The 69,312-nt window shown below is 43.4% G+C and overlaps 7 protein-coding genes across 10 annotated transcripts; 5 read left to right on the top strand and 2 right to left on the bottom strand.

The window, feature by feature from the left end:
• Positions 1-18,028: 18,028 nt before the first annotated feature.
• Positions 18,029-30,380, top strand: nexmifb (neurite extension and migration factor b). 2 transcript variants are annotated; one of them, XM_033974428.2, is made up of 3 exons: positions 18,029-18,110; positions 25,069-29,161; positions 29,672-30,380. In XM_033974428.2, the coding sequence occupies exons 1-3, from the start codon at positions 18,029-18,031 to the stop codon at positions 30,012-30,014; spliced, it is 4,518 nt and encodes a 1,505-aa protein (XP_033830319.1). In that variant the 3' UTR covers positions 30,015-30,380. The 2 variants fall into 2 exon arrangements, with proteins under 2 accessions (XP_033830319.1, XP_033830320.1); XM_033974429.2 differs by having other exon boundaries at positions 25,069-29,758.
• A 3,234-nt stretch (positions 30,381-33,614) lies between these two features.
• On the top strand, positions 33,615-37,739 carry rlim (ring finger protein, LIM domain interacting). Of its 2 annotated transcripts, XM_033973961.2 has the most exons (5): positions 33,615-33,748; positions 34,548-34,765; positions 35,295-35,399; positions 35,471-35,592; positions 35,680-37,739. In XM_033973961.2, the coding sequence occupies exons 2-5, from the start codon at positions 34,597-34,599 to the stop codon at positions 37,114-37,116; spliced, it is 1,833 nt and encodes a 610-aa protein (XP_033829852.1). In that variant the 5' UTR covers positions 33,615-33,748; positions 34,548-34,596; the 3' UTR covers positions 37,117-37,739. The 2 variants fall into 2 exon arrangements, with proteins under 2 accessions (XP_033829852.1, XP_033829851.1); XM_033973960.2 differs by having other exon boundaries at positions 35,471-37,739.
• Positions 37,740-38,106: 367 nt separating this feature from the next.
• On the top strand, positions 38,107-39,656 carry glod5 (glyoxalase domain containing 5). Its single transcript, XM_033974326.2, has 4 exons — positions 38,107-38,208; positions 38,472-38,618; positions 39,305-39,460; positions 39,528-39,656. The coding sequence occupies exons 1-4, from the start codon at positions 38,152-38,154 to the stop codon at positions 39,648-39,650; spliced, it is 483 nt and encodes a 160-aa protein (XP_033830217.1). The 5' UTR covers positions 38,107-38,151; the 3' UTR covers positions 39,651-39,656.
• Positions 39,657-41,332: 1,676 nt separating this feature from the next.
• Positions 41,333-45,792, bottom strand: irg1l (immunoresponsive gene 1, like; the record flags this gene model as incomplete). The annotated part of the gene is made up of 5 exons (XM_033974446.1): positions 41,333-42,257; positions 43,173-43,378; positions 43,724-43,816; positions 45,461-45,648; positions 45,726-45,792. Coding segments are annotated over 5 exons (1,479 nt in total), but the record flags the coding sequence as incomplete, so codon positions are not given.
• A 961-nt stretch (positions 45,793-46,753) lies between these two features.
• On the top strand, positions 46,754-52,278 carry si:ch211-153b23.3 (uncharacterized). The gene is made up of 11 exons (XM_033974247.2): positions 46,754-46,777; positions 47,594-47,767; positions 48,442-49,881; positions 49,948-50,034; positions 50,463-50,567; positions 50,647-50,741; positions 50,831-51,016; positions 51,095-51,257; positions 51,644-51,809; positions 51,884-51,978; positions 52,057-52,278. The coding sequence occupies exons 2-11, from the start codon at positions 47,611-47,613 to the stop codon at positions 52,140-52,142; spliced, it is 2,580 nt and encodes an 859-aa protein (XP_033830138.1). The 5' UTR covers positions 46,754-46,777; positions 47,594-47,610; the 3' UTR covers positions 52,143-52,278.
• Positions 52,279-59,140: 6,862 nt separating this feature from the next.
• On the bottom strand, positions 59,141-65,188 carry si:ch211-153b23.4 (uncharacterized protein LOC335392 homolog). The gene is made up of 9 exons (XM_033974289.2): positions 65,012-65,188; positions 63,920-64,066; positions 62,214-63,842; positions 60,785-60,884; positions 60,564-60,712; positions 60,378-60,490; positions 60,151-60,240; positions 59,933-60,055; positions 59,141-59,733 (listed from the first exon to the last, which is right to left on the bottom strand). The coding sequence occupies exons 1-9, from the start codon at positions 65,067-65,069 to the stop codon at positions 59,353-59,355; spliced, it is 2,790 nt and encodes a 929-aa protein (XP_033830180.1). The 5' UTR covers positions 65,070-65,188; the 3' UTR covers positions 59,141-59,352.
• A 771-nt stretch (positions 65,189-65,959) lies between these two features.
• Positions 65,960-68,891, top strand: si:ch211-153b23.5 (uncharacterized protein LOC321177 homolog). Of its 2 annotated transcripts, none has more exons than XM_033974258.2 (5): positions 65,960-66,049; positions 66,413-66,590; positions 66,662-66,833; positions 67,820-68,021; positions 68,627-68,891. In XM_033974258.2, exons 2-5 carry the CDS (start codon positions 66,483-66,485, stop codon positions 68,817-68,819), a joined length of 675 nt encoding a protein of 224 aa, XP_033830149.1. In that variant the 5' UTR covers positions 65,960-66,049; positions 66,413-66,482; the 3' UTR covers positions 68,820-68,891. The 2 variants fall into 2 exon arrangements, with proteins under 2 accessions (XP_033830149.1, XP_033830150.1); XM_033974259.1 differs by having other exon boundaries at positions 66,018-66,049; positions 66,410-66,590.
• The last annotated feature ends 421 nt before the right edge of the window (positions 68,892-69,312 follow it).

The raw sequence follows: 69,312 nt of genomic DNA, 5'->3' as shown, positions 1-69,312 counted from the left end.
GTGCATGATCTTTGTCTTTGTCTTTGTGTTTCGTTGTAATTGTGGTGATTTCATCATTATTATTTCCTTTGGGTTTGGACGTGTTTGGCGTCCTGCAGAATGTGAGCGAGAGCGTGAATGAGCCCATTATACTGGCTCCGCCCACACAGGGTCTGTTACTGTTGTGTTCTTTGTGCAGAGCTGCACTGAGCATTTACCCCTGAACTCCTGCATAACTGTATAATTACACCATGATCCTTATCGTCGCCTCAGACACTGGGTCGTGTGGACTTTCATGAACAATGAGACGCTACAGGGCTAACGCCACGTTAGCATGTTAGCATGTTAGCATAGATGCCATAGCTCGTGTCTCATTACCCTCAGAGCTGTGGCCCGGAGCTGCTTTCTCCTGCTCCACTGGGACAGCTGACGAGGCCTGACGACGTGACCTTTAACAACCTAATCAACTTTTAACACCTCGCCGACCGCCGGTCTTATTCATCTGTGCGTCGTTCATCTGTGCGTCGTTCATCTGTGCGTCGTTCATCTGTGCGTCGTTCATCTGTGCGTCGTTCATCTGTGCGTCGTTCATCTGTGCGCCGTTCATCTGTGCGTCGTTCATCTGTGCATCGTTCATTTGTGCGTCGTTCACTCAGGACGCCATAGCCTTTGTTTTTGACATGAGCCTGGCCCTATATGTGCTTCAGTAACAAGCATCTGAACCACGGTGCTGACACTGTGTGCACGCGACGTCTGCACGCGGCGTCTGCACATGACGTCTGCACACACGACGTCTGCACGCGCCGGCTTAAGTCTTTTGCGGCACGTCACTATCAACATCTCCTTTCTCACTTTCCCTTTTCTTTTCTTCTCCTAATTCTGCCCACAGCAGCAGTGGCGCCCCCTGCAGTCGCGCTCACAGCCTGCACCGGCTCGTTACTCGCCCTAAAGTTCTTCCCACTTGTAAAATAGATTCATCTATGACGGATTAAAGTGAGAGAATCGTGAATCGTAATTGTTTTTGTGACATTTTTGGCTTTTAACAGAAGCTGTTTAACCTGAACAAAATGGACACATTAACACAGAGACGCTTCACCTTCACCTTAAAGAAAATGAAACACGAGCTGATGATTCTGTGGAAACGGTTTGAACAGTGAGAGCTGCACAGTTTAGAGTTTATATATGTGTGCTGTACATATATAAACTCTATACTTAAGTACATTTTATTTCACTACATTTGACAGAAGTATTTTTGTACTTTCTACTCCACTACATTTTTGAACACGACTGAGAAGTAAAAGTACTTTTCATCTGATTTGAGGGGTTATTTTTATGTTCGTGGAAACATCCTGACTAAAGTTTTCCAGGTCGAGCTTCGGCTTTGAGCAAAACAAAAATAAATTCACAGAATTCATGAGAAAAATGAATAAATTGATTCACATTGTTATTGTGACAAAAACATGTCTCATTTTTAATCTATATCACATTTACACTTTCACTTGTGCGAAATACTTTTACTTTTTTTCCTACATTTTTAAACAGGTACTTTAATAATAATTTAAGTATTAAAGTACCTGAGGCTACCTTCAACAGCCTCGCTCCTGATTGGCTCTTTGGTTGCTATGATACTCGTGGTCGTAATTCCAAATATGAAACTCGGCTCCAGATTCACGTCTGTAACTGCAGCTCGACGTCACACTCACTTAGTTCACTTCTTTATACAGTTTCTGGTTCCAGCTCAGACAAACCATCTCTTTTCACTTGTTTTTTTCCCTCTTCTGTTTGATCTTTTGTTATTTTTGTTTATCTGTTGCTTCCAGGATGTAGAAATGTGACAGTTCTTGGCGTAACGCAGCTGCTCCACATCGGTACAAACTGTGCAGCTCGACAAAACTCAAGTATTTTTGTATCGCCTGGAAAAGACATCGAGGCTTTTGTTACTCGAGTCCTGATGTCTCTGCAGGACGACACACTGTCCTCGTGAAGTGAAACTCGAGGAAAAGTCCCAGAGACGAAAGTCCAAAAGCTCCAAGTTACTCGTTTTTCCTGAATGATGGAGCTGTGTACACGATGACAGGGAGCGTGAAGGCGTCTGCAGGGCTGGGAAGTAACTGAATACATCAACTGAAAATACTTTAACTCATTCTGGTGCAGTTACTCTTTCATTTCGTCAAATCAAACGACTACGTGGAGGTTCAATTCTGCCTTTGTGCTGTTCGTTATCAGTGAGATTAATGAGGCTAAGTGTGTATTTTCTTTCTCTAAATAGACACAAATACAGGACAAACGTAAACAGAAATAAAACTGTCATTAAATGTAGTGCGCAACTGTGTAAAAGTATTCAAAGTCTTCAGAATGCAGTGCTCTGATTGGCCCGTGCGCGTTACAACACACATTTGGATTCAGACGTGCAGTTGTCTCTTGTCTGGAGTTAAAACCTGACGAATTGTTCAGGTAAAACTAATGTCGCTGTGGTGAGTCTGCGCAGGGACGACAGCTCAGGGTCGAGTCTTTGCTCACGTTGAACCAAAATGATGACAAAGATGGAGCGTGTTCTTCTCCACGGAACAAAACGCGGAGCAGAGTCACGAGTCCCTGATTTCCGCAGGTTTTGAAACATGAATTACAGAAAACACTAATGATCTGAGGAGTTCGTGCAAATGTCTGACCTTTTGTCCCAGTTCATCGTGATGTAATACACGATAATAAAGCAGCTCGTCGACTTTAGTCCCGTTCAGACTCAAAGGGGTGGGGGGTGGAGGGGTGGAGGTGGAGGGTGGAGGGTCTGCGCACTCGTCTCCTGCTCTGGGCCCTACATTCATGTTTTGTGTTTGCGTTTGAGGAGCGTTTGTGTCACAGGGTGAGTGGGAGGAGCAAGAAAGATGAGGGATCGAACGGAGGAAAGAAAGTACAGTGGTCCCTCGTTTATCGCAGGGGTCACGTTCTAAAAATAAGCTTTATTTTTTACATTATTCTCTCTGTTTTTGTCTGTAAAACCCCTCACCACACACTTTATACACTTTTCTCACACAGGCGTTAACATTTTCTCACATTTCTCTCTCGTTTAAACTCTCTCAAAGTTCAAACCTTCGTAGGCGTCTTTGTCGGTGCAGAACGTTTCATCGACATTGTGGGTTTTGTCGGGGAGAAAACAAATCGCAAACGTACAGCACTTCAGAGTCACACTGAGATCCAACGTTTATGTAAATTTGTCTGAACACATTCTGTACTGGACAGGAGACACGGCACGGAGGAGACTGATGGACAATGGTCTACAGTCCAACAGCCAATCAGGACGCACGACACAATGGTCTACAGTCCAACAGCCAATCAGGACGCACGACACAATGGTCTACAGTCCAACAGCCAATCAGGACGCACGACACAATGGTCTACAGTCCAACAGCCAATCAGGACGCACGACACAATGGTCTACAGTCCAACAGCCAATCAGGACGCACGACACAATGGTCTACAGTCCAACAGCCAATCAGGACGCACGACACAATGCACGTTCATACACTAGAAAAAAGAATATAAAAGTGCACAAAAAAACGCGGTATAACGAAGGACAGCTGTAGTTTTTTTTACACTCGTAACAACATAAACAGAATTATAATTTTATCATGAGCGACTCGAGAGTTCCCTGTGGTTTGACTTCAAAATAAAAGCTTGAAGATGATTAATTACCAGAGTAAAGTCCCATTACGGCGCACGTTCACTCACACATTCACTCACACATTTGTACACCAGTTCATAGAGACACTGGGGACGAGGGGGGTTAAGTGTCTTGCCCAAGGACACAACAAAGCCCTGGTTCACTCCCATGTTCTTCCCTCTTGTTTTAACTAAAGCATCTCTCAGGACGTGTTGCTCTGCTGCTGTAAAAATGGTTTGAATCGTTCCATCTTTATCTCGATGCCGTGGACATTTTTCGTGAGCGTTTGGGAAAATCAAGATTCTTATAATTAATATAATACAGACGACGAAACTGCACTCGCTCCAGTCTATACCGTCTGCCAGTATAGACCCACTATTTATACTCCACATACAACCCTGAAAACACCAGCACCAGACGAGGGACGTGCACACAGTTGTCGCTATAGAAACCGTTTTATTACAGGTTTGTTATTTTTTCCATTTATAGTTTAGTTTCAGAAAATATAATTAATGTTCTGATGTTGGATTAACTTTACAAAGAAATTAATTTACACCGAAAAAGTCTTTATCTGCTTTAGGAGTGATTTTTCTCAAGCAGAAGTAACGTGCGCTGTCCTGTGTGTTCAGATGAATAAACAGAGCTGAAGTGGTGTCGTGTGTCACAGCGCGGCGTTTCAGTGATTTACCTGGACTTTTGAGATTTTTTTGCTTTTTATAGACAATATTTTGCATTAAGGGCTGTGTCAAAAAGTCTGGACACACCTCTCATTCAGGGTTGTTTTGTTTTTATTTATATTTTTTATTACTTTCTACGTTTTATACACACAGAAGACAGGAAATATGTGAAGTCTATGAGTATGTGTGTGTATGTGCGTTACATGGCAAAAGATGAAGTTTAAATCTGTCACTGGACACATCGTCGTAGGAGTGAAGACGTTTCTCTGCTCGTCCAAAGCGCTTCTTCAGCTCTGGTCAGACACTGCTGGACACTGCCTTATATCTGTCTGAAGGAGGCGCTAATGACACTGAAAATGGAAAAAAAACGGCCGTTGTCTCCAGTTTCATCTTAAACGACCCTATTCAACATTTAACGACCTGCGATTGTTCTCTTTGTTTGCGTCTGAAGATGGAGTTGTAGATGGAGTTGTGGTTATGTCTCAGGCTCCATTTCTGTTCAATGAAGGATTCTCTTTCCTCACAAAAATAGATTCTTTATCCCTATAGCGTCGGATCCTGTCGTCGCCGTTAGACTCGCGGTTGAGGACTTTCCAGCAGCGTAACTCCGCCCCCAGTCGTGCTCTCGTGTGAATTCAAACGGCGTCTCAAAGCGGAGACATGGGGCTGTATAAATATTTTACGGTAAATCTGCCTCTGTTGTCCCTGGTGATGAATGAGAGCGCGGGGCTGCGAGGATTTTCACTCATTTATTCGATGCGTAAAAGAAAAAATACGGATGGATGTGTAAAATAGAAGTAGTTGTGTGAAAAAATGCAGTAAATTCCTTAAAGGGTTAACTCTCCTCTCAAACCATTTCTTTTCTCTGGCTCAGATCTGAACTTCACTCTCTTCTTCTTTCATGGTCAGTGTCTTTGAGATGGAGATGTACAGCAGACTGTGGTCCTGAGCTGCTCTCTCTGGTGTTGGTTCATTCTCTTATGACTTTGTGACTCGGGGTTTTGTCCTTTAGTTAAACCAGTTTTTGTCTTAAAGAGTTTGTAGGTTTGAAAAAGACGGGAATCTCATACTGTCTGAAACTTCTCTGATGTTTTTCAGACACACTCGCTGTGTAAGAAACAGCTACACAATATTTTGTGTGTGTTTTAGGTTCAGATTTACATAACGTCCATGTGTCCCACAGTCGTCCAGGTCTAATCCAAAGTAAAAGTCAAAGTTAAATCTGTCAACTGGACAAAACGTTGTCATAAAACCATTAAGGCTGAAACTGTAAACAACAGCTGTTTCCTTCACAGATATAAAACAGTGTCCAGCTGTAATCTGACCAGAACTGAAGAAGCGGCGAAACGTCTTCACTCTAAAACATTTTGTCCAGTTATAGATTTAACTTTGGCTTTAAGGATCTGAATACAAAAACTATTTACCCTTTTTCTCCTTTACTACGTACTTCCATGTATCGTACTTCATATATCTGATGTGTTCTGTGTGTTTATAACATGTACAGCGTAGTAAAAATAAAGGAAAAAAGCAGATTGAGGGGGAGGCGTGTCCAGACTTTTCCCTTGTCGTTTATATCGTGGTTGATTCAAACTTGACTTCTCAAGACGCTGTTTCAGGACATGGACACGAGCAGATTTTTACTACGTTTCTCAAACCAAAGTGACAGCACCGGCACGAGTTCTGTTTCTTTTTTAGATTATTTCCGCAGCAGTCGGCGTATTTACTGCTTCCAATCAACTGTTGTCCATTTTTATCCAGCGCTTTCCCAACTTCAAGTCTCAAAGTTCTTCACACACATTTATACACCACTTGTCGATGTCGAGCGCGGGATTCGAACCGCAAACCTCCCGATCAGTGGGCAAGTGCTCTCCGATTCCCATATTCTTATATATTATCGTGAGCCAGTCTCAGTTCTGATTCTCATTTCTGTTTTGTGCATCTTGAAACCGGCTTTCTGTAATATCTCGCAGACAAACATCTCCGTCTCGCCACAGCGTTTATCGTACACTTTAAATGCAGTTTGGGAGCGAGCGCGGAGATCTGCCGGCGTCTGGGAGCTAACGCCATCTCGAATCGTTCACATCATCTCCCGGTTTGTGCCGCGCTGATAAAAATCCGGCTCTAATCCCGATCCAGGATGAATCTTCCCCTACCTGGCGCCCTCTCCGGCTCTTAAGCGTCCCGTGATTGACAGTGATTATCTGCGGTGGATAGTGTATCTGTGGGATCGGTGCGGCCGTGTCGGAGTTTTTGGGGCGAGGGGTTTGATCAAATACCGGAGCAAACAGCTGACAGGAGATGTGCGCGAGTTTGGCCGCGGGTGGAGGCGTCGCGAGGTGAGATGGAGCGATAAGAAGGGGATTTCAGGACGTACTCGTGGGGCAGAATGTTCGACAGAAAGCGGCTCCGGGGAGACCGCGGCGTCGGTGTTTGTTTGAGGTTATTGCGAGAAACGGCCGGACAAACGGAGACGGAAGGCTGTGCGGTCAGAACATCTCGGGTTCGAACTTTTTGAGGGGAAGAAAAGTACATGTTTTAATTATGTTTTCAAGACGAAGAGCGAAACAAACGTGGCGACATGAGCGACGTAAACAGGGACGTTTGATCTAAAATGTGAACGGCTCTTTGTGCGTTTAGATGGATGTGTTCTCTTAAGTTTATCTGCTTTTGTGACACTTTTATAGTTTATTTTAGCGTTTCACAACTTCCTCTTTTCCCCCCGATCGTTTTCAGTGACAGATATTCCACATTTATAACAAATATTTATATCTATTTATGTATTTATAGCCTAAAAATATAAATTAAAGAGGTGCTACATCAGTGTTACGTTCAAATGAGGATCTCGTCTGTGCACAGCAGCGCCCTCTACCTCACTGTTAGCGTCACTACTTCCTGTCCAGTTTTATTTCTATGAGTTTTTTGTCGAGTCGCGATAAACTGAATAAATGTTTAAAGTTTCTATATCGCACAAAACTGACTATTGTGAGGTTTAAGTCGTGTTATAATGTTAGTGCGTCAAAAACAGACCTGGACTTGTGTTTTTTTTCATTCACACATGTTTGAGTCACATTTTATTATTCGTCTGTTACATCTCCAAAGCTCAAAATGCGACGTTCCACCTTGTGATGTCATCAAGTGGGAGTTTTCAAGTGAACGGCTCCTTTTACCTTTAGTTCAGTTGAGATAAGTGGCAACTCCAGATTCGCTGAAATGATGCAAATGATTCTAGAAATGAAGGCGTGTGGAGTTTAAAAACACAGTGGAGCACTTCCTGTATCACCACATGATGACATCACAAGGTGGAACAGAGTGTTTTCTGTCCAGGTCTGTTTGTGACGAGGAAATGACATTAGAACAGATCAGAGAATAGCAGAATATGGGCCCTTTAAGGTAAAATGGGCCGTTAAAGCTCTGGCAGTGACAGGTTAAACTTTTCTATGTTTAAAAAGAGTTATGTTTATGTCTCAATGCTAACGCTAATGCTAACTTAGAGGCAGAATAAACATTAAAACAACACCACAAACTGAACTATTTTACATTTTAAAACAATCTGCTCTTTATTTTAATTAATCTGAATTTTAATTGGTTGTTTATTTTATGTTTTATGCTTTTAATAAAAGTTAGCATACGCTTTGAGACACAGCGAGCTAGCTAGCGCGCTGCTGTGCACGGAGCCAATTAGTATCTGGGTTATAGATTTTTCTGACAACTCTTTTCTCTGAATTCTTTTGAGTGAAAAGCAGAATTTGAAACTGCCCAATGGTTTAATATTGGACACAGTTTTAAGCTTCAGCGTTAAAGAAACGCACAAAGAAAGAAACATAAAAACAGTGTCCAGATCCAAGATGAAGCTCGTGACCTTCTACAAGAGAAACCTGAGCTAAACCTGCGACTGTGTCTGACGATATTTCAAATGAATATCTGCTGAATCTGCCGTTGTATCGCGTTTGCGTCGCCTCCAGATATTTACCCGAAGATGAAAGATTCCCCCGTGTGAGATGGCGATGGCGACGATGACGATGATGTTTTATCTGCTCGACTCTGCGTCTGAGGTGGGCCGGATGTGTCAGGCCCTCAGAGGAGGACAGCACTGACATATCAGCTCTGCGAGGAGGAGAGCACTGACATATCAGCTCTGCGAGGAGGAGCTCTGAGGATGGCTGTTGACCTTCAGAAGAACAATGCTCATGTTTGTGAAAGAGGAAGAGGAGGAAGAGGAGGAGGACAGGGGTATGTGACTGAAGCAGAGACAGAGCGTCGTCACGGCTCCACCTCATTAATCAGTCAGTTAAGACAAAGAGGATTTAAATCAAACTCTACTGGACTTTTGAACATTGGGTGTTTATTTCACAAGTTAAAATTATTTTGTCTGATCAGATCAACATAATAAAAATATAAATGTTTTCATGAAAATAGTCTCTGAAACAGAAAACACGCAGCTTTTTGACATCAGCAGCAGCTATAAAGTTCTAAAGAGACGTATTTTAAAACATTCTGCTGGTACTAGTGATGAACTGATCTTCTTTTTCAGTTTCGATACCGATTCTGATTCTACAGATTTAACTTTAACTATAACGCTCCATGAAGCTTTATTTCCTTTAAACTTTGTCCTGTCACAATAATCACTTAATCCACTTATGGTTCAGTTTGTGAAAGTGTCAACGCTGAAATTGTGGATATTTATCACGTAAAAATGTTTGTTTCTGGTGTAAACGTCAAAGAGGAACAAGAGACTGAAACATAGGTCTGAGTGTCATCTGCAGAGTGGTGGTAGGACACATTATTGCTGCGTATTAACTGTCCTGATGAATGTAGAGATTAAACAACAGGGGTCCCAGGATTGACCCCTGGGGCACCCCACAGGTAAAAGGACATAGTGCTGCACTGGTAGAAAATACGTTACAGTTCCTACTACGAGTAACATAGCAACCAAAGAGCCAATCCGGACTGAGGCTGCTGAAAGTAACACCCCTTCCCGCGTCACGCTTAGCAACGCTGTCAATCAAACCTGTTGCTAACGCTAACGCTAACTTATTAATGTTCATATCTTGATTTACAGACACAATAGTGAAATAAAAACCTCAGGATCATGTAGAGGGTTAATACGAACATTTAAGAACAAAATGACAAGTCTGACAGACGCAGGGACAGAGAGAGGGGCTAGCTAGCAGGTTAGCTATCTGAATTTATATAAACAGTCTACGGTGCCGAACATTTTCTTTGTCTTTTTGTTCAGATTTGAGCCGTAGAACTCACGTCTGTGGCTCATTATCGCTTCATTTTGCTGTTTATTTGCTGCAGCTCAGGCTTTTTAATGAAACTGTTTATTTAAAATGGTTCAGGGGGATTGTCCTGTTTTACTGTCGTCCTGTCAGTGACGTAAAGTCGTTTGAATATTATCGTTTATCGCTGTGTTTCTCTGTAGTGAAATATTGCACCTAAAAACGTGTATCATGACAGAACGTTTGAACGAAAATGAAATGAGACAAAACTGAGACAAATGTTTATGCCGCTGTTATTTCTCTCTTAAGTAACGACATCCCTGATTGGTCCACGTCGTCTAATCATGACCCGACGCTCACAGACTCAACACAGAGAAGAATCTGTGTCGCTTTACGTTGGACCTAACGTCGTTTCGGCTCAGATGTCGCGCAGAGGGATCACGGTCTGTGTAAAACGGATCTAAAAACAAAAACTGTTTTATTTTAAATCAGGAAAATGAGCAGCTCGGTGTTTCTTCCTCACTTTCTGAACACATTCCATCATCGTACTCGTCAGCCCGATGAGCTCCAAGCGCTTTAGACAACTTTTCAGACCATCACGGGAAAGCTAACGGTAACTAACATGCTAACAGCGCACTTCCTGGTCAAAATGTTTCATAATTAGATGATGATTTTGTGATTATCTGAAACTGTTTTTATGTTGTTCTAATGTCGTTTCCTCGTCAGAAACAGACCTGGAGTTTTGTTTTTTTGTTTTTTTTGTTCTTCTCTCAAACTGAAAACACTCTGTTCCACCTTGTGATGTCATCGTGTGGTGATACAGGAAGTGCTCCGCTGTGTTTTTAAACTCCACACGCCTTCATTTCTAGAATCAGTTGGATCATTTCAGCCTCTGGAAAAATTGCTACTCTACAACTGAACTAAAGGTAAAAGGAGGAGGAGTTAACTTGAAAACTACCACTTGATGACATCACAAGGTGGAACGTCGCATTTTAAGCTTTGGAGATGTGACAGACTAGTAATAAAGTGTGACTCAAACATGTGTGAATGAAACAAAACACAACTCCAGTTTGTTTTTGAGGCTTTATAACACGACTTAACGCTCATACGAATCATTTCTGTACTAATTTAAGACCTTTAATTGTTAATCGCTATGACAACGGCCCTATTGTTTTATTCGCTTCAGTCCCGCTCTCTCCTGAAGTCACATGTCGAGCCGTGGAGTCCGCGCCGTAACCGTACACCTGTGTGGAAAAGTGGAGTCCCCATTTTGCCCGTTGTGTGTTTGGATCCGCGGCGGTCCCCGTGGCGCCGCGTTGTGTATCTGTGGAGGTTTTGTGCCGAGGCGCCGCACAAAGAGCCTTTTGTGCGCACACATCCTCCGTCCTGCTGCCGCCCGAGCAGGAGTGCACCTTGATTTGTGTTTTCCTACAATTACAACCAATCCCTCCCCGGCTCCAGCTCTTCACCACAAACACAATCACATGGAGAGGTTTGCAGGGAAAATGTGGAAAAAAAAATAAAAAAATGGCCGACCCGGGAAGAAGACGGCTCGGAGGAATGAGATTGTAGCGGCCGATAAGTTCCGTATAGAGCGTGGTAAACATGCTCTTATCTTGTTATCCAGCTGCACATTAACGAGTTGTGGAGCTCGGATCAAATCCTAATCATTTTGTTTGTCTTTCCCCCGCTGTGTTTTCTGCACCTCATTGTGCACAGAGGGACCCCACTGAACGGCAGGGACAGGGACAGAGACAGGGACAGAGGCAGGGACAATGGCAGGGACAGGGACAACAACAGAGACAGGGACAATGACAGGGACAACAACAGAGACAGGGACAATGACAGGGACAGTGGCAGGGACAGGGACAACGACAGGGACAACGACAGAGACAGGGACAATGACAGGGACAGAGGCAGGGACAGGGATAACGACAGAGACAGGGACAATGGCAGGGACAGGGACAACGACAGGGACAATGGCAGGGACAGGGACTATTACAGGGACAACGACAGGGACAGTGGCAGAGACAGTAGCAGGGACAATCAGGGACAATGACAGGGACAACGACAGGGACAGTAGCAGGACAGGGACAATGGCAGAGACAGGGACAGGGTGGACAATGACAGGGACAAGGTGGACAGTGACAGGGTGGACAGGGGGCTGCTGTTAGTCCCTCACCTGCCGGAGCCTCTGTCCTTTAATCCGCTCTGTTCAGACTCTTTCTTCTGAGTTAAAGCCCCTCAGTGGGACATTAATGCTGTGGATATGACTGTGGCACAGACGCGTCAGACGGGGGCGCTGAAGAGCTACATGTGGAATCATTATGTGAGGGCGTTTACACAGGTTTGATTATAATGAGATGTAATTAAGTCCATAATGAGTCACTTTAATGCAGAGGATTTAAACACTCGACTGTGAGGCAGACACAGACACAGCCACAGACGCAGACGCAGCCACAGACACAGACGCAGCCACAGACACAGACGCAGACGCAGACGTAGCCACAGACACAGACACAGACGCAGCCACAGACACAGACGCAGCCACAGACACAGACGCAGCCACAGACGCAGACGTAGCCGCAGACACAGACGCAGACGCATATGCAGACGCCCCAGGGCAGACTGGACAAAACACAGAGGCTTTTATACTTCTGAATGTGTTTGAGCGTTTATGGTTTGAAAATATAAAAATGATAATATTTTGTCTAGACTAAAGTTGTAGTAAAGTTGGATTTTGAGAGTCTGGTTTGGCCTCAGTGTCGACTCCAGCTCTGAGGCCCCTGAGCTCTGAGGCCCCTGGGCTCGGGGCCCCTGGGCTCGGGGCCCCTGAGCTCGGGGCCCCTGGGCTCGGGGCCCCTGTGTTGTGATGTGCTCAAGCTCCAGTTTCTGTCTCTCTTCTGTCTGTCCCTGTTTTTCTCCCTTATTCCCCCTCTCTCTCCCTCTCCTGCTCTCTTTCTATCCTCTCTCCCCCTCCCTCTCTCCCCCTCTCTCCTCTGTCTCCCTGTTTCCTCCTCTCTCTCCCTCTCCTTCTCTCCTCTGTATGTGTGTGTCTGTGTGTGTATGTGTGTGTGGGTGTGTGTGTGTGTGTGTGTCTGTGTGTCGGGGTGTGTGTGTGTGTGTATACTTAATTTACCCTGTTAATTGTTGAATGTTTTTCTCTCTTTCTCTCCCCCACTCTCTCTCTCCTCTCTCTCCATGTTTTATCCTGCTCTGTCCCTCCTCTGTGTGTGTCTGTGTGTGTCTGTGTGTGCCTGTGTGTGTCTGTGTGTGTGTGTGTGTGTACTTCATATACTCTGTTGATTTGTGAATGTTTTTCTCTCTTTCTCTCCCTCTCTACTCTCTCTTTCCCTGTTTTCTCCTGCTCTCTCCCTCCTCTGTGTGTGTCTGTGTGTGTCTGTGTGTGTCTGTGTGTGTCGGGGTGTGTCTGTGTGTGTCTGTGTGTGTCTGTGTGTGTCGGGGTGTGTCTGTGTGTGTCTGTGTGTGGGTGTGTGTGTCTTTGTGTGCCTGTGTGTGTCTGTGTGTGTCTGTGTGTGTGTTTGTGTGCCTGTGTGTGTCTGTGTGTGTCTGTGTGTGTCTTTGTGTGTCTGTGTGTGTGTTTGTGTGTCTGTGTGTGCCTGTGTGTGTCTGTGTGTGTCTGTGTGTGTCTGTGTGTGTCTTTGTGTGTCTGTGTGTGTGTTTGTGTGTCTGTGTGTGTCTGTGTGTGTCTGTGTGTGTCTTTGTGTGTCTGTGTGTGTGTTTGTGTGTCTGTGTGTGCCTGTGTGTGTCTGTGTGTGTCTTTGTGTGTCTGTGTGTGTGTTTGTGTGTCTGTGTGTGCCTGTGTGTGTCTGTGTGTGTCTGTGTGTGTCTTTGTGTGTCTGTGTGTGTCTGTGTGTGTCTGTGTGTGCCTGTGTGTGTCTGTGTGTGTCTGTGTGTGTCTGTGTGTGTTGGGGTGTGTCTGTGTGTGCCTGTGTGTGTCTGTGTGTCTGTGTGTGTCTGTGTGTGTCTGTGTGTGTCTGTGTGTGTACTTGATATACTCTGCTGATGGGTGGATGTTTTTCTGTCCTCTGTCGCTCCCCTGCTCTCTCCTCTCTCTGTGTGGTGTGTGCGTCTGTGTGTGTGCGTCCGTGTGTGTGCGTCTGTGTGTGTATGTGTGTGTCCTTGTTATCCTCTGTGTTGATGCTGTCGTGTCCAGAGCCTCAGGGCAGGTGTCCAGCACAGACATTTACATCCTGGACACTCTGGACACTCTGGACACTGAGCTGAGGTGCTGCTGCTTCTCTATCGTCCAAATGTGTCTGGTCAGTGTTTCAGCTCTGGTCTGTGGTTCAGCTCTGGTCAGTGTTCAGCTCTGGTCAGTGGTTCAGCTCTGGTCGGTGTTCAGCTCTAGTCGGTGGTTCAGCTCTGGTCAGTGTTCAGCTCTGGTCAGTGGTTCAGCTCTGGTCAGTGTTCAGCTCTGGTCAGTGTTCAGCTCTGGTCAGTGTTCAGCTCTGGTCTGTGGTTCAGCTCTGGTCAGTGTTCAGCTCTGGTCAGTGTTCAGCTCTGGTCGGTGGTTCAGCTCTGGTCAGTGTTCAGCTCTGGTCGGTGGTTCAGCTCTGGTCAGTGTTCAGCTCTGGTCGGTGGTTCAGCTCTGGTCAGTGTTCAGCTGCATTTAGAAACACAGGACTCATCTGGTCCACTCGGGTCAAGAGGAACGAAACTAGACTCAAGTGCTTTTGTTAAAGATCGTGTGTGTCTGTGGGTGTGTGTGTGTGTCTGTGTGTGCGTCTGTGTGTTGGGGTGTTTGTGTGTCTGTGTTTGTGTTTGTGCGTTTGTCATTTTCTGATCTTTGGCCCGTTTCTTTAAAGTCCAGTTTCAGTGTCAGAATCTCGTGTGAACAGTGAAACGTGTCAAAAGTGTAAAACTGTGACTGTCTCCGTTTGAGCAGGTTTAAAGTGGAGATCCGACTTGTTCTGCTTCGATACCGATACCGATGCTTTGGCTTTTGGTGTGTGCCGATTCCCGATATCACCCGATACCAGAGCAGAGCCTGAAAACAACATTTATCCCCTAAAAAAAAAAAAACGACGTCTGGGAAACAACGATCCAAATGTGTTTTAACAGTTTTATCGTAAAGTAAAAATGTCAGAACAGATTTGAAAAGTTCCACATTTCGAGGTGTTTGGGCCAGAAATCGTCTCATTAAACAGATTAATGGAGTAAATGAGATATCGACTGCACCGATATTCGATACCAGTGTTGTCCTAGTCCTGGTTTTATGTTTGTTTTTCCTTTTTCCAAATCTGTGAGAAACATGTAGTTAATATTTTGGTGATAGAAAAAACCCGTCCAGCTCCTAAAACCTTCGTGATCGTGTGAGTTTGTGGCGTCTTGAACCTGCCGCCGCCGCACGAGCGCGTTCTCCGCCTCATGAGGTAATCGCTGATCTGGTTCTTGTGTAGAACCTGAAGCGAGAGCCGTATCTGCGGTCAGTGAGCAGCAAACGACATTTACAAAGAATCGGCTCCAGAAACTCCTCAACCTTTACAAGCTCAGACTTCTACAGCTTAAATATGAAAAAATATAATAATAATAATAATAATAATAATAATAATAATAATAATAATAATAATAATAATAATAATAATAATAATAAAATAAATAATAAAAAATGATCGATTAAAAAATAATACAAAAATAATAAAATAAATACAATAAAAATACAAATAAAACTAATCATAAAAATAATTAAAAATGTATATATATATTTAAAAAATGTAACTAATATAAAAAATAATAATAATAATAATAAAATAAACAATAAAAAAATGATAGATTAAAAATAATACAAAATAATACAAAAATAATAAAATAAATACAATAAAAATAAAATACTAATCATAAAAATTATAAAAATATATATTTAAAAAATGTAACTAATATAAAAAAAATTAAAAAACAAAAAATAAAATAATATTAATTCAAAAAAAAAAAAAAAAAGCCGTGTCTGTGGTCAGTGAGCAGCTCTGTTTCTCACAGTCAGCTGCTCTCGGCCTTTGTCTTATTGTGGGACTTTATCTTCCTCTCCTCACCCTTTCACAAGCTCAGGTTATTAGATCGCCCTCCCCGCCTCGTTTGTCATCTCCCCCCGTCCTCCCCCTGAGACGGAGCGAAGACGGGAGAATGAAAGAACAATACAGAGAACCCAGGGGCCGAGCGCGAGTGTGTGTTTCACTCACACTGTGTCTTAATTAGGGAAGGTGTTCGGTTTTATAGCGTCAAGTAAATTAAGACAAAAGTGATTCAAATGTTTATCAGAATAAGAAGAGTTTTATTGCCATTGTCAGTGAACACGACGCAACATAAAACACTGAATAATAATAATATATAAGTTAAAAAAGATGCATAGAGGTGGATATGAACAACAACATGGAGCTGTTTTTAAGTAACGACAGAAAAGTCCAAATATTGAGAGGCTGAGACTTTCTGGACCGAGGAAATCGTCATATTATCGACGTAAATGTCCACCCAGGATATCGACTGGACCGATATTTGGAAGCCGATAAAACGAGTCAAATGAAGCTCACCGAGGCTCGAGCAGGTACAGTGGCGAATTCGGAGCCGAGTTACATGTTTGGAATTGCGGTCATGAGTATCATAGCAACCAAAGAGCCAATCAGGAGCAAGGCTGTTGAAGGTAACGCCTCTTCCCGCCCGCACCACTGGTTTAACGGACCGAGTCTTGAATCTTGATTTACAGACACAATAGTGACATAGCGCTCGTCTGACGGGATTAAACCCACCCAGAGCCGTTCTGTTCTCCAAACTCAGACAAAAACAACCAACTTTTCGCAACCGGTGACGTTCGACGAGGCGACTTTAGAATCCAAAATTCAAACGCAGATGACAGATTACGGGTTTATATTTAAGATTCTATTTCAAATCTTGCCTCACTTTTTCTAGTTTTGTCATTTTGACGAAGTTCATAATGTCACTTCCTGGTTGGATGTGACATAAGTGCAACTGTTACCTAGCAACCGTGACGTAAACAAGGGCCAAAACAAGTCTAAAACACACAATAATTATGATTTACAGAATAAAAGTCAATGACGACGCCTTTATTTTGTTAAATGAAGGTTTAAAATGACTCGTTTGACACGTCTTCATCTGTATTTTTTTATTGTCAAGTGTTTTTCTTAGTTCTGAGTTTGATTTTTTCCTCGTTCGTAGAATCCTAAACCATTTTCCCTCCTCGCGTCACTCTGGATTTAAACCTTTTCTTACCACAGACGTGTTTCTTTCTTAACGAATGGAACGGAGTCAGTTAATTACAACAAACAAATATGCTCCGTGCCGCCTATGTAAGGTTTGCACAGGTTAACAACTCCCGCTATAAATGTGTAACGGAGCTTAAAATAGGAGAGAATGGCCCACTGTTGCTATAGCGATCTCAACTCCAGATGCTTTGTGTACTTTCTCAGTTTGCAAAGTTTAAATGAAGCTATGATACAGATCTGGTCTCTGCAGCAGTTGGAAAAAGCGGGTTTGAGTTCAGTGATGAATGTGAACGCCGCGTTTCCTTTGGGCCCGTCCCGAGAAAACACATTTGGAAGTGACGGATTTTACTACAAAAAAACTAGAAACTGCGTCGATGTCCCGGTTGGAAACTTAAATGGATAAAATAAGACGATTTACAGGTCGAAGTCGAACCAGAAAGTCTCAGAATGTTTGAATTTTTATTTATGTGAAGTTGTTTTGTCGAGATTTAACTCATCTGGGTCAGTTTGGTCTCATTTTGTTTCTGTTTAATGAAATAAAAGCTGTTTTCAGTCTCAGTGTTGGTTGATATCTGCTTTTATTTCAGAAATGAACAATATCTGAAATAAAACAGGAGCCAAATTTAAATAGCAACATGAAACAGTTCACAGATATGAGATGTTCAGGCTTCGACAGCTTAAATATAAAAAAAAAATTAAAAAGGAAAAAAAAAGGATAAAAATAAAAAAAAATTAATAAAAATGATTTAAAAAAACAAAAAAAACAAATTAAAAACAAAAAAATAACACAATAATGAAAAAATTAAATAAAAATAAAAAACAAAAAATAAAAAGAATATAAATAAAAAGAATAAAAAATAAAAGAATAAAAAATTAAATAAGCCAAAAATAACATAATAATAATAATGATGATAATAATAAAAAATAATTAAAACAAATAAATTAAATAAAAAATAAAGTTAAAAAAAATAAATTAATAATAATACATAAATAAATAATAATAATAATAATCATAATCATAATAAATAATAATAATAATAATACAAAAATAAATAAATAATGCTCCATACTCGAAACGGCACAGTTTTAATTCTAAGTTGATATCTTATTACTCATGACAGGGATAGTAACAGTACTCTGAGCCCTGCTGTACTGCACTGACCTGTGAGTGTGTCTCTGTACTAACGTCTCTCTCTTTTCCACAGGTGAGCCAGTCAAAATGATGCGTAGGAAGAGCAGCTCCAGCCTGTATTGATGGACGTGTTAGCAGACAGCAGCCTCACACTGATCCTGAAGACCTCCAAACCTCACGCGGCGAACTCTGCCCAGATCACAGGTACGACGCCACGAAACAACTCCACAAACTCAAAGAGCAGAGGAGGTTTAATGAAACGCTCTGTCAGCCAGCGCCTTAAAAGGTAAATAGCATTAGAATTCGTCGCAGAACTTTTAATTAAAGTTTTATCTTCAGGTTTAAGCTCCTGAAAAAAAAAGATTATCAAGGACGTGAAATGTGTTACTACTTTTAAAAGAAAAACTGAACAGGACGGCGTATCGTTTAGACACATCTCCAAAACTGAATTCTGACGCTTGACAATGAACCGCAGAAGTAAACGAGGAAAAGAAGGAGAGTGCAGGTCTTTAGACACCACCTACTGCCCCTTACAGTCCACTGCCCCCTACTGCCCCCTACAGTCTACTGCCCCCTACTGCCCCCTACGGTCTACTACCCCCTACTGCCCCCTACAGTCTACTGCCCCCTACTGCCCCCTACAGTCTACTGCCCCCTACTGCCCCCTACAGTCTACTGCCCCCTACAGTCTACTACCCCCTACTGCCCCCTACAGTCTACTGCCCCCTACAGTCCGCTGCCCCCTACAGTCTCTGCAGTCTACTGCCCCCTACAGTCTGCTGCCCCCTACAGTCCACTGCCCCCTACTGCCCCCTACAGTCTGCTGCCCCCTACAGTCTGCTGCCCCCTACAGTCCACTGCCCCCTACTGCCCCCTACAGTCTGCTGCCCCCTACAGTCTGCTGCCCCCTACAGTCTGCTGCCCCCTACAGTCTGCTGCCCCCTACAGTCTACTGCCCCCTACAGTCTACTGCCCCCTACAGTCTACTGCCCCTTACAGTCCACTGCCCCCTACTGCCCCCTACAGTCTACTGCCCCCTACTGCCCCCTACAGTCTGCTGCCCCCTACAGTCCACCTCTATAATCTCTAGAGTTTATCTTATTCTGTGGTCGGGCTCGGTCGGTGCAGCTCAGTTCTTATTGTGGTTCTCTCAGCTGGCGGCGGAGGGAGAGACGGAGGGAGAGACGGAGGGAGAGATGGAGGGAGAGACGGAGAGAGAAAAAGGGAGGGTATGATGATAATAAAAGAAAAAGACGAGTAATGCATAAAACGCTGCAGTATCAGAGGTGAGGGCAGCTCCATCGCCGGCGCTCCGAGGAGACCGGCCGTGAATCACTCCGCTCTTACTCACTACTTATTATGAACATTCTGTGCCGCCGGAGTGAGCCGTCCCTCCACCCGCCCCCACCTCCACCCGCCCCCACCTCCACCGGCACCGGCACCATTCACAAACTCAGAGCAGGAGACAGAGAGACACGGGCAGATCCGCAAACGCCCGAGGAGCAGGGACGGGACAGGGACGATGTTGTGAGTTTAAAATGAACGAATGAACGAGGGCGGGGCTTAAACCAGGAAGTAAAAAGAGTAAAAAACAAGTCGTCCATTTGTGAGACGCACAAACGAAACGAAATTATGAACGACGGATACGGAATAATAAGTAAATATGTGAATAGTTCAGTAAATAAAATGCAAAAACTGACCCGAAGTGACCGGAACTGAAAGTAACAAAGTACAAGTAGTAAAGTGGAATTTTCAGGTATCTGTACTTTACTTAAGTACATTTTACAGTGTGTACTTTTTACTTTTACTCGAGTACATTTGAGAGCAGTATCTGTACTTTCTACTTTACTACATTTTTTAACTGGACTGAAAAGTAAAAGTACTTTTCGTGTGATTTGAGGGGTTGTTTTTATGCTCGTGGGAACATCCTGATTAAAGTTTTTCCAGTTCGAGCTTCGGCTTTGAGCAAAACAAAAATAAACAAACAAAATTCATAAGAAAAATAAGAAACTGATTTGTGTTTTTACTGTGAGAAAAATATGGCTCATTTTTTATCAACATTTACACTCGAACAAATGAACAGCACATGTGTGAAATACAGGTACTTAAATACTTTTACTCGAGTAGATTTTTCCATGTGATACTTTTACTTAAGTAACATCATGGAGTATTCGTCCAGTCCCGTCTCACATCGGCCTCTTTCAGCGAGAAAAAAACAGAAAGACACAAGCTCCACGGAAATGTAGATTTATGATTTATATAAAAACTATTTATTATTAATCATGTGAATTATTAAAATACTTCCATCAAGTTTAATCGACCTTAATCAGGTTAAAACTCGTATTTTTAAGAGAAATAGAAATAATCAGTTAAAAAGCTGAAAGCTGTGGCTCAGTGCGTGTGTGTGTTTGTGTGTGTTTGTGTGTTTGTGTGTGTTTGTGCATTTGTGTGTGTGCGTTAGTGTGTGTTTGTGCGTGTGCGTTAGTGTGTGTTTGTGTGTGTGCGCTCGACCTTGTCACTGCTGCTGTTGTGTAATGTTTCACTTAAAAGAAAAAGTCAAAAAATAAAGTTAAAAAATAAAAAAAGATACAGAGGAATGTGACATTTTAAAAACATTTTATCTGAGATGCACATCCTGCTCATGTGACAGGTGCAGTGTGTGACAGGTGCAGTGTGTGACAGGTGCAGTGTGTTCAGTGTGTGACAGGTACAGTGTGTGACGGGTGCAGTGTGTTCAGTGTGTGACAGGTACAGTGTGTGACGGGTGCAGTGTGTTCAGTGTGTGACAGGTGCTGTGGCCCAGTCTGGCCTGGTTTGGTCTGGTTTTGTCTGGTTTGGCCTGGTTTGGTCTGGTTTGGTCTGGTTTGGTCTGGCAGTGCAGGAGCTGTATGTCCCCCTCTGTCCTGCTCTGGTCTGGTTTGGTCTGGATTGGCCTGGTTTGGTCTGGATTGGTCTGGTTTGGCCTGGTTTGGTCTGGTTTGGTCTGGTTTGGTCTGGCAGTGCAGGAGCTGTCTGTCCCCCTCTGTCCTGCTCTGGTCTGGTTTGGTCTGGATTGGCCTGGTTTGGTCTGGATTGGTCTGGTTTGGTCTGGATTGGTCTGGTTTGGCCTGGTTTGGTCTGGTTTGGTCTGGCAGTGCAGGAGCTGTCTGGCGTTGCAGCGTTTGGCAGGGTCCTGGGATCATCAGAGGATCAGCAGCACCTGGCAGCGGCCCGGGCGCGTCCATATGCTTCTGGCAGACTGGGCACGCTCGCCGTGTCACATCCAGGCTCCGGTCGAGTCCAACCACGAGGCGTCACCGCGGAGACACGACCGGCGCTCCGTCACGGCGACGTGTGAGGCTCCGAACAGGAGAAGCCTGTGATTTTTCTACAAGTGAGAAATGAAAATCTGGCAGCAGATTTATTTTATTGTGACGCTCGCCAGCTCAGATCCTCAGACATCAGAGCGGCGAAGGTAGAACCACGAAATGTGACACAACCGACAGTCATTTGAGATTTATTTTTACTAAATCAAAAACTTTAATGGAGTCACAGCTTTTTTATGTTTAAATCTTTTAATCATGGTCTAGATGTTTCCACCTTTTACTGACCCCAAGTTGTATTTGGAGTTTAATCTTTAATCCAGCCCCGTTTAACCTCCACTGTGACACGCCCCCTGTGACACGCCCCCTGTGACACGCCCCCTGTGACACGCCCACTGTGACACGCCCACTGTGACACGCCCCCTGTGACACGCCCCCTGTGACACGCCCACTGTGACACACCCACTGTGACGTCCTCACTTCCTTCTCCAGTTTTATTTTCTTGATCGTTGATACTCGTAGGATTCTGTAGCGTCGCGTCGTCATTTTGGTAAAAATTCTTTAAAAAGTGCTGCTCTAGTGCGACGTACATCTGTCCACAGGGGGCGCTACAGCGTGCAGCGCTTTATGTGACGACGTTTACGGCGACGTCAGCTCCATTGGACACTGCAGTTTTCTAACGCGGGAGTCAGCAGATTTGTTTCTTTTATGAAGTGGTTTTAGATGAATATTGTGATTTAAAATGTGTAAATTAAAACAAAATGATCCACAGTGTCAGAGATGAGAACCATAGAGACACAAGCACAACAGGGTGATTTAATATAGATGGACAGAGACAGACACAGAGACAGACACAGAGACAGACACAGAGACAGACACAGAGACAGAGACAGACACAGAGACAGACACAGAGACAGACACAGAGACAGACGGGGACATTGTGAAGACTCTGTTGATGTTGCAGTAACACTAAATTCTCTGTACATTGCTCAGGTTCTGTCCATGTGACGCTCTAAGCGGTGTGTAAGTGTATATGAGGCGACAGATGACCTTTGACCTCTGATGTCAAGCTGGATTTGTCATGACTGTAAAGGCCCATGTGTGCGTGTACCTGCCTGATCTGTCTGCCTGATCTGTGGCACACTCTGAACAGCTGAGGAGCTAATGGTCCAGCTGGAGACAGATGGGCTCAGCACAACACAGAGCCCGAGCCAAGAGTGTGTGTCAGTGTGCACGAGAGTGTGCACGAGAGTGTGCACGAGAGTGAGAGCACGAGGCTGTGAGCGTGCACAAGTGTGTGAGCGTGCACGAGCCCGTGTTCGTGCATGAGCCTGTGAGTCCGCACGAGGCTGTGAGCATGCACGTTTGTGTGAGTGTGTCTGAGCGTGCACGTGTGTGAGTGTGCACATGTGTGAAAGAGCATGCACGTGTGTGTGAGAGTGTGCACATTTGTGTGAGTGTGCATGAGAGCGTGCACGTGTGAGTGTGTATGAGCGTGCACGTGTGTGAGTGTGCATGAGAGTGTGCATGTGTGTGAGTGAGTGCATGTGAGCATGCACGTGTGTGAGTGTGTGTGAGTGTGCACGTGTGAGTGCATGTGTGAGTGCATGTGAGCGTGCATGTGTGAGTGCATGTGAGCGTGCATGTGTGAGTGCATGTGAGCGTGCATGTGTGAGTGCATGTGAGTGTGCATGTGTGAGTGCATGTGAGCGTGCACGTGTGAGTGCATGTGAGCGTGCACGTGTTAGTGTGTGAGTGTGCACGTGTGAGTGCATGTGAGCGTGCACGTGTTAGTGTGTGAGTGTGCACGTGTGAGTGCATGTGAGTGTGCATGTGTGAGTGCATGTGAGCGTGCACATGTGAGTGCATGTGAGCGTGCACAGATGTCTCTCTTTAAACCTCGGGGGAGGCTCTTTTCTTTTAATGGGTTTGTGTTTTTCAGATTAACACTTTTAACGCTCGTATTAGTCTAATGTTATTTTTTCACCAGATTAAATGTCAAACTATTTCACTCGGGCTGAAGGCGACGGGAGACGTGTGGTTTTCTCTCGTTTCACTCAGGCAGAATGATGTACTTAAATACTCAAATACTACAAATATTTAACTGAACACACCCTCATTCAATGTGTTTTTATTTTTTTATATAAACACAGGAAGATATTAAATATATATCTACAGAAGATATATGGAATTATGTAGTAAAGAAAAGTGAAATAATTCTACTAAATATATTTGGACTAAGCAAAGGGGAGGTTCTTGTATTTGAGATATAAATTATATATAAATAATTATAAATTCATATAAATAGATATATAAAAACAAAATATATTTAGTAGAAATGGAGAAAGCTGTAAAAATAAACTCGACTGGTGTCAGGAATTTCATCATAAAAGCCAAAAAGTTAAAAAGAAAAACTGATTTCTTTCAGAAAAATAAAGTAAATAAATGTAATGACATAAAATTAGAACGTGGTAAAAATCTCTCAAGTGTCAAAGTCGATTATTGTGATTCACTGATCTGATACTGGTGTCAGGTATCGGCGCGGTATCGGTTCAGTCGATATAAAACTGATGTAATGAGACATTTTCAGGTCGGGACAGAAAGTCTCAGAATGTTTGAACTTTTATTTATGTAAAGTTGTTCTGTCGTTTCAGACGTTTCATCAGTTTGTCTCATTTTATTTTTGTTTTAAGACGTAAAGACGTTTTCAGTCTCTGGGACAGTTAGAATATCGAAAACTGGCAGATTGACGGGGGTCTGTGTTCACTGAGCGTGTGCAGGGGTCTCTCAGTCTGAGCGTGTGCGGGGTCTGTGTGCAGGGTCGTTTGGGCTCGCTCACACACAGAGCTGACTCTAACCCTTCGCTGTGATGCTCTTGATGATTCGCTGTTCAGACTTTTGTGACTGAGGAAAAGGATGTGTGTTTCTGCAGAGGGTCATTAGTGATGTCACAGGCCTCAGTGTGTGTGTGTTTGTTGTTGTGAGTTGTTGTTTGTTGTTGTTTGTGTTTGTTTGTTGTTGTTTGTGTTTGTTTGTGGATCATAAAGTCACAGGTTTCAGGGACAGTTTAATTAAATGACACTGATATTTGACTGAGTTCAGATTTTCATCAGCTCGTTCTGTCTCTTTTCTTTAGCCTCGTTTGGCTCCGTCTGGTTTGTTTTTTTTCAGTTGTGGTAAAATAAAAACGGGTCAGACGGCGCTGGTGAAAAGCCCGAGGCTGAAGGCGAGAGCCGTGCACACTATATCACACATGTTGTATCATGTGTGTTTAGTTGTGTAGGTTGTGTGAGTGTGAGGCAGGTGTAGATGTTATTGGTGATTCAGGCTCGAACATGTGGAGCTGCCATGTCCCATGTGAACTGTCCCTGTCCCTGCTCCTCGTCTCATTATACGGACACTGTGTGAGCTGCACATCTTCAACTGATTAAGACCTGAATCCATTTGTGTCTCACATTTGTGTCTCACATTTGTGACGTTTTATTGCCGTTCATTGGAAATAGGAGGAAAAGTGTTTATTTCTAGTTTTAAACTAATGATGACTCGCTAACGCAGAGCACATGGACTAAACAAGCGACGACTCGCTAACGCCGGTCACTTTTGATTCGCTTTTGTAAAATAGCTGTGTCTTTTCAATCACTTTGAGGCTAACATTTTACAACCTGCCCGTTCTAACTTAACTTTAAGCCAAACCAGAATAATTAGCATCTGAAATTGGCATTTTGAGTGAGAGTGGGCTAATTGTCGCTAAATGTTTTGAGCAGTGTTGAAGAAATGTCAGTAAAACTCAGAACAGAGACAATGACTCTGACTTTTTGTTAAAGCTTCTGTCTAAAAGTGTGACCTGTGTTTGTGTGCAGGGGTATGTGAGCAGAGCGCCGACCTGAGCCTGTGCGGACTTGATGCCGCCGCACTCCCTCCATCTCCACCTCCAGCGCACCAGAGGACTGCAGCCTCCGCGCCCCTGGACACCGAGCCCTCCCTGAGCCTGACAGCGCCCGCCACGTGCCCCTCCACTCATGACGCTCCGAGTGTGACCCCCCACCTTCACCCCACGCCCCCCTCCACATCGACTCTCAGCTCCTGGGGCCTGTCCGGACAGTCCCAGAAAAGTAAAGTCCCCGCCGCCCTTTCTATGAGCGCCGCCATGATGGAGCCGGGAGGCGCCCCCGCCCTCACGGAGGAGTGTCTGCTGCAGCCGGCGCGCACCTGCATCGGCTGCTTCATAGAGACGCGCGACGCCGCCGACCCCGCCCCCATAGCCAACCCGCTGCACGAGCACACCGTCGGCCCCGACGCGGACACGGGGCTGAGGATAGGCGACGTGAGCCGGGAGGACTTTTCTGACATAAACAACATCAACATTCAGTGCCTGAGCCATGCGGGGGAGGCAGTGAGTCACTACGGAGAGCAGCTCCTCTCTGACCAGCTACTTAACTTCCCCCTGCCCAAGGCGTCAGGTGAGGGCAAGAGGGCGGACGGAAATAAAACAACAGAGGACTGTGACGACCCAGAGGACGAGGCAGCGGCTAAGAACCTGTACGACGGGCTGCTGCTGGATAAAGTGAGCGGGGAGGAGGTGCTTCTGGCTAATGCGGGCCAGGACTGGGGCTATTTTGAGTCCTTCATCAGCGAGAGCAAAATGGAACTGCTCGACCTTTGTTCAAAAAATGAACTGTCTGTCAATCTCTTCTCTGAAGAAGACGTTGATAACCTCTTTGATGATGAAGATGACGACTCCACTTTAAGCAGCGATGTTTGTTCTCTAAAGATTCGTTACGAGTCTTTCCAGGATAACATGAGGGAAAAAACAAATGTGCTCCAAGAGGAGACCCAGTTTAACTTTTTCCCAAGTGTCCTGGCCAATTGTGCCAAAAAAGAGGAGGCCGCAGCGGTTCTGAAGAGGAGCGCCGATGAGCCTAAAAGCGATGAGCTAATACTGGAGTCTGTACAGGAAGCCAAGCTGGGGGACTGCAGTGGGAGGAGCCCCCTGGACGGCTCCCAGGGATCCCCCATGTCCACTCCCAAAGTGAACTACCTAATGGACTTTAATTCCACAGAAGAGTCGGGTGAGTTCAGTGACGACAGCTCGTGCACGGCCTCTTCCTCCGACACGCTGCAGGAGGGAAAGTATAGAAAGGGTCACTCGAGTTTTCTTAGCCCCTCGAACCCTCTTAATTATGGCCTTCGCTCTAAAAGAAAGGTGAGGTACAGTGACGATTATTTATATGACGTGGACTCGTTAGAAAGTGAGAAAAATGCAGAGAAAAAAGAGAAGGCTCCTGCAGGTCAGAAGGAGGAGGAGGACGTCGACTGGTGCCCCAAAAAACGGCGAAAATCCTGTCGCAAAGAGCCTCCAGTTGTGATTAAGTACATCATAATTAACAGATTTAAGGGAGAGAGGCTCATGTCCGTGAAGCTGGGCAAACTGGCCCCAGTCGATGCCACTGTGAGCTTAGACGCAGACACAGTAAACAAATATAAGACACTCGCTCCACTGAAGGAATTCTGGCAGCAGAAGCAAAGAGAGAGACAGGAACAGCTTAAGCTGGCTGGCAGAGATAAACAACAATGTGGTTTTCATCTAAATGGACGCCATCGTCTTTTTAATTCTAGTCATCTCAAAAGGAAATACAAGATAGCAAACAGGCTTAAGGTTCAGAGGATTCATGCTGTGGAGCAATCAGTAACTGCACAGGGCTCCTGCCTCTCTGATCAGGGCCAGGGACGTGTCACCCCCACACTGACGGGAACAGCAGCTCCAGACCTCACTACCACAATAGACTCAAACCCCGTCTCATACACCGTCACAGCCAAGAGCCGCTCCCAGGTGAGGGAGGAGAGAGAGAGGAGGCGAGTGGGACCAAATAAAACAATCAGGATAAGAAAATTCAAAAGTGAAGCTAGGCTGAGGAGCTTGAAAATGAAAGAGGCAGAAGGAGAGGAGGGGCGGAGCATGACAAATGAATCGGATGTCTGTGCTGTAGAAGCACAGGCAGAGCAGCCCACTGCTCAGCTGGAGGAAGCGAAGAGCTCAGCTACAGTCAAAGCCAATTTCCCTGATAATAGCAGCGCGGCTCAAACATCCAGAGAAGAGAAATTCCCTTTTGTTTCGTCCTCATGCTCCCCTGACAAAGCCTCTTCTACAGAGGAGGCAGAGGCGGGGGTCCCTGTCATCCCGGGAGGCTACCTCCAGACCCTGTTAGATGCCACAGACTCTTCTGCTGCCGCCAGCCTCCCCTATTTCCCCCAGCAGCCCTCCAGGCAGCAGTATCCTCTCGGGCTGTCCTTAGAGGAGAAGCAGTTCTCCTCTCTGCAGCTGGCTCAGAGCTGTGTCCTGTCCCCTCCCTCAGAGTCAGAGCTCCAGCAGTCTCCACAAAACTGCTCCAGCTTCACCCCGGTGTGGCACCCGCAGCTCTGTGCGAGTCACAGCCAGAGCTTTGGGCCCGAGACCCCCGAGACTCCAATCCTACCCAACAACTTCCCCGCCGCCGTGCCGCTGAATGACAACCTGCCAGTGTCTAACTACACCCAGCTGAGCCCACAGGCCGACAGGCTGGTTTATGACAAGAGCTACCTGACTGAGCCTGGCCTGCAGCCTGGGGCAGATCTGCAAGTGTGTCAGTCAGCCTGCGTAGAGGGCCAGGTGCAATACCAGAGAGGCTCTCTGTGCACAGACAATGGCAGGCTCATCAGCTATGACTCAGTGGGCTCCCTGTCAGCGTCCTCCAGCAATTACAGCTCCCTGAGCCTGAAGTCGTGTGAGCGCGAGCAGGAGGAGGAGGGCAGGGACACGTTCCTGGCTCACTGCAGCCCTAAAGTGGTGATTCAGCAAAGTGTAGATGCTCTGACCCCACTCAGGGAGTCCTCCGACCTGCTGGACATCTCCAACTTCACCCCCGACAAGTTCAGACACTCGTCACTATCGGAACTGTCTCCTCCTGAGACTCCAAACCTGTCCCCGCAGGTGGTGGGCAGAGAAATGAAGATTCCTGGAAATGCTGGAGAATATCAGGATGTAAACGACATTAATATGGACTGTAATAGAGATGTCAAGTGGAACTGTGAAGTTATGCAGCAACAGGAGCACACAGCAAACACCTATCCAGCAGAGGACAGACAGTTCCCCCTTCACAACTTCAGCAGTCAGGACGTCCTGGACCTGGACAAGAAAGAGATGCCGGGGGAAGAGTTTGAAGAGCAGACAGGTGCCAAAAGTAACAAGTCAAAGAGAAAAGGCAACTACAAGCAGCCTGCAGGACAGAGCCCGAAGAAAGCCCGTACCCCCCGAGCCCCCAAGTCCGACAAGGTCAAAACCTCCAAACAGAGCTCACGTTCCACCAAAAAGATAAAGGCCATGCTCGAGGGTAAGGCGGCGAAGAACCAAGCGGAGGGGGCGGGCCTGACAGACAGCGGCGCCGGGGACTGGTCCGGAGCGGGCTGGTCCGAGGGCAACAGTCTGGTGGGGGACGACCAGAGAGAGTTTGAGGAGCCGTCCAATATTCTGTCAAACATCGTCTCGGGGATGGCAGAGGTCCAGAGGTTCATGATGGCCTCCATAGAGCCGCTGTGGGACCCCATGTCTGAGGCCTGCATGCCCCCCGAGGCCAACAGTCTCAACCTCAAAACGCTCCAAATCCTGGCGGGCACCGAGGCCGACCTGAAAAAGAAAGGAGCGGTGCTGGCGGGGGCCGGTAGGGGCAGGAAGTCAGGGGGCAAAGGGGGCAAAAACCAGGCCAAGTTCAACGCCTCCCACCCGCTGTTCCCTCAGCTCGCTCTCGGTTGCAACATGTTCGACAAACCCAACTTTATCAACCCCGGTCCCGCGCACAAAAAACTGTACCGCCATAAGACCAGTGCCAAGTTCCCTCGCATTGAAACGCTGAAGGGGAAGCGAGCTGAGAGAGACCCAAATAAGGACATAGCTCTGATGACCTCTTTTGAGAAACTGAGGTAATATTTTCTTATCAGCGGCTGTCGCACTCCCTCTCACTCTCCCTCCAGTACCTGCTCAAACTTCCTCCCAATGCATACACCAACGCTATGCCAGAGCTGCATGACTACTACGTTTCCTTTCCCTGACTCCTCCCACTTCCTTTGACCCCTGAAGAAGAAATTAATATCTGCATGAAAAACTTTCTTGTACTTTGCAAACTACCTATGGAGTGATTGTGTCGAGCTTGAGTGAGATTTGAAACGACCATGGCTGCATTCTTCTTGCTTTTGTTGTTTCTGCTTCGTTTGTTCCTATAGTTGTTTGTTTTTATTTTGTCTGAAAAGAAAAAAAGATTAAGCCTTGAACAGTTTTGTCGCCTTTTTGGAGGAACTTTGTTTTGATATTTTCTCAGCAGAACTAGCACCCCTCTATTCTGTATTTTACCCCATTTTCCCTAAAGATGTAGCTATTTACACAAATGCATTCAGTGACATCTACACACCCTCCCCATCTGTTTTTGTATGCAGAATATGGATGTCCTCTTGTTGCTGTCCTTCATACACTGCCTGGCTCATTTCAAGAGGGAAACCAACCACAAATGAGCCAATATTAAGCCCAAGACATCTTGAAAACACAAGATGGGACCATTTTGTATTGACGACATATCAGACCTATATGTATTTTACCCTCAAAGTTGGAATGACTACTGTTCTTTTTTCAACGTTTTTGTTTTGTTTTGTTTTCTTTTGGAGTTTAGAGGACTGGTTAAATTTACATTTTTATGCCTTGCAAGTTCATAAAAGCTCCACCCTCAGAGTATTTTTGTCAATGTTGTTGTACAGGGACATGCAATATTTGCAAAAAAGATGATTATAATCTTAAAATCAATGTGCCAAAAGTAACAATGCTGTGTAAATGACCTCTTATATATGTGTGAATATTGGCTGTTCCTCTTTTCTATCCAATGGAATATTGGCTGCTCGGGTTAGAAATCCTTACAAAGACTGAAAGAGTATTTTATTTGGGACACTTCACTCGTCTGTGTTGAAAGGCACCAACAGCTAGCAGTGGTGGTCTGCCACTCACTAAACCAAATCAGAAAGACTATGAAATTTCCTCAATTCCCCACTTTGTTTGCCAAATTAAATTTACCTCAACATCGCCTGGCACTGAGAAGCATCAACACAGAAGCAAAGGGAGGATCTGCGCCGAAGGCCGCCGTAGAATCAGAGGCGGCGTTGTTCACGGGAGCCGTTCTGGACCGAGTCGAGAGTAGAGCAGACGTCTGAGGGTTCGAGCCTGTGACTCGGGGCTGTGCCTCGTTCAGTAACTGTTTTGTAAAACCAGAGATTCTGCACAGCTCAGCAGCGAAGGGGCAGACGGCGTTTTGCAGTTAAAATAAATGTGAATGTGAAAGCAGTCAGTTGGCATCAGTAATTTTGTAAATGAAGAAAACTATGTTTTAGTATTAACTCCATATCGATGTCCTGTTTTACATGAAACTCAACACTTCCTTTGCAGTGACTTTTCATCGTGTCCTATTGAAATGTTTACACAAGTGCTTCATTATGTCTGTGATGTTTTGGCAGAGTGCTCGTTAAAGTTAAAGTTAAATCTAGAACTCGGCCCTAAACCTGACCATTCTGCACCACTGCCCGCTCCGGTCTAATGTGACTTTACAATTGTGTTTTAATTGACAATGAGATTTTATAAGTAAATAAAAGAACTAATTTATTCTCCAACATGAAATGTGAAAATGTAATAATACAGATATAATATAAAAGATGCAGTCTTTGAAGCCTGTTTTGTATTTTGTTGTGAAGAGCAGTGGACAGACCATAGGCTGGAGATAAACGTCCTTTATAACTTTATACAGTGGATGGACACAGTGGACGTGGGTGTGGTCATCCTGCTGTACAACCTGATCTGACACTTGCACTTTGCAAGACTGAATCATTTTCTTTATCATCATGACTTTAGTTTGGTTCCTCCAGTGTATCAGGGTTAGGACCCAGACAAGCTGCTGTTGGGAAGCTCCACGTGGGCCGTGTGCCCATCTCGTCTGCCTTCTCTCGTGTCTGCCTATTGTCAAACTGAATGTATTTATCCATATTTGTTTTATCTCGTTTCTTCTTTTGGTTCTAAAGTGTGCCACTGTTGAGCTGCCTCATGTTAATGGTGCTAAGAAAGATTTTTGTTCTGTTTTCATCTTTTGTTTCCCAGAGTTGACAAAAAAGAAATGCAAAATATCTAGTACCGAACCCTCTTTATGAATGTAAATGCAGATGTTTCGTTGGATGTTTTCACGTCATGATTCTTTTGTCTTTTCATTAAAAGATTACCGAGCTTTATATATACTGTCTAGAGTTGTTACCTGAAGGAATCTTAATGAACTCTTGACACTACAAAATCTTGTATATTTTTTGTGTGCCAATTTGTAACATATTTTGTAAGTGTATATTTTTCTTAGAAAGTGCTGTGAAGTATTTGTGTGTGTGAGTAACCTTTTATGCGCCTCTCTGGGCAATGGAAAGGATATGACAACGACACGTTTCTGGTTTTAAAAACCAAAATATGAAAGTATCAACAGAAAACTAGAAATATAATTACATTTTGTTGGGAGTTTTGTAATAAGATCATGATCTTGTTGTGGGAGTGTTGTGTTACTGTGCAAAACACAAATAAGCAAGAAAAAATGAAAACTTAAAAAATATAATTTGTGATGCTGTTTTATAGATTTTCATGTAAATTATTTGAGTATTATTTTGTTTTTGTTTTGTTGTAACTGTTGCAAAGGTTTTAAATATTTGTGATCAAGCCTGTATGGTGATAATGTAATATTGGTAACTTGCTGAGTTTTGTAATAATGTTTATGGAGTAAATATACAAATTAAAATAAGATTTTGAATGCTGCTTTCTGAATAGAGTTGGTCTGTATTTTTTTAATCTCCGACGTATAGGCCACACACAGCAACAAGCATCAGGCCGTTTCATTTTAATAAAACACACACATCTGAGTAAAAATCACAACAGCGAGAAACACTTTTTCCAAACCAAACACTTGTTTTTTAAAGGTAATGTGTCAGTACAATCCAAATGGCCTGTTCCTTCATTGAAAGGCATTTTAATTTCTGCACAAGACTGGCTTCAGCTCATGTTATTTTAATGTCATATCTAATTAGCACTCAGGGTCAGGCATGGCTACAGTGACTGCTCATCCATAACTGTGAGGGGCTGCTGTGGTCCACACTCCAACTCACTCTGGCATGTTTAATTGGAGCTGGAGAGACTGTCTCACACCATAAACACGTCCTGTAATGTATGCCTCCAAAAATTGTCAGGTGGTATTAGCATTGTTTTTGTTCTTAAGTCACCCATAGCCGATAAAGGAGCAAGTAAATTATGCAAGGGAATGTCACACAAGCACCGCTCTGATTCACCTGCAGAGATTAACAAAGGAGAGTCTGGTGGTTTATTTGACACTGTGCTCAAATTGCCATGACGATTACATCCAGTGTGCAGTTAAGTATGTTTTAATTCATTTTGCCATTTTGTCATTATAGTGTGGACACAAAATAAGTGAAAACAAACCTCCAAACTAGACTGTGTGAATTTGATAAAGGGGTTCTGTCCTGTTACTGTTCTATAACATTTGTATTAACCAGAACTTAATCATATTTTCCTTAAAAAGAGGAGCTTCTCAGGAAGGTGAGTGTGACGGTCGCCCAGAATCCACAGGTAAGATAATATAGAGTTTTGGTTCTGTTGGTGCAGCCTGCAGAGAATGAAGCTGCATGCAGGTTAAGACACTGGCAACCCAAGTCTCTGACAGCAGCAAAATAAAACACACTGTACGTTTAAGATGCAGATTTGTTATAGATTCTAGATAATTTCATAATATAATATATGGTGGAGCTAACTAGGGTCAAAATCTGGTTCTAGCCTGTAGACAAACTGCTATTTAAAAAGGCCTGAGACAGGGTTAGTGCTGCGGTATTTGTGTCTCTGTGGAGTAAATGGAGTTCCACGCATCACCGCAGCGTGACGCTACAGCTACAGCAGCTCTGTGAAAACACACAGCCTCCTCTTTTAATCCCGGGGATTAGTCTCCCAGGCGCGCTCACACACAACGACTTTGTTTTTCAAAAGTTACATGACACAAACTGTACAAGTTCATGAAAAACAGTAACGACAAGGATCAGTAACAAAAATGGTGTCAGTTTATATTGAAAATCTTCGCTTTGTACGTTGACTGTTTTACCCACAGCCTCACCGGGTCATTAATTTAAAAAGAAAAGTTTCAACATTCACTAGGGTTTCCCCGCGTATTGTACAGTGATATAATCTAAATTAAATATTAATTACATTATTAGAAGCTTCTGGTAACTATTATAATTAGCAGAAGTATTGTGTTTATTTTGGAGCTCGGTGCCTGTCACTTTAAACTCGGGGTCAAATGTAGAATCCGGAAGAGGCGTCCATGGTCCTTCTGCAAAGAAAGAAAATGGAAACCAATCGCACTTAGACAAACAGTCAAGGCTTTTTACAGAGACATTTAACAAACCCAGTGTGTCCATCACGGCGACGTAAAGATCATAAACCCGGTAGAGTATTGGACCGTGTTTTTCTGTGTCTGAGTGTTTTCCCGTCTCTTTTCTTGGTGGTGGTTATATTAGCTCCTGTTAGCCCCTGTTAGCTCCTGTTAGCATGTTTACTGTTACGGGGACGTCATTCCCTGACGTCGCTCTGCTGTTAGTCTGCGGTAATGTTCATCTCAGTTTGTGTGTTTTACATTTTCATTAGTTTATGAGAAGTGACGCAAACAAACACAAATGTTTGTAGTGTCAATAAAAAAAAAAATATCGCTACTTTTAACCCGCAGCGTTGACTCGATGACAACCAGTCCAACAGCTAAGCTAACAGGCTAGTCTCATAATCAAATGGGAATAACGTTAGCGATCCGTTAATCCTTTATTTTAACAACTCTGAAGATTCTATATAACAGTTTAAATAAAATACCACGTGTTGTTTTTGTTCAAGGACACGGTTTTAAAGCGCAGTGTTTGTGTCGATCGCGTCGCTGTTTAGGGACGAGGCTAATGCTAGCTGCCCAGGCTAGTGCTAGCTGCCCAGGCTAAGTGATTCCATTTTGTTTTTATCTCGAGCCAGTTCAGTGGTTCTGAGATTCGGTTCTTTCAGCTCTGATGTAAAACACAGTGGTTCAGTGTTTTTGTTTCTTCACCACAGTTTTTTTTAGTTTATTCTGCGAGTTTATACAGTGATAACACTGATAACACTTTTATTAAGTTAATGGAAATGCGAACGTCCTGGACTTACGGTCACTAGTTCAGTTATTTGTAGAGTAATATGTCAAACTAAATGCTGTTTGTATTTAACTTGCAGCTGTTGAACTGTCTCTGGAGACCACACGTGAACTGCCCCTTCTGCATCAATGGAAGGATCAGACAGCACAGATCAAAGTGGCACTGACCAACCAGACTCCCAGCGGAGAAGTCAACTGGACCGCCTGGACAGAGAAGAGGCTTTTTACCAGTTTGTTAATAATCTCAGCGATGAGGACTACCGTCTCATGAGGGACAACAATCTCCTGGGGACACCAGGTATAAGATAAATTCATCCTTTAAAAATCATTCCAGTTCTGGTACTTTAGTAGTGTTTGAACATGTATTTGGAGAAAATAACATTGAATACATTACATTTCATTAAATATTTTACATATTTGTGCTGGTGTTGAACTTCAGATAAAATCCCCTGTATTCATTTAAAACAGTCAGCATTCTCACATGTTAGATTAGTTAACCTCTTGATGTAATTTGTCGCCATGCTCAGCATGTAGCTGATAATGGGCAACTGAAGCGTCCAATTCATTTCTGTCCCAGGAGAGTGGGAGGGAAAATATAAGTTTGGAGCATCCTTTAGCGGAGCATCCTTCAGGGAGAGGGCATTGAATGGACAGTGGCATGCCCTGGTAAGTGCGGAGGTTTTTGGTATTGTCCTATTAGTGTTCAGCTCAAGACGTTTTTTGTTTGTTTTTATTTATTTTTTGCTCTGATTAACGTATAAGTTTTATGTTGGAATCGATGTATGTCAAAGTTACAAAATCAGATAAATACATTTTCTCTGTTTTAGGTGAGGTGACTGAAGATGAGCTGATCAGTAGACTTCAGCAAATAAAACATGGTCTGGACCAACAGAATAATGCTGCGAGTTTACAGAGTGGAGAAGATGTTGGCGGTAAGGGTAATGTGAAATGTGCTTATGTAATGACGCTGATATCCTGTTTATGCCACCTTATATTTTTTCAGACCAACCAGGAAACCCTGAGGAGCCTGTCAATGGAGATAGTCTTTTAGACTGGCTGAACACAGTGAGGCGCACAGGCAACACTACAAGGACAGGCCATCGTGGGAATCAGTCCTGGCGAGCTGTAAGTCAAACCAATCCAAACAGTGGCGACTTTCGCTTCAGTCTGGAAATCAGTGTAAACCGTAACTTGGCTGTGGATGGTGAGCAGGTGACTCCTGATGGTCAAGAGGAGGAAGTGGAAAATGCAGATCCTCCAGCCCCAATGGAGACAGATGTTGTAGAAGAACCAGTGGTGGAGGAGTTGGCTGTAATCGTGGAACCGGAGCCAGAACATGAACAAGTTTCGCAACATGTACTTCAAGAACCGCCCTCGGCACCAGAGGTTGCTCTCGTACAAACTCCATTGTCACCGCCTCCCCCGTCACCTTCTCCACGCAGAGGACAGAGACGACCTCGCAGTCGCAGCCCTGAGCCTCACAGAACAAGGGCACGAACAGCTAGAAGTCGTTCCCCTCTAACACTTGAGCTGCCATATGTTCTTCAAACCGTACATAATGCCCCTAGCAGCCAAAGCTCAAATTCTACTAGTAGCAATCCACCTGTACCTCAGGTTGAGGGCAGTTCTCGGACTCGACAACACATTTCTGCGAGGCAGAGCCCTCTTGATGAAGATCTTCAGCCGCCCCAGGCTTCGGCAGAACCTGCTGCTGAGCCCATCAACCCTGATTCTCAGGAGGGGGAGGTCACTGCTGGAGATGGTGGTGCAACTGGCCGACGCCCTCCGACCATAATGCTCGATCTTCAAGTGCGCCGTGTGCGTCCAGGGGAGTACCGCCAAAGAGACAGCATCGCAAGCCGCACTCGCTCACGCTCTCAGAACTCAAACAATACCTTTCTTTACGAAAGCGAGCGCGGTGGTTTCCGCCGGACTTTCTCTCGCTCTGAGCGTGCTGGTGTCAGGACTTACGTTAGCACCATCCGAATCCCCATCAGGCGAATCTCTGACGCAGGTTTAGGAGAGGCCACATCGATGGCACTGCAGTCTATGATCCGCCAAATTATGACTGGTTTTGGGGAACTTGGCTACCTCATGGATTCAGACTCTGACTCGACCGATTCAAATCGTGGCGCTAACACTCCGCCAGACATGGCTGAAGCAGACCTCAGTAATGGAGAAGCACCCGGTGCTGCTGACCCCGCTGCCCCCGGGGACCAGCAGTCTGCCCCCGATGGGGCCAGACCACGGACAGTTGAGGGGAATTCAGATGAAGGAGATGCTCCTCCCCCAGCTGCGGGTGGTCGGGCACGGCCCAGGCCCCCCATAAGTTTTGAGGAGCCCAGTTCTCTTCCTTTCCTTCGCCTCGCCCACTTTTTCCTTCTAAATGATGACGACGAAGACCAACCCCAAGGACTAACCAAAGAACAGATCGATAACCTCTCCATGCGCAACTTTGGTGAGAGCGACGCCCTAAAGACTTGCAGTGTTTGCATAACAGAATATGCAGAAGGTAATAAGCTCCGTAAGCTGCCCTGCTCTCACGAGTACCACGTTCACTGCATCGATCGCTGGTTGTCTGAGAATTCCACATGTCCCATTTGCCGCAGAGCTGTCCTGGTGTCGGCCAATCGGGAGAGTGTGGTTTAGTTTAGCATGGGGCCTTAAGTCTCAAATTAAATTATGTAGTATCCAACCTCCATGAGAGGCTTGACAGAAGTGTTATGAGTTTTGAAGTTTCTTTCTTACCTTAGGCGAGTTTATTATAATGTAGTAATACAATTTGGTTGAGGTGTTTTCAAAACACAGCACTTGCTGCATTGTACAAGACATTTGTTAATATAACTCAAATTTAATCTCACGATATGCATGCTGTCGAAATCAACCTGTAGTTAACAAGCAGCTATGCACCTCCAAAGTCACCTGCACCGGCCCGAGCCTCACGAAACTCTGAGGTTTATGTGTGGAGGCTTTGAGCTGGCTCTTTTGGCTCTTTTGTATTCTCCCTTTAAAGCCTCATCAAAGCTGAATGTTGGTATTGTTCAGAGTATTAGCTGTAAATATGCTTGTAAAATAATTTGGCCATAATAATCTCCCATAAATTGGTTTAGCTTCAAAACTCGATTCTTTTATAATATCAATAACATACGTCATTTTGACATATAAAGGTTCTGATAAACAGATGTGTTTATTTCTGGTATTTTACATAGTTATGTACTTTTCTTTGTTCACTTAAATCTATAATGTATGTATCATTAAACATGTTGACTAAAGGCACGTGTGTTTTCTTTGCAAATGAAGAAACTCAGGGCGTCTTCATCTGTTCACACATTTATCAGAGTTTTTAAATAAATTACATCAAAAACATGAATATAACTTTAATAATGACGTAAACTTTCATGAGTCATTTGTTCATGAAGTAAAAACAGCATCACACCAAACTTTAAACGAGGAAGTGGCCGCACACAAGGGAGGTGCACAGAGGAGGCGCACACGGGGGGAGGCGCACAGAGGAGGTGCACACGGGGGGAGGAGAGGAGGCGCACACGGGGGGAGGCGCACAGAGGAGGTGCACAGAGGAGGTGCACACGGGGGGAGGCGCACAGGGGAAGACTCATACAAGGAAGTGTCCGCTGCGCACAGAGGAGGCGCACAGGGGGAGGCGCACAGAGGAGGCGCACTGGGATGGCGCTCCGCAGAGTCTCGACGCACCTGGGCCTGTTCCAGAGAGTTCTCCTGAAGGTACTGGCTCTAGTTTGTGTGGATGTTTGTTTCTTAGACACAGATTGTTCTAGTTTCGTGGATAAACGGGACATAAACCGCGTAAAGTCAAATCCATTCACATCAGACGCGCTTCCTGCAAACACGTCTGAGTTTGGTGCTTTGTCTTCTCCTCACTGACCGCAGGGAGGCGCTGCTCTGCACACTCAGGCTGCATGTATGAGACTAATCACGTGTGTTTGACCTACACCAGGTTAATGTCCATTTGCTTGACCCTGACACAGGCCTGTATTCAGACTCAAAGAGCCGCCAAAGGAAACTGTCCAGTGAAAGTGACTCATCTGGACCATCTGGTGCTCACGGTCAGGAGTGTCCCCCGCACCGTCCACTTTTATTCATCTGTTCTTGGGATGGAGGTCATTACTTTTAAGGTATGATCCACAGTCAGAGCAGGGTTTTGTGTTTTTCATCATTAGTTTGTCTGGTAAATTGACCACGAGCTGTTTTACCCTCCTGAGACCCGGTGTCCTCATCTGTGGACAACACATTTTGAGTTGTTTAGGCCACAGTGCAAATTTTTAGAAGAACAGCAACAAGATTATGTTCAATTTTGAATATTTCTAAGAGTTTAGAATATTTATTTTGTTTTAATTTGTATTTATTTGTATTTTCTTTTAAAATTTAATTGTTTTTTATTTTATTTTTTATTTTATTTTTTATTGTATTTTAATTATTATTATTATTATTATTATTATTATTATTATTATTATTATTATTATTATATATTTTATTTTTTTTATTTAAAGGCATACGTCTTCCTGCTCCTGTCAGCTGCACAAATGAGACACATTGTTCCTAAAGGCACAATTGTTTCTCATTGTTTTTTACACAAAATGTCTGTGTTCAGGCTCTTAATAGTTTTTGAAAATAAAGTCCTGTAGGAGCTCGAGTCTCAGGAGGTTAAGTGGATAAACTGTATTTTATCGCAGTAAACTTGGTCCTGTCTCAGTGTTATGACGACACTCACCTGTAGATGTCACTGTTTGTGTATATTTAAAATGTTAGTACTACTACGACCGTGTACTACTGCAGTATTCTTTTCTCTTCTCTGATCCAGGGCGACCGTAAAGCTTTGGGATTTGGACGACAGAAGTTTAACCTCCACGAACTCGGCAAAGAGTTTGAGCCTAAAGCCAAGAGTCCGACCCCGGGGTCCGCTGACCTCTGTCTCATCACTCAAACGCCTTTGGCAGCTGTGGCCGCTCACCTCAAAGTAAAATGTTTTATTACAGTGTTTTTCTGTTTTCTGTTCATCATTCTCATTATTCTGTTTTTTGCAGATTTGTGGAGTTAAAATTGAAGAAGGTCCAGTTGAAAGAAGCGGAGCGATGGGCCCCATCACCTCAGTGTACTTCAGAGACCCTGACCATAATCTCATAGAAGTGTCAAACTACGACCAATAAATGAAACAGACAAATATACTTAAATTAAAAATAAAATAAAAATTAAATAAAATATATTTAATCAACAAGGCTTATGTGAATGGGTCATTATTATTATTATTATTATTATTATTATTATTATTATTATTATTATTATTATTACTGTTATTATTATTATTATTATTATTATTATTATTATTATTACTGTTATTATTATTATTATTATTATTATTATTATTATTATTATTACTGTTATTATTATTATTATTATTATTATTATTATTATTACTGTTATTATTATTATTATTATTATTATTATTATTATTATTATTATTATTACATTAAACCCTTTAGTTTGTGGAGCTGTGGGGATTTGCTGAGTTGTGATTAAATAAACTAAATCACTTCTGATCTTAAATCTTTCCCTGTCACATAAACACAGTCGTCTGAAACTCAAACTTTAACTGCTCCTTTTTCACTCTGATAATCTCCTTAAGCCTTAAATAAAGTCTGGTCCTGGAGACGTAATGATTCACAAGTTCAGACAAAACAGAAACTATCACCAGGAAAGAGAAAAGTCCCGTCCACTTTACTGTAAAACCTTTAAAGACGTAAAGGCGTCGTGTTTGTCTCAAACAAGTTTAACTAAACTTTAACTCAACACTTCACTTATAAAACCTGATGTTTATGATCTGAGACGTCCCTCAGGCTTTATGATGATCACAGACGACTTTGGCACATTTACTCAGGACTTTGGGAAATATTATTATTGTGTTTCTTTGAGTAAATCGAACTAAACACTTTGTACTAATAACAGCACATTTATTTGAGTTTTTATTCTTTATTTGAGTCATTATTGCACAAAACAACACAATGAAAATGTTACAATAAGATTCATAATAACTTAAAAGATCAACAACAATATACAGCAATAATAATAATAATAATAATAATAATAATAATAATAATAATAATAATAATAATAATAATAATAATAATAACAGAAAGGAACCAGGTCAAAGTTTTTACAAGAGAAATGATTTTATCTGCAAATGGTGTTAGTCCTGGACACATCAGCAGCGGCTCATTTAGACCTGGTTTAGTCCTGGTTTAGTCCTGGTTTAGTCCTGGTTTAGTCCTGGTTTAGTCCTGGTTTAGTCCTGGTTTAGTCCTGATTTAGCCCTGGTTTAGTCCTGGTTTTAGTCCTGGTTTAGCCCTGGTTTAGTCCTGGTTTAGACCTGGTTTAGTCCTGGTTTTAGTCCTGGTTTAGTCCTGGTTTAGTCCTGGTTTAGTCCTGGTTTAGTCCTGGTTTAGCCCTGGTTTAGACCTGGTTTAGTCCTGGTTTAGACCTGGTTTAGTCCTGGTTTTAGTCCTGGTTTAGACCTGGTTTAGTCCTGGTTTAGTCCTGGTTTAGACCTGGTTTAGTCCTGGTTTAGTCCTGGTTTAGTCCTGGTTTAGTCCTGGTTTAGTCCTGGAGGTTTTTCCCACTGAGTTTCTGTGAGTTGTTCCTGCAGGAGGAGGTTCTGAGGACAGGGGGCGCTCTGGGACACTTCTCTTTTGTTTGACCAGTGTCTTTTCACTTCCTGTTGGTTAAATCCTCGCTGTCGTTCTGTCGCTGCTGATGATTTTGTTCTTTATAAAAACACATTGGACTGTCTCTCCACGTCGAGCGTTTTATGGATGAACTCGCTGTTACTATGATGTTATTGCAGTTTTGACAGGAGGGGGGCGCTGTCCTCCATCTGGTCCAGGTTCTCTATCACCTGGATGAGCTCCTCCACCTGTTCTGGGGGCAGGACCGTCGCGGCGTTGTTCCTGAACTTCTTCCTCAGACTTTGGTCGGTCAGGGGGTTCCTCCAGTGGCCGTAGAACGTGTCACAGCGGCCGGTCAGGACGTCCCCCCCGCTGAGCGTCACCCGCAGCTCTCCGTACATCCGGTTGAAATTGGCCGGGTTGTCGTGGGGATGCTCCACCCTGACGCGGTTCAGTAGAGCGTGCAGGTCCGGGCGCGCGATGGCGGCGGGGGTAAAGGACTGGACGGTCACTTCCCCGTCCAGGAGGGCAGTGCAGGCGTTGAACTGGAAAGAGTGACGCGCCTCGTGCTCCGATTCAGGGAACGGTCTGTTAATGTATTTGGATTTCGGGACTCGGATCAGGATTTCCTCCACTTGTTCCGGCAGCACCGCGGCGACACCGGCCCCGACCATGAGCTTGTTGATGGAGGCGGCCGCGTCTGCCACCCAGTGCATCCCCAGATGAGCCGGGAATCGTTTGAACCCCATGTCCTGAACCTCCAACAGGAACTGGACATTTTCCGTCGGCGTCTCCAAAGCCTGTGGAGCGTAATCTTCATAAAAGGCACTGAATCCTGCCACGCCCGGAGTGTCATCCAAAACAAACGCACTCGCCTCCAGGCCCCTAGAGGCCAGCAGAGCCGCCTCCAGGCCCAAACGCGCCGCATTGCCGATATGAAGCGGTTTGGACTGGGTGGCGGCGTTGGCCATGGGGGCCCCAGACAGAGAGGCCGCTATGGCCAAGGCGTGACTGCAACGAGAGGCGTCTAAAGACAGAAGACGGGCACAGGCCGCCGCGCTGCCCATGGTCCCCACGACGCTGGGAGGGTGGAACCTGCAGGAGGAATAAGACAAAGTTTAATCAGACAAAGTTTAATCAGACAAAGTTTAATCAGACGCGTCATGAGGCCTGGCACAACAATCACTATGTCCACGTATCGTTCAGTATATTTGTCATGACCCAAAAAACGATCAAAATATATTTAATGAGGACACACCGTTCCACACTTTTTTAAAAATTTCTTTTTACTTTCTAGTTTTTCTCAAGTTTTAAAGCCATTGAAAAAAACAAAAAACAAAAAAACAAAACCTTAACCAAACCCTGTGCCCAAAATAAACTAAGTAACAAAGGAAAAAGATCACGGTGAGTCAATGTAAAATAAGGACGGTCCCTAACGATAAAACAGCTTATGAACTTTCCCTACACAAAAAAAAAGACCAAAAACAGGACGTCCAGACTCACCGAGACAAACAAAGAAAAGAAACAAACAAAAACAACCTGGAACCATCATTTTTGGGGCCAATATTCATTGTTGATACTTTTTTTTTTTGCAGTATGATCAGATTCGAGCTGTGAATTATGAACGAAAACGACACAAACGAACGACTAAAGTGTTTCATTCTGCAGCTCAAGTTAGAAACAGTTTTGTGAATAATCTGTTTCTGGTTTGGTTTGAGTTTTATCGTTCATCGTCTTTATTTACTTCAGCGATTTATCAAACTTTAAATATGTTTTTGGGGCATGGCTTGTGTTTGGGGGTGAATGTTTGGACAGATTGTGAGTCTTATCGTTCACGGCTCTGACTCTTCGGGACAATCAGACTCATAATAACGTCCTTCATGAATCGTCCGTGTGTTTGTTTGATTTTTCTGGCGTGTTTTTCCGTCCGGCTTCGCTTGTTTTTCTGCAGGTTGGCTGATGTCGTTCCCGCTGCGAATCCAAATCCAACACGATTATTAAAACACACACCTTTTGGGAATGTTGTGGGCCTCGTTAGAGAACCTCATGAGCCGTCCTTGGACCTCGATGCCCACGTTGAAGGCCAGCAGGAGGTCCAGGCCGCTGGGTTTGTGCTTGTCCGGCGTCGTGTCACTGAGCGCCAGCACAGCGGGCAGGACGGCTCCGGAGGGGTGCGTGGCGGGGTGCCATGTGTCATCAAAGTCCATGGAATGAGTCTGGAACGACACGGAGACTTTTAGTGTGAAATCCTAACGCGCACATCTCCGGAGTGTTCGATCTCACTAATGAACATGATGAAGAGTGTGTGTCTCAGCTCAGAAAACACACACACACACACCCACACACACACACACACACACACACACTTATTTCCGTTTGTAAACAGATATATTCAGCTCCAAACGCCTCGACTGGGCAAAGTGGAAATTGTACATTCATTTGATTATTAGCACAGACATGAAGCAACGTCTGTTTCTCTCATTTCCAAAGAAAAAATGAGGACGAAAATAAAACAAAAATAGTTTCTCAGTTTTCTCTCTGCTGTAAATAAATAAACTCACAGCCACTCCGTTCACAAAGGCAGCCAGTGTCGGGGAAAGTCTGATGCCCCGCCGTCCGTACACAGAGCTGAGTCCGTCTGGGCCGTACAGGTGCTGCACAGAGAAAGGGACCGTGTCAAAATTAACACTTTTATTTATAAATATTGTGAAAAATGATCCTGGCAGACGACCAAAGAGCTGAAAGTTGCTCCTTTCACTCACACAAACACTGTCTTTGTCTCTCAGTGTTTAAGTCTTTCACAGGCCCAGGTCCACAGGGAGTAAAGGGGGGACTGCACAGAGTGACCACACCCCCCACTGACCCGGGACAGTCCCAGGTGTGAGTCATGTGTCCCCCGTCCCAGCAGATTGACACAAAAACAATGATTTGTCCAAGTTTTTTTCCACAAATGGGACAGGACTAAACAAGATCTAAACCAGGACTAAATCAGGACTAAACCAGGTCTAAAACAGGACTAAACCAGGACTAAACCAGGACTAAACCAGGACTAAACCAGGTCTAAAACAGGACTAAACCAGGACTAAACCAGGACTAAACCAGGACTAAACCAGGTCTAAACCAGGTCTAAACCAGGTCTAAACCAGGTCTAAACCAGGACTAAACTAGGACTGAACCAGGACTAAACAAGATCTAAACCAGGACTAAACCAGGTCTAAACCAGGTCTAAACCAGGTCTAAACCAGGTCTAAACCAGGACTAAACCAGGACTAAACCAGGACTAAACCAGGTCTAAACCAGGACTAAACCAGAACTAAACCAGGACTAAACCAGGTCTAAACCAGGTCTAAACCAGGACTAAACCAGGTCTAAACCAGGTCTAAACCAGGTCTAAACCAGGTCTAAACCAGGACTAAACTAGGACTGAACCAGGACTAAACAAGATCTAAACCAGGACTAAATCAGGAATAAACCAGGTCTAAACCAGGTCTAAACCAGGACTAAACCAGGACTAAACCAGGACTAAACCAGGACTAAACCAGGACTAAACTAGGACTGAACCAGGACTAAACAAGATCTAAACCAGGACTAAATCAGGAATAAACCAGGTCTAAACCAGGTCTAAACCAGGACTAAACCAGGACTAAATCAGGAATAAACCAGGACTAAACCAGGTCTAAACCAGGACAAGACCAGGACTAAACCAGGACTAAACCAGGACTAAACCAGGACAAGACCAGGACTAAACCAGGACTAAACCAGGACTAAACCAGGACTAAACCAGGTCTAAACCAGGACAAGACCAGGACTAAACCAGGACTAAATGCCCTTTAATGGAAAAGTTTCATGTTTGAGTCTCAAAGCCTCAGTCTGTCCTGAGTCTGTGTCTTCGTTCTGTTTTTAGTGACTTAGTTTCACTTTTACACTTTTCCCTTTGACTTAAAGGGCCGTGTTTCCTCATCACAGTCACACACGTTTCACACACGCTTGAGTTCTTCTCTCAGACAGAAAACACTCTGTTCCACCTTGTGATGTCATCATGTGGTGATACAGGAAGTGCTCCACTGTGTTTTTAAACTCCACACACCTTCATTTATAGAATCATTTGGATCATTTCAGACGTGGAAAAATGTTCAATTTCTACTGAACTAAAGGTAAAAGTGGGAGGAGTTAACTTGAAAACTACCACTTGATGACATCACAAGGTGGAACGGAGCGTTTTGAGCTTTGGAGATGTGTTTTTGAGACTTAAACTTCTGTAAACTCCATTTCGTTCACACCGGAGCTCTGTGTCTGACCTGACAGTGCCGCAGGACGAGCTCAAACACGTCCGTGGTCGTCCCGATGAGTCCCACTCCGATACTGTCCAGGACCATCCTCTTACTGCGCTCCAGGACGACGGGGGACAGGTGGACGGGCCTCACTTCGCTGATGAACCTGCCAAAACTCCCCGTCACCGTGAGGTCGGGGGACGGACGCTCCAGAACTGAGAAGAGACAAGAACGGGACAGATGAGACGCGGGGACAGAGGGACGAGCGTGGACAGACTGGACGGGACGGCACCTTTCACAGCCGACATGTGCAGCCCTCTGACCCACGGGACGGGCGTCAGGGTTTTCTGGACAGAAGACAAAAGGACAAGTTCATGAGATTAGAAAAAGAAAAACATCCGAGTAAAGTAAAAAGTATAAAGTACTTTTCATCTGATTTGACGGGATGTTTATTAAGTTTTCGAGTTCGAGCTTCGACTTTGAGCAAAACAAAAATAAACACATGAAATTCAGACGAAAAAGAAGAAATTGTTTGTTTCTGTGACTAAAATCTCTCATTTTTATCATTATCTCTTCATTTACACTTATGTGAAATACTTTTACTTTTACTCTTGAAGTGCATTTTTAAACAGGTCCTTGAATACTTTTACTTCAGTACTTTTTCATGTGACACTTTTACTTTTACTTGAGTAACTTTTTGCCTCTGTATGTTTATGTTTTGAGAATATATAAATGTATCAATATTTATTTTATTTTGTGGACTTAGATGACAAACTTCAAGGATTTTTTAAGACAATTTAGTTTGTTTCTAAAATCTAATCTGAGCTGATATAAAATTTAAAAAACTCTCTTGAATATTTTGTCTACAAATTAAAATAAATAAATAAATTGTAGTGTTTTTTTATCCTCCTTTTACATTTTCAGACTCACCTGTAGAGCAGAGATCATGTCGGGACGGAGCAGACGGAGCAGACGGAGCAGACGGAGCAGACGGTGCAGACGGAGCAGACGGAGCAGACGGAGCAGACGGAGCAGAGGGTGGATGCTGCTCTGAAGCGCGCAGCCTCGTCCTTTATATAAACCCCACGCACCTTCAGCTCTGGACAACAGTAAACAAAGAAAAATTTCCTCACTGGTCATCGGAATTCTGTTTCAGGAAATGGAAACATTGGGAGTGGACTTTTTATGTTTTTTGTGTGAGGCATGTGTCACCCCGGCTCTCAGATGTCACTGGACTCGCTCCGGTGGGGAATTCTGTGACTCCTCCCACCAAAGTATTTAAAACGAGCCCCGGTCAAACCTTAAACACTTCACCTCAGACCTCACCTGGCCCAGCTCTGTCAGGTAAGCGCTCGTTTTCTGTGTTCCATTTAATAATAATAATAATAATAATAATAATAATAATAATAATAATAATAATAATAATAATAATAATAATAATAATAATAATGTGTTCACCTGCTCGGGGACTGCAGATGGAAAGTAGCAGTAGCTAAATCTGGTGCAAATCATCTTTTCCTTGTAAGATTAATGAATTTGTACAAGGTCCCTGTCAAATAAAGAATAAAGAAAGAAAGAAATAATAATAAAAAAAATAAATAAATAATAATAATAATAATAAAAATAATAATAATAAAAAAAACAAAAAAATAAATAATTAAATAATAATAATAATAATAATAATAATAATAATAATAATAATAATAATAATAATAATGCATTTTATTTATAATCGCCTTTCAAAACACCCAACAACGAGACAAAAACAAGACAAAAATCAGATAAAAACAGACAAATACAATAAAACATGACAAAAAACTGATTTATAAAAGACGTGTGATTGGTTATAAAAGGCAGGACGGTCTGAACAGGTGAGTTTTGAGTCTGGATTTGAAGAGTGAAGAGAGTCTAAGGTGTGGAGATCATTTGTGTGTTTTTCTTTCAAACAGTAACTCCACCGTGTGAAACAGAGACTGACCTTTTGTCCGGTGATTCCCACGAGGAATGTTCATGGTCCAAACCCAAAGAATCTCTAGTTTCTGAAGTAATAATCCTAAAAAAAAAAAAGCATTATAAACCCATTCACTGTTTTATCTTACAAGTGCAGCAGTTTACGGTGGAGAGGACGTTCCCGGGTGAAAGTGTTTGTTTTTGTTACAGCTGAAGTGAACAGGACCATGTCGGGATCAGACGGTTTTCCAGCCAGTTATTATGGTGAGCCCGGAGTCTTGGGAATGCTGTCCAACGGGATCAGCGCTTTCCTCGTGCTCCTGCAGAACTTCAACACGGCCAGAACAGGAACATCACCGTCCGGGCTGGAGAACGTGCTCGCAGGTAAAGTCCAAACGAACCCAAGAGACTTTATTGTGTTTTTTTTACTCAGTGTGAACACAAAACTGAGTTAAATGTAAAAAAAAAAAGGTATAAAAACGTCAGATTGAGTGATGTTTCTGTGCAGTTTCAGCCTCAGACCTCAATAAAAACATGAAGTTCACAGCAGAGTTCAGACTTAAGTGGAATTCTTTCTGCTAAATTAATTATCAAGTTTAATTCGTTTTTAAAAAGTCAAAATAAAATGGAGCTACGGAACCCTCCAGGGGACATAGTGAGAATACAAAATATTATTGCGAAGGGATTTTTCTGTTCTGTTTTGCATAACTTTGAGGACTAATAATTGGCGGATTCTGGACAAAATGACTTCTGTGTCGTCCAGGTCTGACCCATAATAAAAGAAAATTTAAATCTGTAACTGGACAAAAGGTTTAAGAGTGAAGACGTTTGGCTGCTCGTCCAAGTTCTGGTCGGATTACTGCTGGACACTACTGGTCCCTTTCAGTCTGCACAACCCCGCGGATATATATGTGTTGTAATTCTCACTGGGTCCCCTGGAGGGCGCCGTAATCCACCCCATTTGTTGTTTTTTCTTCTGTTATTTACGTTTTACTCGTTGTTATTTTGTTGAAGTAGCGATGGGCCCAGGTACATTCACGTTGTATTTTCGTTGCCAGGTCTTCAGCTGATCATCATCGGGGGCGTCTGTCAGCTCGTGGCCGGTCTGCTTTCCTTCCGTAAATATGACCATCTCAGTGGCACGGCGTTCATCGGGTACAGCGCCCTCTGGAGCAGCTACGGCGCTACTAAAATCTACTTTGGCGCTGTGACTCCGCCCCCTCACGACCACAATTTACTCAACAACTCAACCTCGTTCTTTCAGCTCAGTTATGCGAACCGTTACTACGAAGAATCCGCCATCTCCGGTCTCGTCGCTTACATCATCCTGTCCTTTGTTCTCGCCTTTTGCTCCGCCACGGTGAACTACATCATGCCGTTCGTTTTCGGCGCGATCACGTTCACGCTCATTTTCGAAGCCCTCGGTCTCGTTTTCAGCTCCTGGGCCTTGATCGTCTCTGGCGTCCTTGAGCTGCTCATTTTGATCTTTGCGATTTACGGTTCCGCGGCGCTGCTTCTGAAAGGCCTGACCCAGCGACTCGTCCTGAAAGGTTTCGGCACGCCGCTTTTTAACGTCCTTTTATTGGGCACGGCCAACTCCGCCAGAGCTCAGAAGATTGGTGAGGAAAAGAAGAAAAACACAAAATACGCCGAACCGATGGCGTTAGGATTTTTCTGCGATACCGTTTCCCCTTTTATCTTTATATTCTACAGTTTCGGGTATTTTGTAAGTTTTGATCTGGCGGTTACGTGGGTCACGATAATCTCAGTCGCTCAGCTTTTCTCAAGTTATTACGCCAATCTACGCCAAGACTCGTACCACACTACCAAATTCGGGCTACACGCAACGTACTGGGCTATCAAGGCGTGGGACGAGTTCGCGGTATCTTCAGCGGACGCGTCTACGGGCAGAGAAGCGATGACCGGCGATTGGTTCGTTATTCTCGCCTCTTTGGTGGTTTGCGCTGGAAGTTTGAACGCAGACTGGCTCGAACTGGTTCACAATCTGCTCTTTTTACTGGTGACGATCTCGACCATCCCTCAGATCCGGTTTCAGGACTACTACGTGTTTTTCGGCGTATCTTGTTGTCTTTTTACCGCCGTCTCTCTTTACGGGACCTTCGCGCGGTTAATCAACACCATCGCCGAGAAGTCGCTCATCCCCGTAGGACCGCAGCCAGTGTCTGCCAAACGTTTGACCGACGCTTTCAAATGCCGGAAGAACGAGGGAACGTCAGAGAGTCGGAGTGACCCCTGCCACGCATCTGACGCGCTCTTCTACCTCGTAAACGGCATCGCAAGTTTCTCAGCTCTTCATTCGAGGATGGCGGCCGAAGATCCCGTCTTTAACCGCCTCACGGTCCCTTGGGTCCTCATCCCGGGAGCGGTGGTCCAAGCTTACATCAGCCGCTTACAGATAAACAACGGGCGGTTTGGGTCGGTCATCTGTTCCGTTTACGTCGCCGTGTGGGCTGCGTGGACGTGGTTTCGGTTTATAGGTACTAATTTACACATTTAACAGTGACGCATGTTTTTATGAGCTAACGCTAATGTTATACTCACAGTTTCAGAAAAAAATTCGCAAGAGGCCTACGGATTCACAGCAGGAGCCATCGCGCTTTTGGTCGCCAACGTGTTTCTTATTCTAATTGGTAAGTTGTGGTAAACGTAGAGCCATAGACTGTATATACAAATGGACAAAGCTAACCTGCTAGCCGCCGCTTCCAGCTCCATTCACGCTAATCCTGTCTGTGTCAAAACGTTTTATTTAGACACGAACATTAACAACAGACAAATCAGGCGCCTTCTTTCCGCGAGGTCGCTCCTGCTAGCGTTAGCAACAGGTTCAATTGACACACGGTCGGTAACTTCAACACCCTCGCTCCTGATTGGCTCTCTGGTTGCTATGATACTCGCGGTCGGAATTCCTAATACGAAACTCGGCTAATTTGAGCTTCATTCGTCGCGCTCGCTCAGTCCAGTTCTTTGTACAGTCTGTGGTTACGACTCACGAAAAAAACGACAGTATTTCTTTGTAATCGTTGTCGTCAAGCTGATTTTTATTATTTTTTTATTCCAGCTGCCTATAAGAACCTGGTGCTGCTGATTACGACGATCGTGATGGAGCTAGCGCTGGTCTGTTTCCTGCTTTCCACCGTCCAGAGTCTTCCATATGAACTAGAAAGTAAGAACAGAGGCATTAAAATCTATATTATTATTATTATTATTATTATTGCATAACTTCCCTGCGTTCTTCGTAACAGTCGCCGTACTTGCCGTTTTGTGCGTCGTCTGTGTGTACGGGGCTCTGGCGTCTTTGACTAACTGCGGCGTCCCTCTTGGTCCCGCGTTATTAAAGGTAAACTCACGTAAACGCTCGTCATGAATCAACGCACTTTTTCTTCCCAGAATTCTTTTTGACATATTTTTGTTAATGTCTCGTCTCAGCTGAAACAGGAGACCCCCCCGGACCCCCCGTGTCCCCTGGCGGACTCCAGACTCACTAGCGGGCTGCTGAAGATCGCGGCGCTTCTGGAGGACGGCGGGGTGTGCGGTATTCCTACGGACACGGTGTACGCTCTGGCGGCGTCCTGCAAAAACCCAGAAGCCATCGAGAAAATCTACAATATTAAAGTAAAGATATAAAGTGAATCACGTGTTGTTTTTCATTTTGGAAGTGCTGTGTTTATAATCGGTTTTGTTAAACACCAGGACAGACCAGCAGAGAAGCCCATCTGTATCTGCATCTCCACCGTGGAGCAGCTGGTGGCGGCGGCGCCTCCCTTCAGCGAGCTGCTCTGGGAGTTCATGAGGAGCGTGTATCCAGGAGGCGTCAGCTGCATCGTCAGGAAAGGAGAATGGCTTTTTAAACTCGGTACGATTCCACGACAACGTCTGAGTAATCCTGCTCCCTGATAACCGCGCCGGGTGGGTGTGGGGGGGCGTTATCTTTAACAGTCTCGCTCCTGATTGGCTCTTTGGTTGCCGTGACACTCGTCGTCAGAATTCCGAATATGGAACTTTGCTCCAAATTGTCCCTGTAACTGCTCGAGCCTCGATGAGCTTCATTGGACTGAAGCTGAAGCTGTGGTCACGTCTTTACAGTCTGTGGGTGAAATGCAGCTGTGACGAGGCGAGACGTCGATGGTCCATTTCTATGACTTATATTTTCTTTAAATGTTGATCTACATTCGCTCGCTCATCGTTTTTAATGTTTTTAATTATTTCTTTAACCCTTTTCTGTCACTGCTCTGTTCTTAGGGGTGGGACCGGCCTATGAGCGAGTGGGAACCAAAGACAGCATCATGATCCGAGTCCCTGACCACACGGCCACGGGACATCTGTGTGACATCACCGGGCCCCTCGCCATCACCTCGGCCAATCCCAGCGGAGAGATGGACAGCACCCACCACGACATGGTCATCAGGTAAACGAGGGAGCTGCTGATGAAGGTGCGGGTCATTCAGGTTTGAACTGAAAACAAACGTGTTTGATTTCCAGTCGACTGGGGCATAAGCTGCAGGGCGTCCTGTGCGACGGAGAGTCCAACGAGACGGTCGCCTCCACCGTCGTCAACTGTCTGAACATAGATGAAGGTGACGTTCAGACTCTTCTTCGTCTTTGTGTTCAGCTCCTCTTCATCATTTTAATGTTAAATATGTTCTTTTGTCCAGGATCCATCAGCATCGTGAGAGAAGGTTGTGTCCCTGCGGCCAAAGTCCTGCAGATCTTTGAGAGGATCAAAACCAACGTGGTGTGAAGAGTCTGAATGTTTTATGTCATTATCATTCATTTAATATTTATACTTTACTCCTACACCACTGCGTCTCAGGCACTTTAGTTGTAAATATGTATTTATTTGACTCAATGTTGTTGTATGTTTTAAAATATGTAAAATAAATCCTCAAACATACTGATGTGGTGAAATGTTTTATTAAAATGCACAGATCAGTGTTTGGTCATAATTCGTAATTAACACAGAATATTACATTAAATTCTCTTTATTGCTTCAAAAATGTTATTACAAAGACGTAAAAAGACATAAAAAGACATAACTCTGATGATCATGTGACCCCCCAGTGATCCAGAGTAACTGTAAGTGTAATCCTGCTGCCTTTAGGACAGGGCCGTAGACTGTAGATAAACATATATATATTGTACATATATATGTATAAACATATACGCATATATATACATAAATACTTATATAATTACAGACATATATATATATATATATATATATATATATATATATATATATATATACACACACATATACATACATACATACACACATATACATATATATACATAAATACTTATATAAAGAAATCTTGAATCTTGAATATACTTACAGACATATATATATATATATATATATATATACATACACATATATAAAGTCTATGGCTTCTCTATAAAACATAATATCATGATAAAAGACCACCAGGGGCAGCACAGAGCACAGAGTCAGATCACTGGAGTTTGGTCACAGTCGACTTTTAGGAGCAGCTCCACAAATGAGAGACTCAAGTGTTACACACAACATGGTACACACACACACGCACCCCTACACACGCACGCACACACACACATACAGAACATGATACACACAGGTCACACACACAGGACTATCACACACAGGACTGTCACACACAGGACTGTCACACACAGGACTGTCACACACAGGACTGTCACACACAGGACTGTCACACACAGGACTGTCACACACACAGGACTGTCACACACACAGGACTGTCACACACAGGACTGTCACACACAGGACTGTCACACACACAGGACTGTCACACACACAGGACTGTCACACACACAGGACTGTCACACACAGGACTGTCTCACACACAGGACTGTCACACACACAGGACTGTCACACACACAGGACTGTCTCACACACAGGACTGTCACACACACAGGACTGTCTCACACACAGGACTGTCACACACAGGACTGTCTCACACACAGGACTGTCTCACACACAGGACTGTCACACACACAGGACTGTCTCACACACAGGACTGTCTCACACACAGGACTGTCACACACAGGACTGTCACACACAGGACTGTCACACACACAGGACTGTCACACACAGGACTGTCACACACACAGGACTGTCTCACACACAGGACTGTCACACACAGGACTGTCACACACAGGACTGTCACACACACAGGACTGTCACACACACAGGACTGTCACACACAGGACTGTCACACACAGGACTGTCTCACACAGGACTGTCTCACACACAGGACTGTCACACACAGGACTGTCTCACACAGGACTGTCACACACATCGACAGGGAAGAAACAGAAACTGGACAATATTTATTCATCCGTTTGAATTTTATTATTTATTAAGTTATTTTATTAAGTTATTTTAAAGTCACTGTTACTTTTTGTGTTTATTTTGTTCTGTCTTGTTTTTGTTTTATGACGTCACACTGTTTTTTCACTTCTCTTTTAAAGTGCGACACAATGATTCATTTAGTTTAAATATTACAATAATAGAATAAACATGTTCCTCATTTTCTGCCCAAAAAGTGTGAAAAAATTTAATGAGTTTAACACTGCAGCACCAGTGTGGACAAGGACACACACACACACACACACCCACACACACACACACACACACCCGAGCACACACACACACAGGCCAAAAGCGTAAACACACACTGACGTGGCCGGTCCTTCTGCAGAAAGTCCCTCTTTTACTGACCTCATCTGTCCAAAGTGTCGGACCTTTGTGCTCTGTGTGTTTTTACTTTAATCCTTCTGCTCGGATTTTCCCTTAAACATGAATTACTTCCTTCGTCAATCTTTACCTGAGTTTCCGGACTGAGTTTCCCTGGAGCATACTCTGTTTATCCGAGGCATATTTCACGCTCCGATAATCCCAGAGTAACTGTAACTAATAACTGTAGTAACGACGTTCATATTCACTGTATATTAAAACACATGCTTTTTTTTCTCACTGTCTGACATGAAATCAGACTAAACTTTTCCTGTTTTAGGTCAATTAGAATAAACAAAATTATTTCTATTTGCTAAATGACTAAATAATGACAGAAGGATTTTTTTAAGACATTTTTTCAGGTTAATATACAGTAAGATCACTATGTCTTTACTGTATTTTGAAAAACCCAGATGATGATGTCATGTCTTTGGAAGTGTCTGATTGGTTTATTGACAATATTTGAGTTAATGAGTTATCAGAAGCTCACCTGAAACACGCTGCTTCTTTGTGTAACATCATGAGAAAGTCAAAAGAAATCAGTCAAAATATGAGGAAGAGAACTGTTCATCTGTTCAAACAATTAAACACAAACACAGGAAGAAGACATTACTCCAAAAGAAACAGAAAAAACACACACAGTTCATTTTTAGAGACATGTCCTGTGGTCTGACCAAACTAAAACTCAACTGTTTGACCATAATGAGCATTGGAAAAAGGGGGAAACTTGTAATCCTGAGAAACACCATCCTGACTGTGAAACACGGGGGAGTTTGCATCGTGTCGTGGGCTTGTTTTGCTGCAGGACGGACGGGTGCACTTCACAAAACAGAAGCATCAGGAGGAAAGAAAGAAACATTATGTGGAAAAACTGAAGCAACATCTCAACACATCAGCAGGAAGTTAAAGCAACAAATGTGTCTGAAGCATACGGCCAAACTGGTGACAAAGAGGCTTAAGGATGACAAAGAGGCTTAAGGATAACAAAGTCGATGTTTTAGAGTGGCCATCACAAAGCCCTGATCTCAGTCCTATTGCTCTGTCGGATGAATGGAATGAAACACCATTAATGGATTTTATAAGTAAAAAAACGACTGACCGAGTTAATACCAGAGCATTGACCAGAGGAGACTGAGACGTACAGAGACGCAGGACCAAATTTGGCCAAATGGCGACATCTGTCAGAGGATCACAGTCATGGAACACACGACCTGCCCATGTCAGGAACTGTGGGTCCTTTTCAACCTTCAAGAACAAGACTCTGAAACATTGGTTGAAAAATAGTCAAACACGCTCACACATGTAGGTTATTTTTTTCTTAAACTTAAACATCTTAAACTCAGAGAATATGGTCTATTGTGGTTCACTTGTTGTCGTGTCTTTGTCACTTTTGTCTCATCTGTGTGTTTCTTTAAATGTTTTGTTTCTGACCTGCTTTAGGACGACGGATGTAAACTCGCTATTGTGCTAATTCCGGGACATTTACATTGATGCTGTTTGTTGACATTTTGATTAATATGCACTGTCCTAATTAAAATAAATAAATAAATAAATAAATAAAATAAATAAACTCCTCTCAACTATTGTGGGAAGCTTCTGGATGGAAAAACACTTGACCGAATTCACACAGACAATGAAACCAAATATTTTTTCTTCACGGCCTGATGGACCGTCTCACGTGTCCTGGGCCCGTCCACCTGCAGAAAACCCCTTGTACTTCCACTCTGACCTCACGTCTATACTGCGCGTCACGCCCTGCTCCTGCGTTTACCATAATCCTTCAGCTCAACATAAATGTTTGCACTTAATCAATGTCTAGACAATCTCAAACCAGTTAGTCATTAAGGAAATAATAAAGAAAAGCATTCACAAAGAAACTATTTAAGTGATTGTGTAAATAAGTCACAAAAGAGTTTCGAGTGGCTCATAATTACACGGACCATAAGGACACAGAGGCACGAGGAAGGAAAATATTTTATTACTGTACGAGCCATTCTTAAAGGGAAGAAACTGATGAAATATTCCAAAAGTCGTGTACTGTCATTTCCTTGTTGCTGTGTAAGAGCAGTTTCAAGAAGCACAGAGGATTAAACCCTTAAGAATTATGGTCAGGTTCATAGACGATTATGTAAATGGACGTAGCTAACACGCTAGCCAACAAGAACAACAATAACAAACTTTATTTATAAAGCGCTTTTCATACAAGAAAAATGTAACACAAAGTGCTCCACAGTGCATTAAAATCAGTCCCACCCACCAAACCCACCCAACCGCCCCACAGCCCAACAACCCAACCCCAACACATCAATAAACACAACCAGACAACCCCCCGCCCCAACACACACTCCCACCCCCCACCCCAACACACACTCCCACCCCCCGCCCCACCGCACACTCCCACCCCCTACCCCAACACACACTCCCACCCCCAGCCCCAACACACACTCCCACCCCCCGCCCCAACACATGTTAAAATACCTTTGGTTTCATTAAAATATGTTAAAGTGCCATAGGCTGGATAAAGATGAACCAGATGAGAGAGAGAACCACGTTCCAAACAGGAAGTGATCATGAACGCACTTTTGGCTCCATCGACTCTGTCTCTGCTGCTTCAGACTCATTTTGGTCTTAAATGTTCGTATTAACCCTCTACATGATTCTGGGGTTCATTTGTATGAGTTATTTTGTGTTTTTTTTTTTTTTTATTTATTTATTTTTTGTTATGTTGAGGGTTTTTTTTTGTTATTTTGAGTAGATTTTTTTTGTTGTTGTTTGTTTTATTTTTATTTTGAGTTTATTTTTTATTTTACTTATTTATTTATTTTTAGTTGTTTTTTATTTTTTTATTTATTTTTTATTTTGAGTTTATTTTTTGTTTTTTGTTTTTTTAAACTGTGTCCTCTCTCTGTATCTGCTGCTGTCAGACTCATCATTTTTGTCTTAAATGTTCATATTTTTTTATTTTTTGTTTATTTTTTCCTCTTTTTTTTTTGTTATTTTGTGTTCTTTTTTTTTTTTTTTTTTTTTTACTTGGACTTCATTTTTTCTAACTCTTTTTTGTTATTTTGATTTTTTGTTTAAGTTATTATTTAGTTAATTATTTAATTATTTATTTATTTTTGTGTTATTTTTAGTTTATTTTTTATTTTTTGTCTCCTCTCTCTGTCTCTGCTGCTTCAGACTCGTCATTTTGGTCTTAAATGTTCATATTAACCCTCTACATGATCCTGGGGTTTTTATTTCACTATTGTCTCTGGTTTATGTGGTCAGCTCTGAGTCTTTTTAAACGTTGAATGTGTGAATTATACAAAGTTAAACAAATACACTTATCTAAATGTGGAGTGTGGCAAGTTTATTTGTACAGTACGATCGGTCCACAAAGTCATTCAAAAGAGCTTTACGGAATAAGAAAGATATTAAAATCACACAAATCAAAACATAAATAATCATCATAACATTAACATTAAAAGAGGAGGCTGTTGTGCTGTAAATTATAAATATTTGGATGTGTTTTAATAGTTTGTTCAAGCTCCGATGTTCCACAAAATGGACTTTTATGAGCTTTAAGTCGTGTTCTAAAGCAAAAGCGTCAAAAACAGACCTGGAGTTGTGTTTTGTTTCATTCACACATGTTTGAGTCACACTTTATTATTAGTCTGTCACATCCCCAAAGCTCAAAACGCGACGTTCCACCTTGTGATGTCATCAAGTGGTAGTTTTTTTTCAAGTGAACAGCTCCTTTTACCTTTAGTTCAGTCGAGATACGTGGCAATTTTTCCAGCACTGAAACGATCCAAGTGATTCTAGTGAAGAGTTTAAAAACACAGCGGAGCACTTCCTGTATCGCCCACATGATGACATCACAAGGTGGAACAGAGTGTTTTCTGTTTGAGAGAAGAACTCAGTCTAAATCTGCAGGTTTGTGTGTTAAACGTGTGAATGAAATAAAAAATAAAACACAACTCCGCTCTGTTTGTGACGAGGAAACGAGATTAGAACAGAGAGAAAAGTGTAACACGGGGCCTTTAATCTGCCCGGCGACCGCAGACGGAAACGTTATCGAAATCTGGTGTGAAGCGTCTCGTCTTTTACTTGTTCTCTGTTAAAACAAACTCATCAAATATCTTCAGTTTCCATCAGAGAAACATGTAGGAAACTGAACGCTCTCATTTTATTTGAAACTTGTGACTTAAACGTGCTTCTTTTACCCACGTAATCCGTCAGGTGCTGGTTCGTACTGTTTATCCTAAAGGGGGCGCTCTCACCCTTAGACTCTCTTCACAAAAACGCAGTAAACAGAATTATATTTAACAAGTAAGTATTTATGACATCACTTTCTTTTCACAAACTTCCACTTTGACGAGAGTTTTAAAAGTCCTGGACCTGATTTTGTTCGATATTTGAGTAAAAATACCTCAGTACGTGTAAATTTTGAGGTTGTTGAGGTGAAAATAAGTGCTGTCTGCGTCTAATTATGAAGCTTTTTTATTTGTATTTTTTATTTATTGCGTTTTAATCATGAGCACCGTGATGACAAAACTCTTATCAGGCCTCTAAAAGTTTTGAAAAGTGCTTATAAACTCATCATGGTGGATAATTAGGATGTTCTGAATGCAAAAAGTGAGCGAGGAGCGACTTAAGACACTGCAAAACTGTTTAAAATGAACTAGTTCTGTTTTTTGTATGTGTTTAAGACAGAAAAAACAGGTACAGTCTTTAAATAAAATGGCTGAATATTCAAAATGGCGGCAGAAGCGAAGCAGGACTGAACGCCAAAGGAGGAAACAAACACGTAGACGTCAGTTTGTGTGAGATTTATGACATATACACACAGATACACGTTAATACTTCATTTATTTTATTTAAACAGCACATTTACAAACGTCTTCAGCTGAACAAAGTGCATAAAAGTCTCAACCTTGTAGTTTCTTTCAGTTTTTCTTCACAAAAATAAAATAAATATGGTAAATATGTAGCGCAGGTTTTGTCCGACTGAACCAAAGTGAGAAAAATATGAAACAAAATGAGTCGATTCTGTAATAAAACCTGCATTTCAAATAAAACTGTGTCTTTTAATTCATTTATTTTAAAGTGTAAGTTACAAACATAAATAAAAATTCAGAAATAAATAATGAGCAGTGCAGATTTTCAGTTTTGTTTTTTGTGTTAATTAATAAATCATCAGGACGACTCCAGGATCTTCACTGGACTGAGGTCAGAAATCCATGACCCCTTCTGACCCCTGCCCTGAAGCATAAGGAGCGCAGTCTTCTGACCCTTGCCCTGAAGCATAAGGAGCGCAGTCTTCTGACCCCTGCCCTGAAGCATAAGGAGCGCAGTCTTCTGACCCCTGTCCTGAAGCATAAGGAGCGCAGTCTTCTGACCCCTGTCCTGAAGCATAAGGAGCGCAGTCTTCTGACCCCTGCCCTGAGGCGTAGGGGCAGGAGCAGTCCGAGCCCCGCCCTGACTCGGTGCTGCTGTCCCCGCTCTCTCTGCAGAACTGTCCCGTTTCAGGAAGGTGAACGTCATAATCAAACGCTGGATTGGTCTGTCCCCGTTTGTGTCGCTTCTGGACGTCCTCAAAAATCTGCAGAACCTTTTCGAAAAATAAACAAAATGTGGTTAATTTTACTCTAGAAGATTAAAGATTAAACTCAAACATGAATCAGTCCAAATACAACTTCAGAGGCTCAACGAGAAGAAACGACCAGAACATGGAGAAACATCTGAGAAGTCCATTTTGTAGAACACGCCGATTTAACGAAGAAAAACCTTAAATGGGCGTGGCCAGTTACCTTTGACTTAGGAATGAGCCCGACTCTGAAGAAGCCGATCTGCCCGGACTCGATCTTCGTGCAGTCCACCACAGTCGAGGCGATGTTCTCAGGAGACGGCCCGTCACACAACACCCCGTCCACCTAAGACGAGAAACGTTACGCAGACGTCACTACGGCCCGTGTACGACAGCGCGTCCCCGTCGCGTGCGCTGCGTCGGGCGGGGCTTCTGCTTCACCTTGTTTCCCAGCTTGGCGTAAACCTGGTTGTGATGCGTCGTGTCGGCTTCTCCCGTCGGATTGGCTGAAGTCACTGCGATGGGCCCGACCTTAAAGATGAAAAAGACGACGGCGGGTCACAGACGGAACATCGTGTCAAACTGTTTTAACGCGTTTGAACTTAGATACGGCGGTGGAGCGTAATAAAGTAAAAGCTGTAGCTGTAGTTTCCGTTTTCTCGTCTCACCAGGTTCATGAGGTGAGTGGCGACCGCACAGTCGGGGTTTCTGATGGCGATGCTTTGTGGCGTCCCGATATGTTTGGCCGCGTCCCCCAAACCAAAAACATCCATCCACGGACCTGGAAACGACGCAGAACCAACAATGAGATCTGTTACATTTAAAGAAACCTGCATAAACGGCTGAACTCTGACCTCGAGGGATGACCATGCTGATGGACGAGGGCCACGCCGCCTCCATAAAGTCCACCAGCAGGGGGCTCAGCAGGTGTCGCACGGGCTCCAGCTGTTTGATGGAGGAGATCCACATGGACATGGGTCTGTCCTCTGCCTGTTTCTTCACCCTAAAGTCGGACGTTACGACAGTGAAAACCAACGACTTCTTACGTGATCAACAGAGACCGAACGTGTCGTACTTGTAGGCTTTTACGACGGCGTCAGGGCGGCTGCACGCTGCTACGAGCACATACACCGTGTCTGTAGGCATCCCACACACGCCGCCGTTCTTCATGATATCTATGAGACAGTCACATGATCACGGTTTTATTATACATTTATATTTCCACACGGATTCATACACCAGACACACAGACTCTGGGGCGAGGGGGGTTCAGTTACGCAAAAAGTGGTGATATAAATGTTTTATTATGTGTAGAAACAAACAGGGGCGGAGTCAGATAGTTTTAGTAGGAGGAGCTAAAGGGGGGGGGCTGTGGTCTTCAATGGGGACCCTCACTTTACATGTTCATTTAGAGACTTTTAACACATTTGCGTCGCTGTTTTAAACCAGTTTAAATGTCGTCAGCCCCTGTGGTGATTTATAAAAGATAATACAGAATTATTTTTATTTTTTTTGGAATCATTTGTCTGTTATGCTTTTTTTAAATCAGTTGAGGCATTAAGTGATATTTTTACTTCATATATGTATTTACTGTAGATTTCAGACTCTTGAGCTTGAACTAAACTTTAAAATAAAATCTATTTTGTTCATAGATAAGCCGCACCTGAATATAAGCCGCAGGTTTTCATGATGTAATTTGACGCACACAGAGGTTTTTTGTTTTGTTTTAATTTTTAAACTGTGCCTGAAAATCAGCAACAGGGGACGAACACACCCACAGGTTTAGAAAATAAAACAGCACCAACACGGGCCATCTGCTTTTATTTCCTCTGAAAGCTTTTGACATTTTTTACATCGACTAACTTCTTTCCGTTGCCGCCTCTATTTCCTTCTTTAACGCTCAAACTTTACGTGCAGTGGCTCTATTTCCTTCTTTAACGGTCAAACTTTACGTGCAGTGGCTCTGTTTCCTTCTTTAACGCTCAAACTTTACGTGCAGTGGCTCTGTTTCCTTCTTTAACGCTCAAACTTTACGTGCAGTGGCTCTATTTCCTTCTTTAACGCTCAAACTTACGTGCAGTGGCTCTATTTCCTTCTTTAACGCTCAAACTTACGTGCAGTGGCTCTATTTCCTTCTTTAACGCTCAAACTTTACGTGCAGCGGCTCTATTTCCTTCTTTAACGCTCAAACTTTACGTGCAGCGGCTCTATTTCCTTCTTTAACGCTCAAACTTTACGTGCAGCGGCTCTATTTCCTTCTCTAACGCTCAAACTTTACGTGCAGCGGCTCTATTTCCTTCTTTAACGCTCAAACTTTACGTGCAGCGGCTCTATTTCCTTCTTTAACGCTCAAACTTTACGTGCAGTGGCTCTATTTCCTTCTTTAACACTGTGCTAATATAGTCTCAGTTTAAGTCAATGGGAAACGCTATAATGATGTAATGTAAATATAAACATGGAGGTAAAAATACTTTGATGTTTCTGTGTTTTCTGTGTTTTCTGACCTGCTATCCGCTCCACAGACGTTGCCTTTCGCGCAGGGACATGTGGGCAGACGTCAGCGCCGCCGCCGACTCCGCTCAGCTTAGCGATGGGCTTCCCCAAAGGAATCTGAGGCGACTCCAACGTGCTGCTAAACATCTGGGCCAAAAAGCAATACAAACTGACCAGACCGAAGACGACGGACGCGGCGATGTCGTAACCGAACGGCAGAAACCCCAATGCATCCAGCAGGAAACTAAGAATGATGAACTGGAAGCTGAGAGTGTACGCGAACCAGGCCACGCTGAGAAACAAGGCGGCGACTGTCACCAGCGAGTTAAACAACAACAAACTGACGATCCCCACGGCGACGTTAAACCCCCTCACGTCCCTGTAGAGGTCGCTATATCTGACCAACCCCCAGAAAAGCCACAACACCGCGTAGAGGAAAAAAACGGTACTCTCAAACGTTTTCCCTCGAGAGAACGCCACCGATCCGCAGAGTAACTGAAGCAGCCCCACGCCCACAACCACGGGGAGCAGAAGTAAATACGCAGAGCTAATGTGTCCATCCAGGAGCGCGAACGCCGCTAACACGCTACAAGCATGGCCCAAGACTTCAGCGTCTGCGTATTTGGAAAACCCCAGATGAGGCGCATTTTGGTGTTTGTCATTGGCTTTCAGAGTCACACATTTGACCCGGTTTAATAATGACTTGAAATATCCCTGTTTTTTATGGATTTTGAAACATGGCGTCATATTGAAAGACTCCATTAAAATCATACCTGCTGTTACGATGATTATAGCGACTTGGACGCCCTGCGCGGCTTTGGAAGACCTGGCTGCGATGGTTATACAGTAAACCGTAAAGAACAGCGAGTAGAACCCATGGAAAAGGCTTTTGGAGCAACTAAACAGAGCGAGGATGAAAAACAGGACGGAGGCGGCGGCTGAGCAGAGGACAGGAGACACGCTCAGAGGTTCACTCGAGAGAATCAAGAATCCCTCTGCAAATCTGAGCAACGCCATGAAAGCAAAAAAAAGGGCTGCCAGAGGATCCATCGCCCTGAAGAGGAGAACACAAACGCCCGACTGGAACAACGCGGCCGTCCACGACCAACAGATGAGGGCGGGGTGAAGCTCCAGACCGACCACAGGACCGGACAGCACGGCGGCGGAGACCAAGTTCAACACCAAACCTACGACAGTCACGTCAGAGCCGCTTAAACCGCGCTCGGACTTCACCACGACACTCGCGTCTTTTAAACCTGCTCCCGGGAACTTCCCTTTACCCCCAGTGATGAAAGAAAGTAAACGGTCGACGCCAAAATAAACCCCTGCAAGAACAACGAGGAGGTAAAAGGCGGCGACGGAGGTGCGGCCAAAACCTGGGATGCTCAAACCGGCGATCTGATGAGCACACGCTAAGCTAATGCTAATGGATATGATGGTTAAAATCACTTTCTTTGCTAAAAATGCGACAAAGCCGATGAGAAACAGGCCTAAGCTAAACGCAGCCAAACCAGGAGACAAGAAACTGAGCTCGTTCTGCTGCGTGACGATGAAGACCAGCCCCAAACTGAACCACAGCGACGAGACGGTCAAACACACCGTGGAAAACAGCTGCGCACGGCTCCGACGGCCACTGAGAGCTGCAGGAAAAACATCCAAACGTCAATGATTCACACGTGGCACGAAGGGAAAAGTAAAAACTTATATTAATACAAACCTGCATAAGCCAAGAGCAGAGCGAGGATGAGGAGCAGGATCCCCACGGCAGAGCGAGGGACGAGAGTGGGGCCGGACTCTGCATATGTAGAACCATACTGTCCATTAGAGCCAGAGGCGTAGTTATTCACGAGGAACAGAAGAGAACCTAAAGAAAAACAGAAAAAAGGTCTAAAGGGTCAAATGGTTTTAACCTCCTAGGACCTGGCGTCAAACATGAGGACAACACATTTTAAGTTGTTCTGGGCAACCAAATTTAGAATGTTCAGAAATGTTTCCAATTATATATTTATTTATTTATTTATTTATTTATTCATTTATTATAAAGGCATATGTCTGCACTTCAAATGAGCCACATTGTTCAAGAGTCACATTTGTTGTTTCTCATTTTGTTTTTAAAAATGTTGCTGTTTCAGCGTCTTAAGAAATAGTTTTTACAAATCATTATCCAAATGTTTAATCAACATGATTAAAATGTCACATTTGATTTGATCACTTTTTCAGAAACTACATAATGTAAAAAGATAATTCTTTGTTTTTACATCATCAGGTCCAATCAGCCCAAAGAAAAACGAGAAATGAACAAAGCGACGAAAGATCTGGAGTCTGAGTCACATTAAATCAACAAAATGTAGATTCACTCGTTTATGAGTCTGTGGATAAACAGAAGAGTTTAAGAATAAAACCCCAGGACCACAACATCTGTCCCATTTACTACAGCTCATTTTCAGTTGGACAAATACTGTGTACAAAAGTACATATACTGCAGGTGAAAGTACATATACTGCAGGTGAAAGTACATATACTGTGTGTGAAAGTTCATATACTCTGATAGAAGTACATATACTCTGATAGAAGTACATATACTGTGATAGAAGTACATATACTCTGATAGAAGTACATATACTGTGATAGAAGTACATATACTATGTGTAAAAGTACATATACTGTGTGTAAAAGTACATATACTGTGTGTAAAAGTACATATACTATGTGTAAAAGTACATATACTGTGATAGAAGTACACATACTGTGTGTAAAAGTACACATACTGTGTGTAAAAGTACATATACTGCAGTAGAAGTTCTCTTACCTCCGGAGATGGTGAGGATGCCCACAGAGAGGTGCAGTGGCTGCTGCTCTTCACTCATGGAGCTGGTGGTGCTTGTTGCTGTGGTGCTCTTGTGGTGCTCCTGTGGTGCTCCTGTGGTGCTCCTGTGGTGCTCCTGTGGTGCTCCTGTGGTGCTCCTGTGGTGCTGGTGGTGCTCCTGTGGTGCTTGTTCTTCTTATGCTCGTGTTGAACTTGGAGCTCGAGGCTTTAAGCGTCTTTGCGCTGTGACGTCAGCACGTCAGAGAAACTTGAGCCGAGCTGCGCCTTCAGGAAAAAACCACTGGAAAAAGTGTGAATCACACTCAAACTTTTGTTTTGAACCTGTGGAAAGACCAGGACCAGTGTCCAGCAGCGTGAAGAGGTCAAGATAGACACGATGAGGGCTGTATGTACTCTGTGTACTCCGTGTACTGTGTACTGTGTGTACTCTGTGTACTCTGTGTACTGTGTACTCTGTATACTCTGTGTACTCTGTGTACTGTGTACTCTGTGTACTGTGTACTCTGTGTACTGTGTACTCTGTGTACTCTGTGTACTGTGTACTCTGTGTTTTACATTCACTCCGGGCTCAGTCTGCTCTCGGAGCTGTGGTCAGTTTTCTGGACAGTACAAAATAACAGAGGGCTCAGTCTGGACGCGCAGCTCCGGGTTAAATCTGAGTCTGATTGAGCCGGAGCCGGAGTCGGAGCCGGAGCCGGAGTCGGAGCCGGAGCCGGAGCCGCACCTGCCCGCAGCTTTTTCACTATAAATAAATGAATCTCGTGTGTGACCCGCTTCACTTCACACAGGCTCTGATCCAAAGGAAACTCTCCGAGAAATATGAGACGAGCGAGACACGAGTCTGTGTCACAAAGTCTGTGAGTAATGAGGGACTTTTTTTTTTTTTTTTTTTTTTTAAAGAGGAGTGAGTTGTGGGAGGAGACAGAGAGAGTCCGCTTCAATAAGAAGCTGCACAGAGCTTCAGTAAAACACAGAGTGAAGAAAGTCTGAAGAGAAGCAACAGAGACCAGAGAGACTGAGGTGAGAGGAGCTTCATCTCCAACATCCTGCTCTTCATATTAATTATTAATATTTATACAGAGTGTGGACTGTGCGGTACTTGTTTTGTGACTGGTCCAAACACATTTGGTGCCAGGTTGTTTAGTTCTTAGGCTGTTGTTTGTCTCTCTCGTGTCTTTGTATCATGAGCTCATCACCTGGAGACTGACCTGTGTGTGTCAGCAGGAGTTTAGGTCTTAGGCTTTTTTTTTTAATTTATTTTTTATTTTTTTACCAGTCTCTCTTTTAGTTGGCGTGAGTTTGTATTATTTATATTCTGTGCTCCTCTGGCCACAGTATCTCCTGACTCTCCTCTGACAATGACCTGTGTGTTTCTGTCAGCAGGTGTCGCTGTTTCTGCCCGTACACTGTGGTATTTGTTGTATTTTTGTACCTGTTAACTCTTTGAGACGCGATGGCAAAGCGAGTGGCCGTCCTCTTGTCCGGCTGTGGCGTCTACGATGGGACAGAGGTCCACGAGGCGTCTGCGGTCCTCGTGCACCTGAGCCGAGCTGGAGCTAAGGTCAGACTCTGTGGAACCTTCCGTCAGCAGGGAGTTTGTTTTAATGTTTATTTTTCATTTATTTATTTCAGGTTCAGATGTTTGCTCCGAATATTCCCCAGATGCATGTAGTGAACCACCGTGAGGGGAAGCCCACAGAGGAGACGCGCAGTGTCCTGGAGGAGAGCGCTCGTATCGCCAGAGGAGAGGTCAGCGATCTGGCCACGCTGGACGTCTCGGCCTTTGACGCTGCGATTATCCCAGGTCTTTAATGTGTTTTACTTCACATTCTTACTCCACCTGGAGGTTTCATTCAACAACTGTATGTTTAATGTGTAAATATATATATATATATATATATATATATATATATATATATATATATATATATATATATATATATATATATATATACCACACCCCCCACTGACCCGGGACAGTCCCAAGTTTGAGCCCTGAAACCAGTGATTTGTCCAAGTTTTATACAAGAAATGTTCCAGGTGTCAATATGATCCAAACCAGGACTAAACCAGGACTAAACCAGGACTAAACCAGGACTAAACCAGGACAAAACCAGGACTAAACCGGGACAAAACCAGGACTAAACTGGGACTAAACCAGGACTAAACTGGGGTTAAACCAGGACTAAACCAGGACTAAACTGGAACTAAACCAGTACTAAACCAGGACTAAACCAGGACTAAACCAGGACTAAACCAGGACTAACCTGGGGCTAAACCAGGACTAAACCAGGCCCTGCCCCTGTCAGACCCGTGGGAGTTTGAATGGGGTCAAACATAATACACCTCCACTAGAGGGCGGGGTTTTTAGCTTCGATATATCGCTGAAGTAAATAGAGACGATAAACGATAAAACTGAAACTCATTTACACGACACAAAAAGCCCAGAGCAGATTTAAATCACAAAAACTATGATAAATCTGCAATATTGTTCAAAATCATGAGCTGCGATAAATAAACAGAAGCAAAATTAAACAGTTTAGTCGTTAGTTTGAGTCTGTAATGAGTCAGACACGTTATTTATTCAAACTTTTACAGCTCAAATCTGATCATACAGACAAAAAATAAACAAAAATGTCCCAGTAGAGCAAAGAAAAATGTCCATGGTAATAATAACCCCAAAAATATGACTCCATGTTTCATAAACTGAAGGAGAAGTGGACGTTCAGGCGACGTGTGGGTGTGAACGTGTTTCTCCCTGTCGACCTCCATCTGCTCCGTGTGTTTCAGGTGGGTTTGGTGTGGCCAAGAACCTGAGCGACTGGGCAGTGAAGAGTAAAGACTGCAGCGTCCATCCCGACGTGGAGAAGCTCATTAAGTCCTTTCACAAAGCCGGAAAACCTCTGGGAATGTGCTGCATCGCTCCTGTTCTGGCCGTTAAGCTCCTGCCTGCGTGTGAGGTGACTGTGGGCCAGGACAAAGAGTGTGAGAAGTAAGACTTGTTTTATTTTTATTACTATTATTTTATTGTATTTTATTTTGTTTTATTTTGTTTAATGAATCTATTTTTTATGTATTAATTTAATTTAATTTGTATTTAATTATTATTTTTTATTTATTTATTATAGTGTTTTTTTATTAATTTGTATTTAGTAATTTGTATTTATTTATATTTATTTATTTGTATATTTTTATTTATTTTTATGTATTTATTTTATATTATATTAATTTGTATTTATTTTATCTTTATTACATTTTTAATTATTTTTATTAATTCATTTTATTTATTTTTTATGTATTTACTTTTATATATTTTAATTTACTTATGTATTTAATTATTTGATTTGGTATTAATTTGTATTTATTTTATCTTTATTACATTTTTAATTATTTTTATTAATTATTTTTATTAATTCATTTTATTTATTTTTTATGTATTTATTTTTATATATTTCAATTTACTTATGTATTTAATTATTTTATTTTGTATTAATTTGTATTTATTTATTTTATTTTAATTTATTTATTTATTATATACATTTTTTTCTTTTTTTTTTTCTCTTGTTTTTCAAACTCCTGACCGTTTGCCTCGCACAGATGGCCTTACGCACAAACCGCCGGTGCCGTGAAGTCCCTGGGATGCAAACACGTGAACAGGGAGGTGGATGAGGCTCACGTCGACATGAAAAATAAACTGGTCACGACCTGCGCCTTCATGTGCAACGCCCCCGTCCACCAGGTGTTTGACGGAGTGGGCGCCATGGTCAGAGAGGTGCTCAAACTCGCCTGAGCAGGAAGTACAGAGAGGACGAGCGTGGAACTGCGGCTTTATTTGAGTTTTGTGTTCACGTTAAATAAATTATGACTCTTACCTTGTTTGTGTTTGCGTTTTCATCTGTAGTGAGTGTTTGTGAAACTGATGTGTCTTTATAAAGAACGTTAAGTGTGACGAGGTTTAACTGAAGAGGAAATAATTTGATATAAACAAAAATAAGACATAACACACTCACACATTCACACACAGACGCTGGGGATGAAGGGGTTAAGTGTCTTGCCCAAGGACTCTATCAATGTTTATTTTGAGATCGGGATTTGACCTGACAACTTGTAGATTAGTGGACAAATGCTCTACCAACTGAGCCGCTAAACACACAAATAAATGCAGATTTTTCTTAATGATCTCCCATTAAAAAAAAAACAAAAACACAGTAACACAAAGAGAAAATACACAGTGTAACATAAGAGCACCTGATCCTCCCTGAGCTCATTTTAGAAACAAATCA

The sequence above is a fragment of the Periophthalmus magnuspinnatus genome, chromosome 10 (assembly GCF_009829125.3).
Source record: "Periophthalmus magnuspinnatus isolate fPerMag1 chromosome 10, fPerMag1.2.pri, whole genome shotgun sequence".
NCBI classification, from domain to species: Eukaryota; Metazoa; Chordata; class Actinopteri; order Gobiiformes; family Gobiidae; genus Periophthalmus; species Periophthalmus magnuspinnatus.
The sequence above is the reverse complement of the archived record's forward strand: the minus strand, read 5'-3'. Positions and strand labels throughout refer to the sequence as shown.

Coding starts and splice junctions, on each gene's coding strand:
- glod5 (XM_033974326.2), top strand. CDS start 38,152: ATGGCGCTCCGCAGAGTCTCGACGCACCTGGGCCTGTTCCAGAGAGTT. Junction 38,209..38,471: donor TCCAGAGAGTTCTCCTGAAG/GTACTGGCTCTA, acceptor ACCCTGACACAG/GCCTGTATTCAGACTCAAAG. Junction 38,619..39,304: donor TGGAGGTCATTACTTTTAAG/GTATGATCCACA, acceptor TCTCTGATCCAG/GGCGACCGTAAAGCTTTGGG.
- si:ch211-153b23.4 (XM_033974289.2), bottom strand. CDS start 65,069: ATGAGTGAAGAGCAGCAGCCACTGCACCTCTCTGTGGGCATCCTCACC. Junction 60,491..60,563: donor CAGCATGGTCATCCCTCGAG/GTCAGAGTTCAG, acceptor CGTCGTTTCCAG/GTCCGTGGATGGATGTTTTT. Junction 60,056..60,150: donor ACGCCAAGCTGGGAAACAAG/GTGAAGCAGAAG, acceptor TTCTCGTCTTAG/GTGGACGGGGTGTTGTGTGA.
- rlim (XM_033973960.2), top strand. CDS start 34,597: ATGGAAGGATCAGACAGCACAGATCAAAGTGGCACTGACCAACCAGAC. Junction 34,766..35,294: donor CAATCTCCTGGGGACACCAG/GTATAAGATAAA, acceptor TCTCTGTTTTAG/GTGAGGTGACTGAAGATGAG. Junction 35,400..35,470: donor GAGTGGAGAAGATGTTGGCG/GTAAGGGTAATG, acceptor ATATTTTTTCAG/ACCAACCAGGAAACCCTGAG.
- si:ch211-153b23.3 (XM_033974247.2), top strand. CDS start 47,611: ATGTCGGGATCAGACGGTTTTCCAGCCAGTTATTATGGTGAGCCCGGA. Junction 47,768..48,441: donor GCTGGAGAACGTGCTCGCAG/GTAAAGTCCAAA, acceptor TTTCGTTGCCAG/GTCTTCAGCTGATCATCATC. Junction 50,568..50,646: donor TCTTCCATATGAACTAGAAA/GTAAGAACAGAG, acceptor TCTTCGTAACAG/TCGCCGTACTTGCCGTTTTG.
- nexmifb (XM_033974428.2), top strand. CDS start 18,029: ATGGACGTGTTAGCAGACAGCAGCCTCACACTGATCCTGAAGACCTCC. Junction 18,111..25,068: donor GAACTCTGCCCAGATCACAG/GTACGACGCCAC, acceptor GTTTGTGTGCAG/GGGTATGTGAGCAGAGCGCC. Junction 29,162..29,671: donor ACCTCTTTTGAGAAACTGAG/GTAATATTTTCT, acceptor TTTTGTATGCAG/AATATGGATGTCCTCTTGTT.
- si:ch211-153b23.5 (XM_033974258.2), top strand. CDS start 66,483: ATGGCAAAGCGAGTGGCCGTCCTCTTGTCCGGCTGTGGCGTCTACGAT. Junction 66,591..66,661: donor TGAGCCGAGCTGGAGCTAAG/GTCAGACTCTGT, acceptor TATTTATTTCAG/GTTCAGATGTTTGCTCCGAA. Junction 68,022..68,626: donor CAGGACAAAGAGTGTGAGAA/GTAAGACTTGTT, acceptor TGCCTCGCACAG/ATGGCCTTACGCACAAACCG.